This window comes from Phoenix dactylifera, chromosome 11, assembly GCF_051530095.1.
Source record: "Phoenix dactylifera cultivar Ajwa chromosome 11, Ajwa_hap1_PhDact_Kaust_v1.1, whole genome shotgun sequence".
NCBI classification, from domain to species: Eukaryota; Viridiplantae; Streptophyta; class Magnoliopsida; order Arecales; family Arecaceae; genus Phoenix; species Phoenix dactylifera.
In genome coordinates this window covers 28,698,205-28,756,047 of record NC_143200.1, presented here as the reverse complement: position 1 = coordinate 28,756,047, position 57,843 = coordinate 28,698,205, and the positions used below count along the sequence as shown (strand labels likewise).

At 40.0% G+C, this 57,843-nt stretch overlaps 6 protein-coding genes across 8 annotated transcripts; 1 reads left to right on the top strand and 5 right to left on the bottom strand.

The window, feature by feature from the left end:
* Positions 1-1,657: 1,657 nt before the first annotated feature.
* LOC103710473 (serine/arginine-rich splicing factor RSZ21-like) lies at positions 1,658-8,901 on the bottom strand. 2 transcript variants are annotated; one of them, XM_008796190.6, is made up of 6 exons: positions 8,762-8,901; positions 8,087-8,176; positions 6,403-6,491; positions 4,230-4,446; positions 2,599-2,715; positions 1,658-2,489 (listed from the first exon to the last, which is right to left on the bottom strand). In XM_008796190.6, the coding sequence occupies exons 2-6, from the start codon at positions 8,173-8,175 to the stop codon at positions 2,450-2,452; spliced, it is 552 nt and encodes a 183-aa protein (XP_008794412.3). In that variant the 5' UTR covers position 8,176; positions 8,762-8,901; the 3' UTR covers positions 1,658-2,449. The 2 variants fall into 2 exon arrangements, with proteins under 2 accessions (XP_008794412.3, XP_088563836.2); XM_088707710.2 differs by having other exon boundaries at positions 8,618-8,777.
* Positions 8,902-10,267: 1,366 nt separating this feature from the next.
* LOC103710472 (protein transport protein Sec61 subunit gamma) lies at positions 10,268-15,213 on the top strand. 2 transcript variants are annotated; one of them, XM_008796189.5, is made up of 3 exons: positions 10,268-10,435; positions 10,583-10,698; positions 13,663-13,797. In XM_008796189.5, the coding sequence occupies exons 1-2, from the start codon at positions 10,342-10,344 to the stop codon at positions 10,696-10,698; spliced, it is 210 nt and encodes a 69-aa protein (XP_008794411.1). In that variant the 5' UTR covers positions 10,268-10,341; the 3' UTR covers positions 13,663-13,797. The 2 variants fall into 2 exon arrangements, with proteins under 2 accessions (XP_008794411.1, XP_008794410.1); XM_008796188.6 differs by lacking the exon at positions 13,663-13,797 and adding an exon at positions 15,066-15,213 and having other exon boundaries at positions 10,274-10,435.
* Positions 15,214-17,939: 2,726 nt separating this feature from the next.
* On the bottom strand, positions 17,940-23,126 carry LOC103710488 (putative alpha,alpha-trehalose-phosphate synthase [UDP-forming] 9). The gene is made up of 3 exons (XM_008796205.5): positions 20,812-23,126; positions 19,175-19,448; positions 17,940-18,755 (listed from the first exon to the last, which is right to left on the bottom strand). The coding sequence occupies exons 1-3, from the start codon at positions 22,791-22,793 to the stop codon at positions 18,435-18,437; spliced, it is 2,577 nt and encodes an 858-aa protein (XP_008794427.4). The 5' UTR covers positions 22,794-23,126; the 3' UTR covers positions 17,940-18,434.
* A 4,992-nt stretch (positions 23,127-28,118) lies between these two features.
* Positions 28,119-38,631, bottom strand: LOC103710471 (protein CYPRO4-like). Its single transcript, XM_008796187.6, has 2 exons — positions 36,776-38,631; positions 28,119-28,593 (listed from the first exon to the last, which is right to left on the bottom strand). The coding sequence occupies exons 1-2, from the start codon at positions 38,420-38,422 to the stop codon at positions 28,312-28,314; spliced, it is 1,929 nt and encodes a 642-aa protein (XP_008794409.4). The 5' UTR covers positions 38,423-38,631; the 3' UTR covers positions 28,119-28,311.
* Positions 38,632-41,079: 2,448 nt separating this feature from the next.
* Positions 41,080-42,967, bottom strand: LOC148700749 (uncharacterized). The gene has a single exon (XM_088707708.2). It carries the CDS (start codon positions 42,682-42,684, stop codon positions 41,473-41,475), a length of 1,212 nt encoding a protein of 403 aa, XP_088563834.2. The 5' UTR covers positions 42,685-42,967; the 3' UTR covers positions 41,080-41,472.
* Positions 42,968-43,178: 211 nt separating this feature from the next.
* Positions 43,179-51,848, bottom strand: LOC103710470 (eukaryotic translation initiation factor 3 subunit C-like). The gene is made up of 4 exons (XM_008796186.5): positions 51,644-51,848; positions 51,357-51,414; positions 49,429-51,267; positions 43,179-44,408 (listed from the first exon to the last, which is right to left on the bottom strand). Exons 2-4 carry the CDS (start codon positions 51,378-51,380, stop codon positions 43,407-43,409), a joined length of 2,865 nt encoding a protein of 954 aa, XP_008794408.4. The 5' UTR covers positions 51,381-51,414; positions 51,644-51,848; the 3' UTR covers positions 43,179-43,406.
* Between the last annotated feature and the right edge of the window lie 5,995 nt (positions 51,849-57,843).

Sequence of the window (57,843 nt, the reverse complement as noted above, 5' to 3'; positions counted from 1 at the left end):
GGTGGCTGGACCCACCAATACTCAAGATATTTAAAATAAAAAAGTAAATAAAATAATATCTATTTGAACCTATTTTTTAATTAAAATTTGTCTGTATATAAACAATAGATACAGATATAGATGACTGTTTGCAGCTCTCTTTAATTTTATATAACATTCATAATTTTTTAAAAAATTTAAATGATCGTATTCATATACTATTAATTTGATTTATCCTTCATTTAGTAATCTCTTTAAATCTATAGTCTTAAATTTAATTATTCGATTGATATCTATATTTATACCCATATTTATGATACCCAATTTATATTTACATTCATTTAAAATAAATATAAATATATATTTTTGCATCGGACTAACATTCTTATCCATATTTGTAAATTAAAATAAATATAAATATGAATATGCGAGCATCCAATTCATATCTGATCAAGGAATTGCAGGCTCAAAATGCGAATCAGAGAGAGGAATGAGACAATCAACAGGCTTGGTTGTTCCTCTTAATGTCCTTGGCGTCTTCCATTAATTAAACCTCAGGAGTTCAGGCTTCCCATTTTTGCCCTGGCTGCCGACTACTGGTTCCCATATGATATTATAAGCGAATCAGCGTGTCAGATGCACTAGTTAAAGCATAGGACCCTGCATCTCTGAAATGATTCACCAGACGCTACGCCCGCTCAGTTCAATGAATTGGAATAAGAGGAAAACAGTATGAAGATGAAGCAGCAATTGGAGCAGTATGTCAAGCGCACGAGAAGCACAGCCTAAAAGGAGGGGTCGATCATTGCAACTATTAACAGATCCCAGTGGAGGGATGACAAAAGGAACATACCCAGCAACCAACACTTTGCCAAGCCTTCAGGCCCACAGGTAAATCTTTTATTCAGCTCAATGTAGAACGATTTTTTTAAAATTTAACATCACAAACGTAGAGCTTGATACTTCAAAGCCACAATCGGCAGAACTGATCATAGCCTTCAGTCCCCGCAAAGCAATTAAGCATGAACAGGGGTTTTATGTAAACGAATAATAAATGCAATCCCATATAAAGCACCACTAGAACAACAAACTTGCCGCCCTGCTGATCAAATTGCTACGAAAGAAGGTTAACCAAAAAACAGCAAACAAAGTACCACCAACTTCAAAATACAGCCTTATTCAAAGTAGTTTTCTGACCAACCGATGCTCTTCACGGAATTCTGTAGTATCGGCGCAGTAGTTGCAAGTTGCAATGAACCATATCCACAATCAAAAGAGATTTATTCCATGACAGAAAGACACCAAATATGATCTTATAAGTAGTAGCTAGAGTTGTTTGTGGGTCGGACCACTATCTCATTGAGAGCACTCACTAAAAACATCCATTAAGCCAGGTAATTTAGTTTTGCAAGTTAATGTTGGTTGAAAACATAGATTTGCATCAAACTTAGTAAAAAGATAGGATTTTATGCAATGCCACATAATTCAATGACACTCCAATCACCATGAACTAGAGACTACTGAAGCACCCAAAGCTCCATCTTAGTGCATTAGTTCAAGGTTCCGTGGTTAACATGTCGGATGTATGAATGGAGGTTCAAGCAGACAAACCAGAGTGATGTTGAAATAAAATGCAAATGAAATGACCATGTGAAAGCGCACTTGAAGGGAGCAGCAATTTTTGTTGAAGTGATAAAATCCTTCTTGGCTATTGATAACCAATGACTCAATAATGAAAACACAAGACGATACAGCCCACAACCCAGCATGGACTTTCCTTCCCAAATGTTCAACTACATTTTGCGGCCGAAGAAAAATAAGCCAGATCGACCCTCAAATAAACAGGATGCAGTTTTAGGTTTTTCTCACCTCCGAAATTGTGAGTGAGCAGCAATCCAGCAGATCTGTAGGTCTGGGAAGTAAAAGTCTGAATTGCCTAATTTTTTTCAGAGAACATATTGGCTTAGTAACTTCTCAAACCTTCAAGTTAGGAGGAAGGGCCGTTACAAGTTTCGAAAGAAGCAGCATCACAGCCGAAGAATATCAAGCACGGAGAAGCATCTAAGGCAAGAAGCAAAGAAGATATCGCAATTTGTTCGAAGGTAGCAGGTGAGTGCGAGCGAAGAACAAAACCACGTGGGAGTAGAACCACAAAAGCAATGGTGCCGAAGTCGGGCACGTCGTTAAGCAGGACCACCCATCCTCAACACACAAAAGAAAAGAAAATATGGATCTTAGTTGCATTGCATCATCCCTATTATAAATCTCCCTATTCCTTAAAACTACAAAAACCACAAACTATTTGGCATATGATAGGAGACATGTATAGAAAGGTAATTAAAGTTAAAAATAACTTATCCAAATTCAAGCAGTCGTTGTTGAGTGTCGCTCAAATAGAACACAGTTCACAGCCAACAAAGCCCAAGGAGCTATTGTCGAAAAAGATGAAGTATCAAGCCAGTATCAGTGCTCAGCTCCTACTGCAGCTCCTATATCTGGCAGCAGAGTTTCTGCACAACAATCACTAATCATAAGTCACTTCATATGACATATGAAACAAGTGATACCAACGACTGTCTGTCATAAATCAATAATAAGGTGTAAAAGAATTAAGCTCACCCATTAGCATAGGGTGATTCATCACGGCTATGGCGATATGGTGGTGACCTGCTGTAACTGCGCCCACGAGGTGACACGCTGCGTCGCCTTGGAGAGCGGTAACGAGGACTGTAGCTCCTGCTCAAGGTCAATTAATTATTAGCAAGAAATCCATCATACTGTCCATCTGCCAAGCAATGTCCACAAGAATGGTTGCATGTGAATTACAATAATTTGAAGTGTGCTATCCCATACTCAGTTCATTGAAAATGTTCCTTAGATAGTAAAAGTTGATCCTCTAATGAACAAAGGTATCTTAAACTCATTATCATTTAATAATGGTAAATTTACCAGTGTCATATATATACATCTACAATGGAAAAGTAGGTATTTTGAGTAGAATGTAAAGAAAAACCAGAACATGCATTCCGGGCTTTAAACTAAACACCTAGTAGGCTAACTCAAAAACATTATTCTAATAACAAGTCCAGTATCGCATATATACCACAAGAAATATTTAGGAGTGACATGGAAGCATCCTGTTTTTACTTCAAGTTTGTGATGTCAAATACTCTTCATGTATAGACATACTACTTTACTTTCCCTCATCCTAAATATAAATGAAGCCCCTCCAGTGGATTGAGAAGTTCTTATAACTGCAAGGTAAGGATATTGTGCAAATAAGAGAGTTCTGAACTCTTCAATAACTAACTTTGATTTGTGAGTAGTTTTCATAATTCAATCAAAATCATGGTAAAGCTACCCATAAGCAAGGAGCACTTTTCAATCATAGCATATGCTGTAAGTTGATTTTAACCATTCTTTGTGAATTGTTCAAACCGGCCAGCTACCATGTGAGTCCCTCCCAACACAAAAGAGTGCCAACATAATTTAGAGAGTAACAAGGTCAGGACTTGTGAATAGAGAAAATCAAGATGAGAATGGAGAACACAGAAAGATGAGAATGAATAAAAATAAAAATAAAGATATATAAAAGTATATATCTAAAAATTGATACATGCACTACCTAGTGAACTATTGGATGGACTCTGCTATAAATCTTTGCATTAACACATAATGAAATAAGAAGAAACATTACATTTAAAAAATATCCATTTATGGCTTGAGAGTTTCTTACAATTTTCCAAAATTGTGATCAGAATTTTGTTGAAAAAATATCAACCCAAGTAGCAGAAAGATACTTCAAGAAAGATCTAAACAAACTGTCCTAATCATAAAGAAAAGTACCACACATCTGGATCAGCCATCCTGAGAACACCTTTTCCCCCCTTATTCTAAATATTTTCAATTGAAATAACTGATTCAACTTGTGTGAGGCAGGAAAATTAGCATGTGAATTATATTTATCACACAAAAGTGAGTGGCATGTGGAAAGTTGTTTGTCGGAAGTTGTGTAGGTGATAACAGTTGGCACTGTTAACTACCTATTTGACCGCATGAACCCTATTGCTCCTCATGTGACAAACAACTAGTTACTAAGACTGCATATATCGCTAACTGGATGAACCCTATTACCCCTCATGTCACCAACAGCTAAGGTTACTGAGATTGCATATATCGCTATAGAAATGAGACTGCATTGTTGCTCCAAATGGCAGTTAACATGTGACACTGGTTATATTCTTTATTACCTTCTACCATAGCTTGGACTCCTGCGATATCTGGGACTCCGGCTACGACGCCTTCCACTGCCTAATCCTCCAGAACCAATTCGCAAACGGCATTCACGGGCAAAGTGACCAGGTTCACCACACTCATAACACTTCATATCAGAACCACCATGACGGTCACGACCACGGCTGCCACCACTTGAGTTATGGGACAACTCAACTCTCCATCCATTCTTACCTATTACAAAAGAATCCCATAGGGTGATTTTTTTTTAATGTAAAATATTTTTTGCATAAAATGCTCTAACAATATCAAGTGAGGTTAGGTCAAAAATAGCTCCAAGTCTTCACATGCTCAAGGTGGTAGAATATTTGTCCAAGCCGAGAAAAATCAAAGCTTAACATAGCAAAACATATATCTATAATTCACATGCTCATAAACATTTCATACATCAATGCAGACTAACTGAATAAAAATACATATATCACAAGCCTTCAAGGCTTTGCATGAAGTATTTGCACATAAAAAAATCCTAATGCAGTATCCTATATCACAGCCTCTGATTTACTCCTTTGAGATATTATTGCAAAAGTGTCAACATTTTACACTGCTGCTCACCACAAACAGAAAAGCTTTTGGATTATACATAAATGCAAACACAACTATTCCCCACCTATCTTAGTTGAGTTTTAATGGTCCCACCAAGTCCATGAAGGTGACAGCCTTCAATATGGTTAGTGTGTGTACAACCTTCCACCCCATGCTCTACCAACCTTGAGCAGCAGAATGCTTCAAAACAAGCATCAATCAACTTGAAAGATTGCTACAACCAAATGACTATATGATGTTTCATATCCAATCATATTTTCTATATAAAATAAACATAGAACTATTATTTTATGAATTTGATTAAATAGCCACCTCAACAATATGAGAGAAATACCAAAATTTAATTTACTTGTTAATTCTTCTAAAAAGCGAAGAAATTTATTTGAATATAAAAGTCAATAAAAAGCTTCAGAAGTATATTTTTGATCTCTTGAAGTTCAAGAATTAACTAACATATATTCATAGTACAGAATACTAGCATATTTGATGAATTTCACTTGTACATCATGTCAATTTCAGCTTAAAATTGTCAAAACTATGCAAATAAAGACCCATATAACAAAAAAATACTTTAAAATGTTGTAAAATGATTTTCTTGGGTTTTTCCTATTTTAATTTTAATTTTTTCTTGAATTTTAGATCGAAACTCTGAAACTTGGAGTGAAACTTCCAAAACCACCAAAACTGCCAAAATCAAAACCAAAACCAAGGCCGAGTTTTCGAAGTTTGGCTGGTAGAATGGGGATAAAAATAAGAAAAATGGAAAAGAGTGCTGAGTCTTATGATTCTCATGGAGCCTAGGAGTTGTACGGGCTTTTGAATTCAGAAGGGTAGTACATATTTTAGAATGTAGAACAAGCAAAGGTTCATAATCAGAAGGACGGATAAACGCATGACAGATCAGGCTCTGATTGAATGAATCTGAGAGCATTTTATTATTAACTCTCAACTTGAACCCAATGCTCGACAAATCAGAACCAAAATCCATGAAAATAAACATAGGAAAGAATGGAGTGTGCCATGGAACATGAAGGCCAGATGACAAGAAAATAGACCTACATGATTGATTGCACTTTAACCTTATGTTTCAGAGAGTAACTATACAAGAGGAATATTATTCGCAAAAGAGTTAATTTGAAATACAATCCCAGAAGTTTCAAGACAAAATAGTATTAAAATACTAACCATTGCAAATGGAGATATAGCAAGGGAAGCAACATAACAGTTCTAACAATTACAGCACTATATTGATTTACAATTATTGGCTGTACAAAATAATATTGCAGAATAAGACAATAAGATAACACAGAAATGTATAATGATTTTCCTGCTTATTAAATGTTATACAGAAAAAGTCATCCCAAAATCAGCCATTCAAGATATATTTGATTCATCCATTGAGTAAGTATGATATAGCCACAAAGGATGAAGGTCAATGACCAGTTAAAAATAGCCTGTCTAGATAAACATTTCAGAAGAACACAATGACGTAAGTTTCTAAAACAATGAACTATTTCATTAAACTCAAAGATCTTATCCAAATTTCCAAAACATTTCAATATAACATGTAACTTGTCAATGTACCATCCAGTTCACGAATTGCATCCTGAGCATCCCTGCGGTCATCAAAGTCAATGAAAGCAAAACCCGGTGGCTTCCTGGCAACCCATACACTGCATCAAAAAATAGAAGTTACCTAAACAATACAGATTCTAAAGTGATCGAAGTCCATGCGTATATAATGCTTTGTTACTAAGTCACATGAACAGCATTCAACTAAACAGGGAAGAAGAAAAATCTGCCAAGACGACATGAAGCAGCTAATAACTCAAACAAGTATCTTCATAGAGACTGTTTACTTGTCTAGATACACTCATCACCTTTTACAAATGTTTCAGATAAACACATACAGCAAATATTTTTTGGGATTGTCTAACATATAAAAATATGGAAACCTGTTCAATATGTTAGTGGACCACCTTTCTTTGATACAGGGGAACTTTTATAACATCAAGAGCTAAGACAGAATATGTGTTAATATTTAAAGGTTTTAAAAAAAGAAAGGAAAGAAAACTCAACTTGTCAAGAAAAAAAAAAGAAATTTTTCTCTATGTATACAAGCAGTCTATAATAGTACAAGGATCAAAATTTATACTTTGCATACAGCAATGCTCTACCTCCAACGTTACCTTACCGTGTATCTTCCAATCAAGCCTCCTCCTTGCTCTTAAATATCTCTTCAAGTTCTTCAAGTCTTCAACTTCTCCAATTAAGCTATTTATCACATAGTCTTACATCAATACTGTCTAAACATGACAGATAACCTGTCTTGTTGGTATATATCAATCATTATCCATTAATCATCTCCTTTCCTTATAAATATATTAATCTTTACAACCAAAGAAGCCACAAAGAGTTCCTATTGAAAAAAGTGACATGGTGCATACTTTTTCTCCAATATCACTGGTAAATGATTCACAAGCTTATGAAAAACAATATCACCAAAGCTAGAAGCAACAGGTGAAAATAATGCAAACAGAAGAAGGATGATGAAATTTTTCATCAGCCTTTACTTTTTGCTGGGTTTCACCAAGTGCCTTGAGCATTAAAAGTGTATTGCTTTGGGCAAAGATTTCAGCAAATTCATGAAGTGGGCATGTTTTTAGAGGCACGTGTGGGTTAGAGAACATCAACTGGAAGTGTGTGTCTCCTTCCTTCCCCACACGTTAGCTTAAGGTTACGAGACACTACATAACACAAATACTCAAAAACAACTCAAGAAACAAAAAAAAGAGTAAATTACAAAAACCATCTTAAGATTTACGTTTATTACACTTACACCTAGTTAAATTAACAACGTTAGTGAATCCGTTTACCTCATATGAAAGTCAAAATTTCTCATGAGTGATGAGTTCAAGTATGAGATAAAAAGAAACCTTAGCGTGGATTTTTTATACTATTGGGTGTAAATATAATATACACCTTAATCTCGGAAAGATTTTTGTAATTTACTACAAAAAAAATCAAGTTAATACATATATGTAGATCGTAAATGAAAGAGATCAAGTAATTAAGCAACTTTAAGCACATATAATCCCCAGAAGAGTGATCATTAGATAAGTCCCATTATTAAATAAGTATAAAATTAGCATCTAAACAAACAAAAAGAATTTAAACCTATAAGATAGAATTGCAAAAACTAGAAAATATAGCAGTCCTGCTTAGTTCTGTCACATACATAAATCCATCCTGGCCACAAGCATCTTACCTTCGTAAAACCCCAAACACCCGAAACTCGTCTTCAAGTTCCCGGGCAGTAGCTCGCGGATCCAAATTGCCAACATAGACACGAGCCATTCTGTACAATGATATGTACTAGCATCAGTCAAAATAATATACAAGCAGCCACATCCTTGAATTCGTGCAGTCTAATATAGGAAAAAAGAGGATGGACTAATCACATTCGACGATATCTTGGACATCAAACACCAAGTATCATCCAAGATCGCAATTTTAGGAAACCCGAAAGAAAAGGAAGGAAAAGAGGTAAGACGGTAAAGAAATTTAGGGAAGAAGAGATCGCTGAATCCAATCGTTCGGTTGCAACAAAATACCCAAAAATATAAGTTTCCGGTTGCCTTTCCCTCTTTCTATCAATCGATCAAATATATTTCTCTATAACATTAAAAAAAAAAAAAAGAAAACGATATATTGACAGAAATTCTATCAAGAAATTATATAAGAAATATCTTAAAATTTCACAAATCCAGAAAGGGTGTTGAGATCGCCGAGCTCCTGCCTCTTTCGCGCCGCAAAGATTTCAGGCAAGAGATCGATCGAGATTCTAGGGTTCGATCGCACGATGGTAGATCGCCCAAACCCCAAACCGAGGGGAATAAACTGAGATCGATAAAAGAGAAAGAGCAAAGAGATCGTTGCTTACTCGCGAAGAAGATATCGAGATCGGGAACACTAGGGATCTCCTGAAATCCTGGCGACGGCGACGAGCTTCCCTCCCACCAATAGACGCTATCCTGGCGTCTGCCTTCTAGAAAACGGATGGGGGGGATATACATAGGCCACTGGTCCCTGGATCACTTTTAGAGGTGGAGACGGGTCGAGTAGACCCGGGCTCGAGCCGCTTTGAACCCATCGGATGACTCCTCCGGGCCGGGGCTGCAACCGGATCATGTGTAGGTTTGTTCAATTAGACCCAATCCGGAGGCTGACACGTTAGAGACCATAATAAAACGATTTTTCTTGCTATGGCTGTCTACGGCATTACTGGCATTGCAATATGAATGAACCTGTTGATTTATAGGCGAGCTGCGTGCTACTGCAACCTTAGAGCCTCCGTTTCGGCCATCCAACTTTCATCGAAATCCTAGTCTTCTCACGAGTGCTGACTCTAGTCGTTGTAGTTTTCCTAGAATGTAATGGTGTTCGCCCACATTGAGAGGGAAAAAAAACTGTAATGGCGTATCCTCTATTTTTGTTTATATATTTTTAAACAATTTATATTTTTTTGAAAAAAAAATAAAAGTGATTATTTTATTAAAAATATATTTTTATTTTTCTCCTTCCGACTCTTCTTCTTCTTCCTTTTTGTTTAGGGTAGAGCTTTTTCTCCTACTCGGCCATATCGCCAGCCCGGCAGCCCCATTCTCCTTTTCTCTCACTCATCATTGGCCACATCGTCGGTCCTGGTTAAAAAAAAAAAAAAAAAGAGAAAGCAAACTAAGCACATTTTCTATCCTTAGAAATTTAGCAAAAAAAATATTATTTTAGTTTTCCATTTTTTTATTTTAAAAATAACAAAAATATCTAATATAACCTTAGTTGCAAGGTCCGCCGAACCAGTACCAGAACTCGTATTAGTCGACGCCTGGTACAGTTTGGTACCGAACCGATAGAGCAGTGGCATGTGGCCCATATTCAACTTGGTTTGGAATTGGATTGACTTGGTGCGAGTCGGCCCCGAACTAGCCGATTCCGGTTAGTCCAATATCAGTTTCGGACAGTATGGGCTGGAACCAAATATGAATGATGAACGGATCCGATTTCGCACTGGGTCAGTTTGGTACCGCCTAAACTGAACAGTTCGGCCCGGTTTAACAAATCTTGCTTAGTTATCTGTTGTCAAACTAAAGCTTGAGTCCCCAACGAGACGGACTTACTCAAAATGCAAATCAATTTGTAAGCATACACCATCCACTGCAAAAATCTCAAATATGCCAAAAAAAACTGATAAATAAGGGATGATAAATGAAAATCTCATACGGTGCAGTGCACCCATGGCTTATTTTTGAGCCGCCAATTGTGCATCCATGCATCAAATACAAGTTCCGTCGGATACCCAAGATATACGCACCGCATCAAATACAAGCGCGTGGCACAGTACAGTGGATGTGGGGCCCACACGGAAGGTTGGCTTCTTGCCCGTTCTTTTCCTTCCGGCCTCCTCCTCCTTTTTTCGATTTTAGGGTTTTGAATTGCGATCGCTTTCTTCGTTTTCCTTGATCGATGGATGCCCTGGATTCCGTCGTCGATCCCTTGCGGGAGTTCGCCAAGGACAGCCTCCGTCTCGTCAAGAGATGCCACAAGCCCGACCGCAAGGGTAAGTCTCGATTTCGGCCCCCCTATTCCGATTTGAACGATCCGTGGGATTTGATGCGTTATATCGTTTGGAATTTTCTGTTTGCTCTCGGATCTTTAATTCTTTCATTTGGATCTTTCCGGTTTTCATTCCGGATCGGGGCTGTAGAGTTCACGAAGGTGGCGGCACGCACGGCGATCGGATTCGTGGTGATGGGATTCGTGGGGTTCTTCGTGAAGTTGATCTTTATCCCGATCAACAACATCATAGTCGGATCCGGCTAGGTAATGCGATGTGTACCGGAAATAATTTCCAAGTATTGATAGTCATTAATTCAGAAAAAAAATGATTTTGGTGAAATATCGGTTATTACGGTCGTTTTTTTTTCCAGTAGTTTGTATCCTTTTTCTATAGTCAGTACCCTTAGCTACTAAATCGTATTGAGATTTTCTCTGTTTTTGCTTGGTATCGTCTTTCGTCCGTCAGATATGGAAAAAAAATAATTGCTATTGGTTTGGTTCCTGTAGATCTTAATGAAGCATTTGTGCAGGAGATGGATATTTGACATTCAGAACTTATAAGATTTCTACACCATTGACACGAAATTTCTTGCTATCCTTTCTTCACTGTATAATGACCACTGCTTGTTGGTATTTTTACTTGTGATTTACTCGTTCAACTTGTGATGCGAATAAATGTGAGGAGTCCTTAGACTAAATCGATACCTGTGTTTGGCAACCTTGTATGAACTCAGTTACACGGAAGGGTTGATTTACATTGGAAACAGTAGATTGAACCCATCACATGTTATATCACTTTCCTTATGGAGAAGGAGCCATCAGTTATGGACGTTGTAGAAAGTTATATCTTTGAAATAAAATAATTTATGAAATAAACAACCTGCCTGCCTTTAGGAGATCAGCTTTAGCGGATCCGGAGTCCAGATGCAGTTTGTTATTTGTGAGAGGAAAAGGCGATGGAGTTTGCTGGATTGCCCATTCCCATGCTACAGTGGGAATTTTACTCCAGGAAAAGGCCACCATCCCCTTTATTTCATGTTGGATGAGTAATTGGCGGACGATTTCATAGGTGCCAGCATTATTCTTTGTGAAAACAAATTATCATGGTATGGTTAAAATAGAGGGGATCGGTAATAATTAAGATTAGCAATCCTCTTGTCAATGCAATTTGCTTAAAATAGTATGCACATACACGGATTTCCACTTTCAAAAGAAATTAGCTGCTGCAACTTTAGGTTCACCAATAAGTATGGTAGGTCTTACTGGTTGAAGTCAGAACTTTGTGGTAGTTTCGTACATTTTCTTAGGTAGAAGTTAAATCAGTTAATTTCCTGCATTTATTTAATTTCCCCTCCCTCTTTTGGATGTCTTAAAATGCTACTGGGGACCACTTCTGAAGGAAGGATTTTGCATCATTCGGTCAGCCTGTAGAGCTACAACTATAGATGGAGATCAATGCCATGGTTTGGCCAAGAAAAATTAATATTGCATTGAGTGAATATTTAAAGTGATCAATGCAGCAGTTTTGCGGTTGTGACCATACTGAAGAATTTCTGTCGTCATGATAAACTTTCTGGTCGCCATGATAAACTTTCTGGCAAATGCTTGAATGACTTATTGATTTATTGGTGTAGTCATTCTTTTGCTGCAGTGTATTGACTAGAAGATGGACTTATCACGAAGTATCTTGTTATTTGAGCCGTGACTAGGTGTTGAAGCACATTTGGATGTAGAACGAATGAGGTGGAACTCTAAAAATATTCAGGATGTGGAAGTGCTTAGAAGTATTCATGTAAAATAAGTAAAGTACTTAAATATTCAATTAGTTGTTTTTTAATAAGAAATTCATTATATAAAGTTTCCTATAATGGTACAGAATAGATGATAACATTGCCACCATACTGAAATTACGTAATTAAAATATGTAGCAAAAGCTATTAATTTTAGGCAGCATGTATGGACATGAGATTTTGGAGCAAATGCAACACCTTCAGTGGAGGATTCTAGCTACTAAGTTAAATTTGTGAGGTCCTTCAAGCCTCTTGTGCATGTGAGGCATCATTGATATCACCGAGTACAACATCCCCTATTGATGATGTTACATGCAAAAAAGCTTGAAAAGTCAATAGTTGACTTTTTTTTCGTAATATTTGGATGCTAATAATTGTCCTGTATATGAATAGGTTTTATGTTGAAGTATGATTAAGTATTCTATAGCGATCCCCTCTGTTTCACAGCACTTTTTCTTATACCCTCACAGCACTCAATATCCATGTTTGGCATGGTTGTGCTTGCCTTTGGGGAAGGAAGATGCTTTTCTCATTGAGAGGAAAATCCAGCTAGTACTCTCGTCTTTACTCTTGTCTTTCCTCGAAATGCTTCTAGCTAATTTTGCATTCCTAGAAAGATTGCGAGTAGAAATTTTCTTTGCACCTGTTTGAAAGGTTAGTAAACTGGAATTTGGCTCTTAATTCTGATGAGTATGACAATTTTGGGCTGGATGGTGTTGCATTTGGTGGAAAGTTAGGCAAGCCATGTTAGTAAGAAACATTCAATCTGCTTTCTTGGGTGATGCTTATAAGATTGAAGAGTGTACATGTTAGGAGGTCATGCTTCATCTTGGAAAGGGGAAATTTGAGATTTTGAATTGACATTACCTTTTAAAAAAGTAGCGAACAATCCTTGCAGGATGTGATGTTTGTGTAGTTCCTGTGAACTCTTATGAGAAGCTCACCAAAGATTTCGTCTGGAACTTAATATTAAGGAATTAACTAGAGTAGGAAAAAGGTGATCACTTGATTGGTCCAATGTAATCAATGAAGTTTATATTCCTTGATTTAGGTAGGATGTGCATAGCTTCAGGATTTGCCAGATCTTGTTCACTTCCAAGTCTAAAAGGTTGAGGGATAAGCTTTAAGCATCATCTCTGTTCAGTCTACTGCAAATGTGAAACCTATTAAAAACCATGCACATTGCATGACATATCGGAGGTAGGTTATCATGATGTCATGGAACGAGAGCCATATTCCAAAGAAGTTGAGGGATTTCTTTTGTTGGTTGGCAAGCCAATGTTGATCCTGACTTATGACTACCACTTGCTAAAAATAGTACCTGCAGAAGGCCTTTAATCAATTATCTGCATTATGTACTGGATGGGTTATGGGATCACTACTTACTTTCTTCACTATATGTAATGAGTAAACTATGTTTTCTACTTTATTCATGCAGGTTGATGAACTTGCATTAATGTTCCTGTACGTTTTGAGGATGCTTTCTTCGATTACGTAAGGCAAAACAAGTAGTATTGGAAAGGAGTTATCGAACTTGATCTTGTGTTTGGTGATGTGGGAAAATGGGTGGTAGGTTGTTCTAAATATGTTGTTTCTACTTTCTTGGTAGAGGCAATGATGCTAAACTTTTTTATGGTAGTGGAACAATATGTAATCTGATCTGAGATTTTTGCTCTTATATCGAAATGTCAGACCATGATTTTAGGAATTAGGATATCGTTAAGGACTCCTTTGGTTCGCAGGAAGAGGAGGATGGAAAGTGTGGTCAATGGAAAAATAAAAATATATATATTTGTTGGAGATTTCAAAGAAGAGAGGTGGAAAAGTAGCATTTCTATGGAAATAAATTTTCTACATTTTATGAAAAGAAAAACCTATGTGGGACATGGGCAAGTCACTTTCCCATAGGTTAAGAATTGCAGTAATTTGTTTACCAAAAATGCCCTTAAACCATCATAATTTTTGTAATAGCTATTTTTAATAATTAATTTTATACTATTAAAAATTACCATAATATAAAGAAGTTGTGGTAATTTTAATATAAAAATGTATTAATAACTATTAAAAATTAGCATAATCTAAAAAGATTGTCTAACGATTAAAAATTGTTAGAACCCTAAAAACTCAACACAAGAAATTTTTTTAATACATATTTTTAAATATTTAAGAATATTTTAAATATTTAAGAATATTTTTAGATTTAAAAATATTTAAAAATAGCTATTAAAAATTATGCATGCGATGTTTTACGGGCATGTTACACAACTTTATTAAGGGTATAACATGTATTTTATATAATTTTTTTTTACTAAAGTAGATGCTCGACCAAACATAAGTTATTTTAAAAAGTGTTTTTTCTTTGTCATTTTCACACGGCTAACTAAACATGCAAAAATCACTTTTCCAAGTAATTATATATTCAGAAAAAACATTTCAATGAGGTAAATTTCTTTCCGTGAACCAAGCGAGTCCTAATTGAATTGGAAACTTTAGTTCTTCTGGCATTGGTAGCATGGTGGGGAAGATTCTCACTTGAGTGGCTTTAGCTGCAGCCGTTCTGTAGGTGTCTTATTGGACCTTCAGGTGCGCATGTTTTCTCTTCCATGATGGCAAATACAGGTTTGAGTTTTAGGGTTGTCACAGGTCTTTAACATTTCAGTTGTGACTTGTTTCTTGCTAACTGCTTGATATATCTGCATCTGAGACATAATTGTCTTTTGCCCATATGCTTTCTCATTTATTTTTCTCATTTTTGTATGATTCAAGGTTTTCTCACTGCATCATATTCATGTCAAACATGATAATGTTCATCTGTGTAACTCTACCATGTGTTTCTCGCAGAATAAGAGCTGTTCTAAGAAGAGATGGAGAAACAACACATTCGCGAGTTTTCCAGTTTCTTTTGACTCTAGGAAGGACGATTTGTTATTACTAAAAACCTGATTGTTACATTAGAGATTTAAGCTAAAGCAGTTTGGTTTCATAGTCACTTTCTTAGACTTGAGATATTTTTGATATATATATATATATATATTAACATGAGCTTACTGTATACCACATTTTTGTGGTTAACTCCAGTTAATTGAATTTAATCAGGCATCAACCAGCGTTTAAATCTTAACAATTTCTCCTTGGTAAAGAAGCAGACATCTAGGTGTTGCTGATTGTGAAATGACAGCATACATTCTCAGCGCTAAAGGTTATTATTGTTGAGCTTTTCCCTCAAGAACTAGTGGAAGCAAAAGAAGCAAAGGAGAGGTTTGCTAACCGGAAAGATAGATGGGCCCTTTTACATAGACCGATAGCAGAAAGACTGATGAACTTGTTTCCTTCATTCAAACAACTAGGAGGCATGGAAAGACGGTATACCCAATGCCGTTACCTGAAGAAAGATTTCCATTTAAAGATGAGAATTTCTTACAACAGTACTCCTGGAACGGGATATTGGGATTTTCCCATAACGAAGAGATGTTTCGTTTTCTTATGACTTGGATAATAATATTCCAGCTGGCTGGCTCTGTTCTCAAGATGACTCAGCTGCAACCTTATGGAATAAAAAAAAAAAAAAGCAGCTCTTACATGGCACTAAGATATCACAATTCTTGGCCATCATTTGGCTGTCCATCATCTCGATCTAATGGGCTTCTCCACTTACAAGTATTCGAATTAGATAGAACCTAATCTACTGGATTGAAATAGAATAACTTTCGACTCTTCTGCTTTTTTAGAAACCGAATGCTTCTGCAGTTGTAACCGCATAATCAGGTCATTGCTTATCCTCAGTAATACTAGAATGCTTCTATGGTTGGAACCACATGATCTTATGCACTCTCTTTATATATATACTGATTATTGAAAGAAAAAAAGAGGTAGTGATCTAGCCTTTAATTTCCAAGTTCATAATTAATTATAGAGTTATTTGAAGTTTTCTACTAGAAAGAAAGAAAGGGGAAAAAATTTCTTGGATGCAGGTCGTCCATGTCTCAGTCCTCCAGGTATACATTTTATGTCAGCAAAATCTATATGGTAGCTAATGGAGCTAGCCATCATTCCTGTGATACCTTTTTTTTTAATTGGAAAATAACCGTAACTCGTTGCTTGAAAAATAATGATCCATTTCATTGCGAGAACCATGGATTTGTGACCTTATGCTGCCGTGGTGACAATAATGATCTCTGTCGGCAGGTGCAGTAATATTCTATGCAATATTATCAAAATAAGCGAACTTCTTGGCCTAGTTCAAATTTCCTTTGAACTTCCCAACCTTTATCCCTAAATTTCCTTCAAGTATTCCCCGAAAGATTCCAGGTGATGCTAGAAACCATCCTGTTTCAGCGGTGTACCCGGTCATGAACGTCAAGATCACTTCAGAATGAAAACAATCAGCCCACTTAGCCTATCACTATTTACCCATCATGGTGGAATGTTCTTCCAATCGGATATATATCACTAGCGACCAGCAGCTTAGATTCGCACGGTTCTCTTCTCCAACTCAACACGTAGTCTATTTCTCCCTCCTTAACTAGAGAACGGTTCAAGGCCAAAGAAAAGGTCCAAAAGAGGAGGAATAGAAAGAGATCAAAGAGTTCTAGTTCCTCACGTTTATCCAATCACCCAATAAGTTAATAAAGAAAGATTAACTAGCGCTGATGTCAACCCATTCCAAACCCAGAAAGGACAGCAGCGGAATCTTCTCTCTCTCTCTCTCTCTCTCTCTCTCTCTTCTCTCTCTTTAAAAAACAAAGAAAAGCACTTCAAGCACGCCGCCAGTTCAACTTTCAATTTGAACCAGTCATATTTCGCGCTGCGTAGTTCATCGTCAGATTCTTGCTTCTACACATCACCGAAGGAGAGGGCCACCTCGTCATGCGCTGCTATGTATTCTATTAGGATGGTTGGAGACATCTAGGATACTTGCTTTGTTGTTACAGCGTTCAGATTCGCTCTCGTTTTTTGGGTACCCCTACCTCCTGATTTTCTCAAGATGAACTTTGATGGTAGCATGTCGGGAGATGGGAGGTCCGGAGGTGTTGAATTTGTGATCAGAGACCACCATGGCAGTCTGGTAGTAGCAGAGGGTCGACGCACGCTAGGCCTAACCGTAGTTAGAGCAGAACTTCGAGCAGCCTAGGAGGGGATATCATATGCGAGGCAGGTGCTCGATGCCGAGCGGATGTACATCGAGGGGGACTCATCTATGGTGATCAAGTGGATTTAGAGCGCGGATAGATATAAAGATGGACATCCACTTATTCGTGAGACACGGAGGCTGGTAGTGGAGTGGGGTGTGCACCAGGTAGCTCATGTTTTTCGAAAGACGAACAGGCCAGCAGACTAAATCGCCTCCTATGTTGCTCATCATTCACGGGAGTTCTTGTAGACGCCCACAGTGGAGCTTCCGCCCCCTTTGTACTTTTTACTTTCTTCTGACTTGGCAAGCTATACTCACGTTAGAGCTATATGAATTGCCGTCTTTTACCAAAAAAAATAATAATAAATATAAATAAAATAAAAAAATAAAATAAAAAGGAGAGGGCCACCTCCAAATGGTCTCATTTGGATCAACATTTGGTTAACATCAAGCTGTTTGCATCAGGAAGTGGCCCAGAGAAATGGGAAGTGCCTAGAAATTGATTGAGAACCACAAAAAAGATTGATTTCCTTCAAACCTTTATAATGACTGCCTTACAAGCAGTTAGCAGAGTAAACCTATCGTTAAGGAAACAATGGCTATATATTAACATGCAATGAATGTAGAAAAGTGTCTGACAAGATACATATATCAGAAGAAAGGAACATGAAATGAGTGAAATCATATACATCTGTGAGCTGCATCTACAAAGAAAAGCTGAAGAAAAAAAAAGGAAACCTTTTTATGTGTAATCTACAATGAACAGGATGGACCGGATATGGAATACCAGCTCCAGCTACAGTATGATAATCGGAAACAAATCAGCTTATACGTTCCCTTCGGGTAGATCTCAAAGCATTCCTTATGCAACAAATCCTCCTCTTGGCTACCAAATCCACAAAATCAGATAAAATGGCTTTAACAGTTTCTGACCCCATGAATCATAAGCGTGCCTGACCTCCAGCAAACATCATCCAAGTGACAACAAACCATGAGACTAACTAGGCTCAACCTCTAACCAAGATGTTTCGATGGATCAGATCAGATCTGACAGACCAAGAAGAAAACCTTGTGTTCATTCAGAGATAGCCTTCAAATGAGACTTGACATTGTGATGGTCCAGGTGGTCGTGATGATGCATTTACTAGACCCTGAAGCATTTTTACTACGTCGACTGTATCATCAAGATAGTACTTAGCCTTGCTCGGTTTCTCCCCTACGGTGCATGCAAAGACTTCAGATATTGCTGGCAGTGATGGATTATTCATGTAACTCATGATGCTCTCAAACATGTCTTCATCAGATCGATCATCTCCGATGCATAATACAAAATCTGGTGGTTTTCCTCTGCTCAGCATGGTCGCAATAAGATTTTCCACCACCACACCTTTGCTTATACCCTGCATATGATCCCACATATATAAGCCAATAAGTCTATAATCCAAATTTTTAACAGTTACCGATGATGAAATACAGAGACAAAAAAAAATTTCTTTTAAAATGAAAAACACTACATGAGTGCCCATATTTGCAAATCAGCAAAGGCGTGGCCCATGCTGATGCGGACGCTTGTTTATGAAATCCAAATCAGAATCTTGTGGAGATGATAACCCTATTATACGTAGTCAAGAGATAGGGTTATCAAAATATAAGGTGGGCAGAGATTGTCCAGAAGTCAATCCTAATCTATGGACCTTTAGTTTGAAAGCTATGTTCATTTCACAATCAATAGATAATGGACATCCTTTTGTCTAAATTGAAACTGACAATTCAGAAGAGGTGGTGAAATTATAAAATAAGCTACAATAGTTTTTCTTACCTGAGGGATTACCTCTACAATATGTTGCCCCCTTTTCACAACCACAGGTTCGTTGGCAAGCACGTTCTCTAGATGATCAAGGAGTTCTTTTGCCTGGCAAGACCCAAACTCAGGATCAGCATCTTGATGATGCCAGACTAATGCGCTTTCTTTATGTTCGATGTAAGAACCATCAGTTGCTTCCATGTAGAGCCTCATTACAGGTTCTGCAATCTTTTTCCAATCAAAGTTGGCTATCAACATGCATGAGTCCCAAGGAGAATCCCGACTCCACCTGCAGTGACAGAAAATAATTCAAGATAAACCATCATTAGCCGTACAAAATCCATTATCCACCCTTCTGTTGAAATTATATGAAATAGAGATGCCATTACTTAATCATATATACAACATGAACTGCAAGAAATGTAACGAGTTACAAATTATTGCATCATTAATTAGAAATAACTACAAAGTATGATAGGATTCATTCATACATTCCCCTCAATAATGAGCTTGGATTTGCTGTATTTCATTTCCATATTCTGACATCTAAAATGCCATCCTATGATTACATCATATGATCCAACTGATACCAGTTTGACCATCTTAAAACTTCTATAAAAGCCATATTGATCTTGGTATCATTCAAATTTCAGAAAGATCAGAATTGTCATGATCATTAACGTGCCTCACTCTTCTTCTGTCTCTTAGCAGTAGAATTCACGTCCCTTCTCTCATCTTGTTGTCAATAAACTTCACAAGCAAGATCCTAATTAAGATATCCTCATCTTTTCTATATGCTTCATACAAAAACTAAATTAAAAGCCAAATACTGCCACATAGCTTCACATAATTACATATAACCATGTACTAACAAACTCTATAACAGATAAGGAAGATGCTGTGAAAGTCATAAGTCTGAATAATTTTGTCTTGGAACAGTTTATACTTCCACCACTCTACCAATATTCAATTCAAGATAATTGTTTCTTTTGATTATAAATCTTTTAAGGTAAGCAAGATTACAAGATAATTGTTTCTTTCAATTATAAATCTTCTAAGGTAAGCAAGATTAGAGAACATCGTATTTTAAAGCAAATGTAATAAACGATACCAGTTTGACCATCTTAAAACTTCTATAAAAGCCAAATCGATCTTTGTATCATTCAAATTTCAGAAAGATCAGATTTGTGATGATCATTAACGTGCCTCACTCTTCTTCTGTCTCTTAGCTGTAGAATTCACATCCCTTCTCTCGTCTTGTTATCAATAATCTTCACATGCAAGATCCTAATTAAGATATCCTCATCTTTTCTATATGCTTCATACAAAAACTAAATTAAAAGCCAAATACTGACACATAGCATCACATAATTACATATAACCATGTACTAACAAACTCTATAACAGATAAGGAAGATGCTGGGAAAGTCATAAGTCGGAATAATTTTGTCTTGGAACAGTTTATACTTCCACCACTCTACCAATATTTAATTCAAGATAATTGTTTCTTTTGATTATAAATCTTCTAAGGTAAGCAAGATTACAAGATAATTGTTTCTTTTGATTATAAATCTTCTAAGGTAAGCAAGATTAGAGAACATCGTATTCTAAAGCAAATGTAATAAACGAAGAAATTAAACAAGAATTCTTACCTCGTGAAATATCCATGCTCAGCAGAGATTCCTAACTTCTCGCATGGCGCGAGCCACTTGCTCAACTCGTCCTTCCCTCTACCGCTGACAACAAAAACTGCATTCTTTGGGTCCGAGCACAGGCTGTTCAAGATCGAAGTAACTTCGCTGCTTGGTGTTTTGTTGATTGAAGTCTGCGGCATCATCGTCCCATCATAATCCAGCAATATTAGCCTGCTATTCGTCGTCCTGTATGCCGAGGCTATGTGCTCGACCGAAAGCTTCCTGAAATTAGGACCGAGAGCGACGACTCGGAAGCTCATCCCGAATCCAATCCCCCAACACCTCCGGAGGAAATGGTCTCTGCACGCCCGCTGCAAGTCCTGATCGAATGACCTCGCCCAGTAGGCGACATCATGAGAGCTAACATACTTATAGTGCTTGTCGTGCCGCAGCTGCTTCTCGGCCTCCGGCATCGCGAGAGCCAAATTCATGGCCTCTGCCACAGCGTCCACATTCCAGGGGTTGACCCGAATTGCCCCACTGAGAGATGGGGAGCACCCGATGAACTCCGACACCACGAGCATGCTCTTCTTCGGAGATCCTTCCAATGCCAGGCTCCCTTGCCGGCACACGGTGTACTCGTACGGGACAAGGTTCATCCCATCCCTTACAGGATTCACCACGCAGCACTCTGAGACGGCATAGAAGGCAACCTTCTCGTGGGTGGACAACGGGCGGTCGATGACGACGATGGGCTCGTAGCCGGGCAGGCCAAACCGGTGATTGATCCTCCTCGTGATCGAGAGGATCTCGTCCTGCACCTCCTGCACGTCCCTGCCGTGGCTCCTTGCCGGGTTGGCGATCTGGACCAGCACCACCCGGCCCCGCAGCTCCGGGTGCTCCTCCAGCAGCTGCTCCATCGCCAGAAACTTCAATCCGATCCCTTTGAACAGGTCGACGTCGTCCACGCCAAGCAGCAAGGTCCTGCCTTTGTACCTCTCCCTGAGCTCCCGGACCTGGTCGGCCGTCTCCGGCGACGCCATGATGGAACGGAACTGCCCCATGTCGATCCCGACGGCGAGGATCTTGATGGTGACGGTGCGGCCGTGGTAACCGACGCCGATGTACCCTCGTTTCGACTGGTAGTCGAGGCCGAGCAATCGGGAGCATGAGGTGAGGAAGTGGCGGGCGTAGTCGAAGGTGTGGAAGCCGACGAGGTCGGCGTTGAGGAGGGCGCGGAGGAGGTCGTCGCGGACGGGGATGGTGCGGAAGATCTCGGAGGAAGGGAAGGGGGAATGGAGGAAGAATCCGAGCTTTACCCTCGGGAAGCGCTTGCGGAGGAAGGTGGGGAGGGCGAGGAGATGGTAGTCGTGGATCCAAACGAAGTCGTCGTCGGGGTTGAGAAGCTCGGTGAGACGGTCGGCGAAGAGCTTGTTGGCGGAGAGATAGGAGCGCCAGAGGGAGAGATCGAAGCGGAGGCCGCCGAGGGAGGAGGGAATAAGGGGGAGGAGGTAGTGGAGGAGGGGCCACAGGTAGTGCTTGCAGAAGCCGTGGTAGAAGCGGTCGTGGAGGTCGGGGGGGAGGAGGACGGGGACGCAGCGGAAGTCGCGGCGGAGGTGGGCGGCGACGGCGTCATGGTAGGCGGGGTCGAGGCCATCGGGGAGGCCGCGGAGGGTGCCGACGTGGAGGACCTCGACGCCGGTGGGGAGGCCGGAGCGAAGCTGAAGGACGAGGGCGTCGGGATCGTAGGAGAAGGACCAGGCGGAGGGAGCGGCGGGGTCGGGGGTCGCGCGGATGGGGAGGTGGTGCGAAACAATGATCCGGCGCTGCGGCGGCCGCGGCGACGGCGAGGCCGGCGGGGAGTCGGCGGCGCCGGCGGTGGAGAGTATGCACGGGTCCGCCATGACACGGGGGAGGCGGGACGGGTGGCGGGGCGACGACGGGAAGTCCGAGTCGGCGGTGGCCAGGTCCAGAAGGTTCGCTGAGGACCTAGAAGGCATCTCCTCGTCTCCTAAACGCCGTCCTTTTCTTCTTCTTCTCCTTCTTCTCTTCCTTTTCCTTCTGTTTGGGGATTAGGTTTAGGGTGAGGGTTAGGGTTTGGCTATCGATGGGTGTTGCAGAGGAGGAGGAGGAAGGAGAAAGCGGGGTTCATTTGGTGGGGTCTTCTTTAACTCGGTCTCCTTCTACTTGCTTCTCTCTGGGGATTGGAGAAACAGAAGGCGAGGATAACAGGAGGAGAAGTCTCGGCTTTCCTCCTCCTTTTTGGTCCTCCGGACGGAACCGAGCTCGTCGTCGATAGAGAGGGAGAAACGGAAGAAGGGGCAGGGGGGGATAGCCTGGCGGGCTAGAGACTTAACGGATTTATATTAATAACCGAAATGGCGAAATTACGACCGAGGTACAGGGGTAGTTTAGGTATTTAAGAAATTTGTGGTTGGCGGGTTTGAAGTTGGGCCGCGTGGACTCCGTGATGGGAGGTTTTATTCAAATCACGTGCGGTTCTTTCATTTGGCCTCCCGAGTCTTATCTTTTCGACTCCCGCTTAATAGACTTGTGCGGGATTTGATTCTGGCGCTGCACTTACTTGCATCCTATCCGCCATTTGTGGCGTCAAGATTGGGGAGTTGTTTAGATCTGAGGCATTTCATGAGAACACCAGATCAGGCGGCCACGTAGTAACCTACGATGCGTTGCAACGAGGTTACCACGCGAAATGACCCGCCGGATTCAAATTGAGATCCAGTCACCGCCTTGAGAAGTGACCGGAAACGATCCCCAGAGCCAACCATGCAAGACAACGCACTGGTCGAGACTTTTCGTTGTTTTTAATTAAGTGTTTTCCTATCTAGTTCGGTATGTGATGTGGGGTCGGAACCCCGACACCAGCCCGCACACCGGACGAGCAGGGAAAGCATCCGCGTCCTCTCCGAGGTATTGTCCGCTCTGGGATTGCCGCTTCGGGTCTGCGGGAGGTCGCCCAGGGCCGGAGCCCAATGACAGTCCCAATGACAGTCTCGAGCCCTGCCGGCGCGGGGGTCCGCGGAGGTTGCCCCCTACCCTCACGGTTTTGTCCCGCAAAAGGGCCCTCGGTTAGAAGAGGTGTTTGCACCCCCCATTTAAGGCACAGACCTTTCCGCTGATTATCCGATGTGGGACTAAACTGGGAACCCCATCCCACAACACAGCCCCCCCAGCGGGAAGGTCTGTGCGTGGCCGGGTCCCTTCCTCTAGCGCCATCTGATGTGGGGTCGGAACCCCGACACCAACCCGCACACCGGACGAGCAGGGAAAACATCCGCGTCCTCCCCGAGGTATTGTCCGCTCTGGGATTGCCGCTTCGGGTCTGCGGGAGGTCGCCCAGGGCCGGAGCCCAATGACAGTCCCGAGCCCTGCCGGCGCGGGGGTCCGCGGAGGTTGCCCCCTACCCTCACGGTTTTGTCCCGCAAAAGGGCCCTCGGTTAGAAGAGGTGTTTGCATCCCCCATTTAAGGCACAGACTTTTCCGCTGATTATCCGATGTGGGACTAAACTGGGAACCCCATCCCACAACACTATGAAAATATAAGAAAAGGAAAAATTATTCCTCTCCTGAAGGCAACTAGTAGACCGTAGAACACTATCTCAACACGCAAAAAAAAAAAATAATAATCTTACGGGAGGTGACCCTAACCGCGCCCTTCAGATTCATGCCGTTGAAGTAGAAAGCAAAGCAAGAGGTGGAGCGCCCGGCAGGGCAAGCACGAGGGGCGATATAGTCATATAAAGAATTCGAAACTTCTTCGGAACCAAGCCGATCTGACACGTGGCAGTGAAGCGGACCTCCAACGCCAGGTCACGTGACACAAGCAAGCTCCAGCTGGCCGGGGTACGGTATCCGCGAGACGGAGGCATCTGGACGGCCTCCGCAACCTGCCACGTGTCACAGACACTCCACGTGGCCAGCAGAGAGACGCGCCTCGTCAGCCCCGCCATTCCTGGAATCGTGGCACGCCGGCGCTCGAGCTCCCCGGCACGTGCGAAGGGCGTGACCGGCCGACTTTGGACTGCAGACATTCGCGCCGTATGCGACCAGGCGAGGAAATCCATCTCGTCCGCTCGTACTGCAGAAAGGACGGCAGATGCTCCGCCCGCACGGAGAGAGTTTCGTATACGGTCGGGTGTTTTCCGGATAGGGGCTTCGCCGGGGGATCCGTCAAGTCCCACCCACGTCCTACCTGGCATGCAGGGCACGCCATGGTCTAGAGGAGGGTGACGTGGGATGAACGACGAGTACACGTGGCACCAGGCGCGTGGCGTTTTGACCATTTCGGTCGCGCAGGGGAGCGGGGGTAATGCGGGGAAGGTGATCCGAAACCAACCAAACTCCAACGCGCTACGTCAACCGGATATGGGCCCACTTTATCCGAACCGAGGAACGAAGTAAGATGATATGCTGCTCCCGGGTATCCATTTTGTTAACCTGCTCCATACAAAAATATTTCGAAAAAATAAATACACCGTAATCCCACAACCACTAAGGCTGGAGCATTTTTCCTCCTAAAATTATGATTCTTAAGAAGCAGATTCCTGAGAAGAGAATACCTGAAAAAGTACTTTTGGCATATTTCGTTGACAATGAAAAAGTGACAGATTTCCAAAGTGCTTATGTTTAGTTGACCATCAACTTTTTTTCGAAAGTTATGTGTAATTCCTATTATACCCTTAATAGAAATTAAGTCATTAATGCCTCTTTAATACTAAAGGGCTTTTTGAAAAAAAATAGAAATGGAGTGGTTTCCGGCTCACGGAAAAGTAACTTTCCTATGTTTCTCATGAAAAAGATTTATTCATGAAACGTGGGAATTTTATTCCCATAGGAATACAACTTTTCCATCTCTTTTTTTTGAAAACTCCAACCAAACAAGAGACATCTCATTACTTTTCCGTTGACCACACTTTCCTTCCTTCTTTTTTCATGAACCAAACGAGCTCTAGAACGGAGTGGAGGGATTCAGAACAGTCCAACGGTGTTTTGTCGATTTAGCTTCAACTCCCTTGCGATTCAAGGGTGGGGGGTCCATGAATAAGATGGTGGCCCAGAAAATCGCAGCCGTCTGATTTGCTGTAATACTTCTCAAAGGGGGGAACTCACGGGGAAATAATGAAGGTTTTTTCGAGGCAAATCCGTAGGCTTGTCTTCCCATAAATAAAGATCATGGTGTGATCCTATTTGTCCAACAGCTACATGTGGGGTGTTAAGAAAATGTTTGTAGTAGTTATCATGGTCTCCAAGCAGCTAGTCCAAGCAAAGGGATTGAGGTCCAAAACTTGGGATAAGGTTAAATTAGCTTATCATCCAATTAGGATACTAATAAAGGTTTACTAAGACTATTAATTGAATACTTATGATTGCCTTCTTTTTATATAGAGTGTCATGAGAAAATGAAGAACCTTTTGCCTTCTTTTTATCAATACTACTTTGCTAACTTGCTCCTGATGCTGATATACCTCTTTCTTTAGTGTAACGTGTGGAAAAGGAGTCTTTAATGGATCGGGCTGTCAGAAATGGTGAGAAAGCTTGCGCTGAGGGTAAAGGCTAGAAGAAATAATCTCATCATGGATTTGGTTGATGGCACAAATGATGGGTCCGCCGTCACCATGGTCGGTTGGAAGCGCCGTTACCCGACAAGGAGATTTGCATGGAATCTTGCCTTGAACTGCAAACGAACCCTTGATTTGAGGAGCTTACAATCGTGCCCCGTGGGTGCTTTCCCAAAGTGACAAACCGGGCCGACAAGCTTGAACAAGCACCTTTGCACTGTTAACGACGAACAAGATCCTGTGGTTTCAAGCTGTCCGCTATATTAGTTGTTTGACATTATGGACTAAACATTCACCGGATCGCACTTGCTTCAAGATTTAAAAGTGAATCAATTGACCATAGAATAAGGCATGGAATTTGGTTTCGTAGAATTTGCCCGCCAAAGAAGAAGATCATAATATATATATATGGAGCTACTCACCACTTTCCATGTCGATAGGGTCCACCCTTTTGCCATCAAAAAAAAAAAAAGGCAGTATCCAAGGTTTTTGCGCTTCAACAAAATAGCAAGACGTTTCTTCCTATCCAACAACCAAAGACCAGGCTAACCAGTCGCCAGAGCGACCCGTGTGGCGGGGAAAACGTGGCAGATTCAGTGGTTGGGGCTCTGTCCATCGCTACTCGTAGAACATTCAGAGTCTCCACCTTGGTCATCCAATAGCGAAGAAAGGGAGAAAAGACGACAGAGGAAGAGGCATTTTAGTAGGCGTGTCCAACCTAACCGTGTCTTCCAGTACAAATCCGTGCTGACGAGTTGCAACTTCCTAGAGGAAGAGGGAAGCTGCTCCAAGGCTCTCATGCCGCCAAATCACCACTCAGCGGGTCCATGATTTGACCATATGGCTCTTGGAGGGCACTTGCCAAAAAATCGGTGCATCGTGATTTGAGGGTGTGGGAGTCATCGAAAGAAGACAACGACTGATCGTAGCATACGGTCGTCGCATGCCAGGCCTTATCGTAGTTGGGGCAGAGCTTCGCGCTACCTGAAAGAGGATTTCATATGCGAGACGGATGCTTAGCGCTGAGCGGGTATACATCGAGGGGGATTCTTCTATGGTGATCGAGTGGATCCGGGATGCGGACAGATATGGAGATGGTCATCCGCTCATTCGCGAGACATGTAGGTTGGCTTTAGAGCTGAATGAGCTCCGGATAACACATATTTATTGGGAGGCGAACCGGACTGCAGACTGGATCACCTCCTATGTTGTACGACATTCTGAAGAGTTCTTATGGACGTCTTCCGTAGAGCTCCTCCGCCACTGTACTCTTTACTTTCTTTTGACTTCGCAAGATGTACTCGGATTAAAGCTATATAAATTACCGTTTTTACCATAAAAAAAAAAGAAAAAAGAAAAAAGACAAACGACTCTTTCCTAAAACCCCAGCAACCATGGAAGTGTGGTGATCCAACGCCCGATCAAAGGGATTTTTCATGAAGAGTCCGATCCAGGCTGCCGCCAGAAGGACAAGATTAGAAACTCCAGAAATTTGAGTTTGTGAAAGGGCCCTAGAACCTGGCTGGCTGCTCATTCATGACCCCAGACCATAGCACTAATTAAGAACCACTACTGGTTTCCAGAAATTTGAGTTTGTGAAAGGGCCCTAGAACCTGGCTGGCTGCTCATTCATGACCCCAGACCATAGCACTAATTAAGAACCACTACTGGTTTCTGTACTACAACAGCTCGTCCCTGGTAACAGGATCAACTATTCCTCCTAATAAAGTAGAGATCACCACGAAATCCACAAACAAATTCTTAAATTCTACATTCAGAATTTAAATAAACACACAAAGAGGTGGTTCCAACTGAATCACAAGACTGTTGAGTGCGATCCAAAAATATAGTAGTGAATTGAAAACGGAGCAGTTCCAAGCAAAGCACAATCTCCAGTACTCCAAACAAGACAGTAGAAAGGGGATCCAAGGGGCACAAGTCAGCGTCTACTTGATATGCTGAAGGAGCTGACCTTCATTGGGGTCGCGACCACCAATGGTGCCTCTGGAGAGTCGCTCAAAGCAAATTTCTCATGCATGAAGCGGCTGTCCACGATGGATTCATCTTTGGGGACAATCTTGTAGCAGTAGCAGCTTTTCAATCCTTCCTGGTTCTGGTAGCACTCATGATTGCTGTTCTTCACTTGCTGGAAGTTCCAAATGACACTGAATTTGCCGACGCTTGCAACCAGATGCCTTTCCTGCTTACCATCTTCAGTGACCTGGAAGGTTGCATAAAATAAACAAACATACATCAACCAAATCAGATAAAATATATTGCAGCCAACTAGATTGAATGAGCTTAGAGATTCATGCTGATTATATTAACATGAAGATTAAAATGAATAACTTGAGAATATTAGAAATTTGTTTAATACCACAGCAGCAACATAGTGCAAGCTGTTAAAAAACTTGCAAGAATATAGGGAAGGCACGGTAGAAGGCAAAAGTAGCTTACTTGAGAATAATTATCAAGAATTTTCAAAGTAAATAAGAACACGTAATAATATTAAGTCCCAAAATCAGAAATAGAACACAGCATAACTTTTTCCTTTTGTTTCAACTCAGTGATAAAATGAGGATCACTATGACAGATGTACTGATTGATTAAGGTAATCCTCTAGTAAAATTCCTCTCTTTAATGCCAACAAGTAAACCTCTCATAGGGCTCCATAATAATTTTTCTCCAAGCAGACAGAAATAATTTAGTCTCTAATCAATCTTTAAGAATACTTGCACCGCCAACCCCCCATCCCCAACCACCACCATTAAAAAAAGGTAATATTTTATGTAGAACAAAGTAAGGAACAAGTTATAAGATGTCAATCATGTTCTACCACCAGCAACAACCAACTGAAGGATAAAATCTCGCATCAGAAGAAATTTACTTTGCAATCTGAACAACTAAAGTTACCCATCCCCAAGGGCGCCAGCAAAAAACAAAAAAGATGAGCATTTTAATTCATCAAAAACTATAGCCCAGGTTGTTAAGTCATCAATCTTGACAATCAAGGCCTTGAACATCTGGCTCTTTGATCTACTGATCTGATGTTAGTTGACAATAAGGGTCCATGTGATTGCCTTCATTTAACCAGCCAACAACATGGTTCAATCTTATCCATAACAACTCATCCAATATCATATGGAAAAACCCAAAATCACCATCAAGTTAGGATCCAACACATCAATGCTTGAAAAACAATGAAAAGCTGAAAACTAAGTCTCAATGCTTCAAACTACCTAATAAAATCATCAAAGATTGCCGACCATGTTAATACTCACATGAAATGATTCAATTGCAAGTCCTTATGATATTACTCTCAAAAACTGCAAATTTTCACATCATGATGCTCTTCAACAATGACAAACATAATAGAACTGTCCCCACAAAGCCTGTGATGACTAATGTGCATTCCAAAACCAAGGAACGATATAAGTCTCCCCCCCCCCCTAAAAAAAAAAAAAAAAAAAAATGTAAGTGTTTTATCTTTTCAATTTACCTAGGCAGAGAACCATTTTCCTTGTAAGTGTTATCTGGTCCTCTGGCTGCTCCCATACCATAAAATTGTAAACATATACACTTAACTAGAAAATTATAAACAAATTAGAAGAAATTACAGATTATAAATGTAAATTAAGGAAACAATTTCACATTTATTTGAGGAACTATCTTTACTGTAGAATGACATGTCAGCTAGCAAAAATACAAAATTTCCAATACCATGCAATAATATTAATTGGTCACTCACTAAAATAACAAATCAACAATTAGTGAAACTTGTAAGTTCTACGTAAGGTGTTCGCGAAGTGAGGAGGGTGGCCATAATCCAAAACCTGATATATATAGTACCTTGACCTGCATCAAAATATGGTCCAACCGGATACTACTGAGCCACCTAGGCTTCTGTGGGGCTATGATAGATGCTCGGCAGATAATCTGTCCACCTAAGTTATGGGCCTTCAAGGGCAAGTGGAGGACGACTTAAACTTAAGCAGCACATGCAACCATTTTTTTCCCCAGAAAATGTGAGTTGAAGGTCTGTATATCAATACCTTAGCAGATTTATGGCAAAGATGCAACCACTTTTTTTCAAGGAAAGAAATAATAAATTTACGCAGACCAAAAAAGGATAGGCTCTAGCAAACTGAGAACACCTATCCTACTGGGTTCCATTTCTTCACAAACAGAGCTTCATGCCTAGATAGCAGCACCCGCTAGATGCAGAACTTTCATTGTAATAGTTCTGAACAGCCTCTCAACACGCAACATCTTCCTGGAGTCCTACATAGTGGTGGTTGTAGAGACTAACAATCTCTATGCCAATAAGTAGTCAATTAATTCAGAATGTGAGACTTTCAGTGATAGTGCTCTAAGTTAATAATCACCGAAATCTGATTCGAGTATTTCATACAGGCATCCTCCCAAAAAATTGGTGACAACAAGTCACAGCCAACACCCAAGGTTCTGGTTCACCATGTTCTGCAGGAACTAAATGGTCTAGTTGGCCAGACATCATGAACGGAGTGTAAGGCTAGATAATTTTGCCAATAACAGTTGCTTGAGGATTGTGCTAAGTAATTACAAAATGTGGGAAGCCTTCAAAAAGTATCACAATGGCAACTGCAACGCTATCACAACCATTATATTAATTTTTTGTATGCATAATATAGAGGGGGCCTTCAAAACTTTAATAGCTACCAGTTGTTTCGGAATAAATACCAAAAGAAACCAGCTAATAATTGTCTTAAAGTTTATCATAATATAACTTTACCTAACAAAGTAACCGCAAAAGAATACTTCAGATAAATAATCTCACTTTTCTCCCAAACCCCAGCATTTCCCCCATCCTTACATTTCTTCCAAAACAGAAAAAAACCAGCAACCCCCCCCCCCCCCCCCCCCCCCCCCCCGCCCCAACCGCAAAAAAAAAAAAAAACTCCTAAAAGCAAATCTCAAACATACAGAAGAGCAATAATCCAGAGCTTGGTTTGTTAAGATCATTGTCAAAATCTTCAAGGGTTGCAAATTGCCATAACGTTATAATGATAAGCTGATTAGGCAGTAGGGCTGGAATGTGGTGTTGATAACAGAAACATACTAATGGGAGATATACAAACAATCTTTTAAGCAAATGGAGATACTTAAAATATCAGCCAATATTATTTTGACCAACATAAACTAATATATCCTCGTACCCTGATATCATTTTCTAATCTTTTATCTACTATTTAAATATGGACTTTTTGGTCCAACAAAATATGGATTTTTTATTGCTCAAGATAAGTGCATACCATATGTTATGTGGCATAGATTTTTTATCTTTCACTACCATTTCTGAGACAAAATTGGCGAGACAGTATTTTTATTATTTCAATTAATTTATTATCTTTGTGATCCACCCCTTTTCTATTCCTTCAAGTTGTTTCTTTCTTTTCCCCAGGCAATCACAAAGGTGCCTTCTTGTTGATGGGTGCTCCAGCCATAGCCATCTCATGGGTAAGTTCACCCACAGCCATCTCACCAGTGGGTGATTCGTCCATCTGGTGGTAGCTATCTTGCCGGCTGCTAGCATTTCCCAACAGCCATCCTTTAATCAGCATTGCAAGAAAAGCTTTTGTGTGTGTGTTGGGAGGAAGGAAGGGAAGGGGGAAAGGGGGTGGACGTAGTGTGGTGTTGCCATGGAGTAGACCATAGGCTAGGTGGCAAGGGCAACCAGATGGGGAGGAAAGAGAAGGGTTGGCACGTGCAATAGATGAAAAAGGGATGAAAAAGCATAAGGATGGTATGTTTACAATAGTTTGGTCAAAAGTGGAAAGAATTGATCAAGCCAAAGGATTGGAAAAAAGGATATTGATGAATTTTAACAAATGTTAACCTTTAGTTAAGATAAATCCAATATATTGGCTACAATAACTATAAAAGACAAGCTTAACTTCCATAAATAGACTATGGTAAAAATGACATAAGACATATCATGCCAACCTGCAAAAAATTGCTTAACAACCCAAAACCTAAAGCACCAAAAAAAACCAAAATATTCATCTCAGCCTTCTCAGGATAATCTATTTTTTATGATCAAGAAAGAATCTGATAATTGTATCAATAAAATCCAGCATAAGTAAATTACAACAAAGAAAAACGAATGACACTCATACATATCTTCCATTCTCTCTTAACTCTTTCAAGTTACTTACTATTCTCTCATCTACTGCCACTTCTTAATTGCAGCAATGCACAGAATATCAACAAGAAAAAACTACCAAACAATTCTAAGTTCCTAGAAATAGCTTAGAATCTCCTGTTTCTCACAAATAACCATGAGCTACCACCACAAATAATAAACAATTATTATTTTGAAACATGGACTGCAATTTTTCCACCATTCAACAATAAGATGATAAAATGTGGAGAAATATATATAGGACTCAAGTCTCTCAACCATACGAAGCATGTAAAGCGTTCTTCTAAAGCTGCTACAACTTATAACTCAAGTCAAAGTCATCTATAGCAATGATAGCACTAATTGTTTCTCGTGATAGCATTAATTGTTTCTCTTGTCACTTTAGTATGGATTGAAAACTAAGCAATTTCTTCGTCATAGTCAAGTATAACCACCTCTTTACCAAGATCTTGTCAATGTTCAGAATCCTTTAGATACCTGCAGCATCTTCTTATATCAAACCATGCTTGCAGTTAAATAGCTCCAAAAGGACATCACTAAACCTAGATTCGACATGATCATAAATACCACCTTCTCAATTGCTTCTATCTTCAGCGTCTAACTTCCTAGACAGGATGAGTAAAACATTTCGACTATCAATGTTTGTTCCTTGTATTATTCCAATCAAAGAACAAACAAAACACCACAAAACACTGAGCCCACACAGCCTGTCCATGCACTGCTATCGTTACAGTAGTTACAAAGTGCCAAATTACACATCACTAACTTCAATATTACTGAGAGCATTTTTAGGTCCATATCATAACAAAGAAACTGTTCCAGCTTTTGGCCTTCGGCTAATGAGAAAAGCCAAAAAATTTCCTCACACGTATTCATATTATAAAAAATAAAATCTACATCAGCAACCTCCATGGTGTTAATGAATTATTAAATGTTAGTGAAGACCACTGCTTACCAACGAACTTAAAATGTCATATGATACCTCAAGAAAATAAAGCAAAGACAAGTAAAACATGCCATTAACTTTGTGCCATTTGGGGCTGAAAGCAATCCAAAACCATATTAAATGTGAAAACATCACAAGTCTTTAGCTAGTTTGTAGTCTTTGAGCTGTCAAACTTACTCACCCTTGTTCAATAATCTAGGTTGTTCTTCATCGCTTGATATATCAGTCCTTTTTTACTGAGTTGCATGATGCTCGTGGTCTTCATACAGTTGAACCTATTTTAATCAGTTTCTTCCCCGCAAGCCTAGGTTTATTTAATAACTTGAGCATCCAGAACTATTATCCATTCACACGTACTTGCTCTGGATGTTAGATCAACCCACCAATAAGTGGCTTAAGTTTTCTTCTTCATACAACTTCAAGACTACCATACATGATTGACTTGCAGTCTTGCATCACCTTTCAGACCTACTACTTCTTCCAACAATGTCTCAAGATCTCTATCATGGAACTCAGGTATTAGTTTCACCATGTGTAACCTCTTTTAGTGTTCATATCTCATCTTTATTGTAGTTTTACAAAGAGCTTGCATCACTTGACCATGGCTTGGAATTGCTGCACCATTTGACTTGCAAAACAATCTTTGTATTCAACACAGTTCAATTAGTAGCCACCCTGCTTGGCCAACCTCATCAACTTGTGATTCTAATATTAATATTACCAAAATCAGCATCACAAGACTTCACTCAGCCATTCATAATAATCTAGGCTGCTTTCAAACCTAGGTCATTTTGTGCTTTGTGGTCCTGCATTGCCTATGAGGTAACTGATCACCGCATGCATACAGCTCTTTCCATCGCTTTCCTCCCCCCTTAAACCTTCATGTATGCCTTCCCGCTTGACTTCCTACCTTGCCAAAACTATTGCCTCAGCAATGCAAAACACGTTAATCCAACCAGATACGTCAATCCACACCAGTAGCGAGCTAGGCGAGTGGAAAGCCAACTGGAACCAGTAGAGCTGCTTGGGCTTTCATCCTGGGATTGACTTCGTTCACCTACCAAGGTGACCAGCATACTTCATGCAGCTGTTCCCCCAACATGTTATCTAGTACTGCAGCTTGAGAATCTTTATTCATTAATCCCACTTTGGTGCTTCCTAGCTTTTATGACCTCTCATTCGTGAATTACATCCTTAAACATCATATTTCCTTCTTAACTCATCGCTTCAGAATAACTATTTTGGTGACTTCTAATCCAATTATCACGTGCAAACTCTTGATTTATGATCCACATGAAATTGGAAAAGAGGGAGCGATAAAAGGTGATGCAGTAACTTATACTTTCATATACATTTTGTTGGACAAATATGTTAAACATGTAATGTAGATATCTGTCTGTAAGTTTCACCGTGGAATATATGTACATGCAACCATTAATTAATATCCTACTCGCAGGAAAAAGGCATTTTTAAAACATATTTCTGGCTTTATGCATTCACTCTGATTCTAATTTTTTTAGTTTGAGAAGATAATAGAAAAGCAACTAACTTGCTACATTTTACAAGAGCACGTTGATGTTCAGCAGTCATAGTCATGTATCACAACTACCTTAATCACTAGTGAGTTGTTCTGTCTATCCCTAGCTACTTTTCTTTATATGCCAAAAAAATAAAAAAGCAAATTCAAAAAAAATGCCTACACTGACATTGATTAAATCAAAATGATGATCGATGAATATATAGATCGATGTATATACATAATGGTGTAAAACAAGAAAATAAGTTTTGAAGTTAGTTCCTCAATTGCTTTTCGAGTTAGTTTATCAATAGCTTTTCCAGCATTACTTCAATCATGACCTTCAATGCTCTTCACACATTTATCTTTCCCCTCAAGTGATGATCAAAAGAGGGAAAAAAGCTATGCCATGTTCATATTCGTATAAAGTTAGCTTAGGAGAAAATCCAATTTGAAAATTGAAAAACACTATGTTACTATTATCAAGCATATTCAGTTTCTCAAGGACTTGTCCCTCCAATTTTTGAGCCGCTTATTATGACCTGTCTATTTAAAATGTCTAATATGAGTTTTACATTCAGTATAGGGATACAAGCTTGAAAATGAATGACAATATGCATCACCCTGTACTGGCTTGAAATTGGTCGACAAGTTCCAAAGCTTGAAATAATAACTATCTATAGCGATGATGCTTGCTGTATGCCAAAAATATATAAAGAATATTACAATTAAACGAAGGATCTTTCAAACAGAGTTGAATATGCAGATAAAGATTGATAAACTCACAACCCATGTACTGTAGCGCCATATTTATCCCCCACAAAGGTTGTGACAACAAAATACAAAAGCAGGAGTGTTCTAGATTTGGTTATATTTCTTAAATCAGTGTCAAAAAAGAAACATATTCCATACTCTCAAGCATGACAATTGAATTCTTAGTTTCTTCTTTAGATAAATTCTCCATCTTAAGTACCAGCTAGAAAGTGCGCCAAAGAGAGCAAAAAAAGGAAAAAAAAAATTGACATGAACAGGGGGGAAAAGTCTCCTCCTTGCATCAATTTAAACTATAGTAGACCAGAACATGGTATCTTTGGTTCCGGAATTAAACAAACTCCACCATAGAAAGAAAATATAGCGAGCAACTAAATACCTCATTTTTGATTGATCACCATGAATAATAAATGGTTTAAAACTATAGCATGTCATAATGATTAGACAGCATCATATATAGATTTCTGTCAAACTATATTTTCTCAATTCTCAGTATTTAATTGCCAAATGGCACTCAGTTTTACCTGTCAATAGCTTGTTTGAGCTTTTCATCCCCAATTATTGAAGAAAAGAAAATTTCAGAACCTGTCAAGCTGGATCCACTTTCCTCATGTTATTTAAACATCTCTATTTCTCTCATTAAATAATTCGCATGAACACTGACTCAGTTTCCATATCGAGCATCCACAACAATATTTCTCAACTTAGAACCGAGATTAAAATGTAGACTGTTGCACAACGAATTAATGACATACAGTAAATAAACATAACATCAATAATTCTTCCAGTATTTAATTTAGCAAAGTAAGTTCCAATCTGGAGAGAACCAACACGATGTGGTACCTTAGCAGCATGGCATTCTGACTATCAAGAGTACTAATTTAGAAAGAATGGCAACAGACAATCCAATTAGCAGCAAACCTATAAAAGTATAAATGGTTTACTAGATGTGCATTATATATGTGTGAATAAAGGAAGTGCAGACTTACCCAGGAGAACTGTCCCCCATGGAACTTATTGTTCTTGCCGGCCAAATGCGAATCCAATGGAGTAAGCTTCAACAGCCTTGGAGCCGCAATCCTGTTCCCCATTCTTCCACCAAAACCAGTCTTCTCCTTCCCATCTTTGTCCTTGAAAACAGTGCATATAAGGATCAAGTACGTGTCTGTTGTGCCCAATATCCACTTCCCGTCATAAGTAACATCCACATGAGTGATCGGCGACCCAAGACCCGGGAAAGCAGTCTTTGCCATCCTCATTGAGCTCTTTGAGTACAACCTTATCTTCCCATCAAGAGACCCCACCACAATGGACCCATCTCCTGTCGTCGCAAAACACTGGAAATTCGTCCCCCTGGAGAACTGGTGCCCCTGAGTCCACTGCAGCACTGGCGACTCCATCGAATTGGCTATATTCTGGACCATCCCTCTCCGGTCCCTCATATCCCACCGGCAGAGCCTGTTATCATCCAATCCCAAGAACGTCGACTCTGAAGGGGCCATCTGCGATCCCTTGCTATCATTTGTAATGTCTCTCATGGTGATGTCGGTACCATCCTTCTCAAATTTCCACTCCGTCACCACCTTCCCGGTCTCAATATCTAGATGATGAATGCCAGTAGCGTGGGGCTTCCCTTGCTGTCCTGGGCTCATCAACAGCATGTTGGTCTCAGCCCTCATCAAAAGGGCTTTCTTGGGAGTCGAATATCCACCAGCTCTTTTGCCATTATTGGAAAGCTTCACCGAGACCCCCTTCCCATGAACTCCATGGCTAAAATTTCTGACAACCTGAATTCCGGAGTCGCTCACCAGGAAGCTGTTGTCGAGAGCCCCAAGTGCGAGGCTCTGTATCCCACCCCCACCGGTCTCCTCCTCAAACTCCTCCAATAGGTCCTGGCTCGCCCGGGATGGCAAGCCCAGGCCCGGGCTCTTCTCGAAGCTATCCTCCGCATCCTCCCAGATGCTGTCATCGGCCACCTCCGGCCGTGCCCAAGCCATGAAGTCCTTCCCAAAAACCCTAATCTTGTTCTCATCGGTCGCCTCAAAACCATAGGTATTCTCAAAGAGGCAATTCTGGTACTCGTTCTGGAATTCCCGGTAGCCCTCCGGCGTGGCGAACTTGAGAGCCCAGACCCCATCAGCGACGAAATCGACGCGCCGTTGGTCGGGGAACGACTTGAGCTGCAAGTCCGGGCCGACCTCGGCCCGGACCTTGGAACCAATCTTCAAGAACCAGGGAGAGGAGGGGTTCTGATCGTCGCCGTCGGACTCGTCGGCCGCGTCGGGGCGTGAGGGTTTGAAGAAGGAGTAGGAGACGAGCTTCTCGGAGGTGATCCACCGGGCGTTGGGTGAATTGCCGCCGATGTGGAGATAGAGCTTGACGGTGTTCTTGGCGTTAGGGTTCTGGGGGGAGGAGGGCGAGGGTTTGAAGTACTTGAGCTTAAGGGACTTTAGCTTCTCGTCGACCTCGTCGAGGGTGGTCGGCGCTAGGGTTTTTCCACGGCTCCGCTCCGCCGATGAAGGAGTGTCACGTTGTTCTTTCCGGGGGTTTTCTTCTCCCTCGTATTCTTCTTCTTCCTCGGCCTCGGTCTCGGAGTCGGAGAGCTCCAAACCCTCGCGGCTGTGAGCGCCCCCCATGGTGGATCGAAGAGAAAGAAAGAGAGAGAAAGGAGGTTGAAGAGAAGGAGAGAGGCGGTGAGGGATCGGTTGGGGGCCGAAGCGAAACCGGGGGAGGGGATGGGAACGAGGGACGATTTGAATTTGGACGCGGTTAGGGATCGAATGGGTAGTGAAGTGGCCGAGCAGGCTTAAATGGAGGAAAGCCAGTTACCGGACACCGCCGGTCCGCGTGGATTTAGCGTTAACGTCTCTTTTTGAGGTCGGTGGGATAATGATATGTGTTACTGTGTATAATATTTTTATGCGATCCTCCACGATTGCTTCCGTTTGTCGCGTAGGTTAATCACGTCCGTTTGATATAGCGTCACACGAGAGAGGAACTGCAGCGTGGATACGACGCAATTTATGAGCGACCAGGATGTGTGATGATGAGCGAATTATGGTGGAAGATCGAAATTTTGTATAATTTTCTATGCGGACGGTTAAGAAGAAATTTGTTTTGAGGCACCGGGTTTCCTTTGAACCGAATAAAACTCGAGGTTCGGACGGATTGTGTCACCTGCGGTAAGAGTAATCGCGTCCGAGTGATCGAATGAAAGGCCAGTCAGGAGGGACGGGGAAACAGAACAAGTAATAGAAGGATAAACCGCAAAATAATGCAAGTATACAAATACAATGCAAAACAAGCAAAAAAAATATTTCATCAAAATATCAAAATAAAAATAAATAAATAAGTATATATATATATATATATATATATATATATATATATTATAAAATATATATTTCTTTATAGTTAATCAGTCTACAATCTTCTAATTTGGTCATTCTTATCAAAATTAAGTTTTTAAAGCACCTAACATCTAAAAGATGTGGTATATACAACCTAGAGATGGAGTGAAAGTAAAGATGACGTGGAATTCATAGAATAGATTTGTACTTCAAAGTAGCCATTCTATAAGACAAGAGCAAATATGATGATGTGAATATTTTTAAAAAATATATTATTAAATAAATAATAAATATTAGAGTAAGTGATTTAACATTCAATTTTGAAAATATAAAAATATGGTGCTAAAAGAGAGCAAACTACCGAGTACAAGCAAATATAGACGAATGAATTGTCTCGAAAAGAGCCATATGTCTTCGTTATGAAACAGTAACACAACTAATTAACAGACGCACACTATTTGGTTAGGCACATATCAACTAACATGTAAGACTGAAATTGAATCAAATACTAGTATATCTAATTCAATATTTGTTTTATTTGAAAATTACAGATACCGATAAGGATATTAGTCGGATGCAAAAATTTATGTTCATGTTTGTTTTAAACAGGTATGGATACCAATCGGATACCAAAGTATGAATATAAATATAGATATAAATCAAATAATTAAGTTTTATAATTACAAAATTAAAGATATTATTACTAAGTGGATAATAAATCAAGCTAATAGCATGTTAATATAGCCATTTATTTTTCTTAAAAATTTATGAGTGCTATATAAAATTAATTAGAATTATAAATAGCACTGGATATTTCGAAAAGGATTGGATAATTGTCTATCTATATCCATATCCATTTCTTTTAATAGATATATCTACGGATATTAGTTGAATGTATAAATTTTTATCTATATCTAGATTGATTTGAATGCGAAAATGGCCCTACTAGCATGGCAGCAATTAATATGACAGCTAACAAAATGTTCCCTCTCGGACCGGTACAGAAAGATGGACGGTGATGGGCCACAGGCAATAAAACAAGATGAGGCCCAATCTAGAACAACCACATAAAAAGCTCTATGCACGACATATCTGGGCCCAACATTTGGGGGGACGAGTAGCAATTGGCACTGAAAAATGCCTAAGGGAGGGACGCAATAGATCCGGGCCGCAAAAAATCATTGGTATATATTTTTTTTTAGATTTTTTTGCATAAATACTTTTCTAATATCGAATTTTGCATGAATGCCCTCTAAAAATTGATATTTGTATGTATGCCCTCGTAAAATACTTATTTTACTATTTTATCCTGTTTTTTATCCTTAGTTTTGCATATGTATCCATATCATCTACCATCTAACGCCGTTAAAAAATTAATGATTTCAAATTAAAATAATTAAAATATTTTTAATGGATAGGTGTGCAAAAAGAAACATTTATAAGGCGATCGTGATAGAAAACAAAAAAGTAATTTTAAAATTTTATTTTATTTTTAATTAAAATAAATATAGTTTTTATTAATGATGTTAGAAGAAATATTATATTAAAGATATTTATGCAAAAACAGTATTTTATGAAGATGGAGAAATAATATAAATATTAATAAGATATTCATGCAAATTTTAGAAGGATATTTCTACAATTTTTTTATTTTTTATTTTTAACAGTGAAGGACCGATAGAGACTTCAATATCTCTTACCGACAGACCCCGTCTTCTCTCTTCTTTTTTTTGTTTATTTACTTATTTATTTTTCTCCCTCCTCTGTGAATGCATGAAAAAAATAATGAAAAAAAAGGTTCTCTTGCTCCAGCCACACAAATTCACAAATAATCTCTCTAAAATAATCCACGCTAACCAAAGTGGGAAACTCCAAATAAAAATTCTAGTTTAAGCACAGATAAGTGACAAGCCATCCCTGGCAAATCTAAACCGTCATAGTTCGATATGAACACTTCAAAGCTGCAATAATCTATTATAAAGAGCACACAAACCCCTGCAAAAATAGAACACCAACAACAAAGGCAGCAAAGAAAAGACACCAGCTGATGCATTCAGCAGCACCACTTCTAAGCTCTTTCCAAATCTCTCATTAGATTTGAACATGATCCAAGCAAACTGAAGTGGATCATTCAGCATTTCATATTTAAATCCAAAGTGCACAAGAAACAAATCGACAAGCCATCCCACGCATTTTCCAGTCATAGTTCGAATATTAGCACCATATATAGTACTAATAAGCTATTCTAAAGCATCCACATGCCACATAGATGCCAGTAGAAACATACCGACGCATCCTTGAGCTCTTTTCAGTGTATTTCTCTCTGCAATCCAAGCTTATGGGAGAGTTGCTTCAACTTTGACGGCAGCAGCAGGTAAAGTGGCGTACATAAATCCTTCTTCAACTTTAAGCATCTCATCCAATCCATGGCTTTTCCTGCAGACGTAGTAGAACACCGTGTACACTGCCATGGCATACATGTCCACAAGAGCAGTGGCGGCCGCCGCAAGAAACCCAAACCTAAGCTGATCCTCCACCGGCGGTGGTGGAGGCGACGGCGGCTTCGGCCCGGAGGTCATCAGAAACCCGAGAAATCCATAGATCGCCGTCTTGAGCAGCATCAGGATGAAAGTGAGAATCCAACCTTTCTTCTTGTTGCCGACGAAGAGCTCGACCGACCACGAGAGGGCGCCGATCCCCCAGGTCTCCTCCACCACCGAGATCGCCAAGCTCATCGACCACCTCGTCCACAGATAAATGTAAATGGAGGCCGCAACAATACACAGGGCGACACCAGAGCTCACAAGATATTTGGAGTCATCGCAGAGCAGCATGACGGTGCCGATCGCAAGAGAAGCCAAGACGCCGAAGCCCAAGCTCAGGAGAACGACGTAGAGCCTGGTGACAAGCGTTTGGTACCAGCGGCGAGCAACTCTAGAGAGGAGTCCTTTGGGAGTGAGGGAAGTGCCGGAGTAGGCCATGGCGAAGGTGTAGAAGGTGGCGACGAGGAGGAACAGGGAGGCGAAGAAGGAGAGGAGGATGATGATGGACTCGGAGGCGGCGACTTGTTTGAGGTCGTTTTTCATCTCAAGGAGGACGTGGGAGAGGTCGGGGCCGGGGCCGGGGCCAGGGCCAGGGCCGGGGCCTTTGAGGAGGATGGTGAGCTTGGAGACCAAGTCCATGAGGACAGGGGAGATGGAGGAGAAGCTGGCGCAGAAGACACAGGAGGAGGAGAAGAGAGTGAGGACGAGGAGGGGGAAGAAGAGGGTGGCAGTCTTGGTGGGAAGCTGGAGGGCTTCCCACAGGATCTGGAGGACGCCAGCGGGCTCGGAGGAGGCTGCCATGGCCTCGGCGTAGAAGAACATCTTTGCGAGGAGCAGGCAGTTCTTGGATGGGGTTGGGGGAGGAGAGGAGAGGAGAGGTTGAGGCCGAGGCAGACTTGGGATAGGATCCTGATTGGAGAGGAGGGGACATAATTCGACGGACCAGGTGCACCGAACCAATCCAAATCCTGAGGACCCCACGTATTTGAGCAGCATCCTGACCATTGTTACTGTGGTTTGAATGACGTGGGGTAGGAATCACGTGTTTTCGGTAGCATCAATCAGGAAAAAGGTTGTGGGGCATCTATTTTGGGAACCACATGCATCCTTCAAACTTGTCTCAGAAGCCCCTCCGTCGAATGACAACCTCAAGAGACATGAGGCACGCAATTTGATGACCTGCTAATGACTTGTTAGTATCTGTAGCTCCATTTTTGGAATTTTCAATCATATGATCCATCAAAAAATTGTATACATCCTTCCTATACAAATCGAAATTCTGATATTTGTGTTGTACGAGATGCTCGCCTCGTCAGCATCTCAACATTTCTCAAGGAGGTAACGTGCTGATAAAAGCTAAGCGAGCACCTAATGAATAATCAGCTTTTGCACTTACTCTGGACAACCAAAATAAAAACACAACTAAAGCGCCGGGCATTGTAAATAATAATAATAATAATAATAAAACAAAACAAATAAATAAATATAGAGAGCACAAATGAAAAATGTAGCAACATAAACTGATATAAAGGAGTGAGTACAGAAGATTCCCATCCCCCATAGTTCTACAGAGCATACCAGTTTCTAAGATCTCAAGTAACAGAGCAAAAAAGCGTTCACAGCCAAATTAAAACAGTCCTCGATAAATATGCTAGGAGAAAAAAAAGGGAACAAGTTGTGATAACCAAAAACTGAGAGGCCTCTCTTATGGGAGGGGTGTTTTTCCTCTAAACTCTACCAGCCTTGTTCAGACTCACCATACGCGAAGTCTCCACCTGCGAGCCTCTCGCAGCTGCGCCTGTTTGGTATGAAGTCCTCCTCACACTACCATAGGCATCCTGGTATCGCATGCTTGGGTAGCCACCAGTCCCCCGTTGCCCCTGCCCTGTTCGATCCCTTGAAAACCCTCCACCCACTCCGTGACCTGAACTCCCCAACCTGCCGCCGTACCCAGCTCGCCCCCCATATCCACCACCCTGCCTGCCTTGTGACCCCGAGACGAAGTTCTCCTGCCATTTCCCAGATGCAGCAGTTCCACTATAGTCCTGAGCCTCTCCCCTGCGTCTAGGCGGCAGCCCATCAAGGCCCCCGCCCGTCCTCGCCTCATAGGCTCTCTCGTTGCTCTCAGCAAGAATGTTGAGCTTCTCTGCCATCTGGAACAGAAGCCCCTGCAGCCTGGTGTGCTCCACATTGTGGAACATGATGCACCTCGTTGGTTGGTCCCAGCTTGCATGGAGCTCCTCCATGATCATCATCTTGCTCGCAATGCTGTGGGCATGGGCCTCAGAGAGGTCGAACATTGCAGTAAGCTGGTCTAAGCTCAAGGAATCGTAGCAGGACGAATATGTGAAGAGGTAGGTTCGCAGCGCCTCCTCCTTGATCTTGGACTTCACCATCTCCAGCACAGTTTCTCTGTTCCTCATGAGCTTCCAGATGTCCAGGGATTTGATGACATCGAAAGCTTTCTGATAGTCTCCCTTGCTTAGGGCTCTGGTGGCAGCCATGACATGGTCCCTAACGTTCTCAGGAGGACCAACGAAAGTCTGCCTTTCGCTCACTTCAAGAAGCCTCCGGAATGTCTTGCTTATAACCTTGCGCTTGGTGTCAATGGTGCTGGCAGCCATATTGGGGACCTCAAGAAGCATGGCACATGTCAGATGAGTGGCTTCCAGAAGCTCAAGGTTTATATGCATATGGTAGGGCATCTGCCTTCGCCGTTCAAGCTTTTCCTGACAAACCAAAATAAAGTCAATTTAGTATTTGCACTGATTATGCATAAAACTGTAATTCAAAGAAATAGACCGACGATGCATATAATTGGGGGAAAATCATCTTTATTTTCATTGATTTGAACGGCAAATGAAGTGCCAATAGATATTAAGAATGAATTTCTTAAATATCAAAAATGTGGTGGCTAGGGCATCCACCTGAACATCAAAAGGCCAAAGTCAGCAACCACAAGAAATATCCTTTAAACTACAAGAGAGAGAGAGAGAGAGAGAGAGAGAGAGAGAGAGAGAGAGAGGGAGGGATGAACAAATAACAAAGAAATAGTGGGTGCTCCCTAAAAACAAGATTGCCCCAGTGCTCTGGAAGAAACTTTTGTGGGGGCCTTGCATCCATTAATTGTATATTTGCCCTGATCAATTTTATCATTTAGGTTCCAATCATTAATGACCTAAAAATATCTCAAACCTACTTGCAGAAATAGAGCTTCTGGGTACAAAGGATGCTATACTAGAAAAGAGATCTGGAGACCACTTCAATACAGCCATAAGATGCATGCTCATGGCTCGCTTGACTTCTTTGTTAAGCATGCTACTCAACAATTCACAAGACAGCATTAAATTCAGAACCTGAAGGCCAGTTCAACGTGGTATCTCAAACTCCGCATTTACTTCAAATCTGCCGAGACGATCTCCATCGCATGATCTTAGTTTCAGGAAACAAAAATTGACTTATCTCACGGTCTTACCTCTTGCTCTAGCTGCAGCAAGATACCATAATTGATCGTACAAATTTATCATGAGCCTTCATATCAACCACCATTACTAGTTTCTTCACATGCTATTTTACTTCACATTTTACTCAGAACAGTAAACTTCAAAATTTATTCAAACAGCTTGTTATCCAACTTTTGCACATTGAGGTTACACAAGATCCTTGTTTTGACTGGATACAGATAAAGCTAATATAAGTGATTTAAATTCAGATATAGAAACTGGTACAACTTTTAGTACATTCAGATTTGGAAATAGAAATGGTCATGCCCTTAGACATGGATATAATCATGCTTTCAAAGATACAGATGGAATCAGTTAGTATACAAGCAAACACGAGTCTGATAAGACCCAACCACTACCAACTTTCTACATTTTCTAATTATAAGATCAGGCATAGGCATCCTTTCTTTTTCATTCATCGACCATTTTGCATCAACTTAAAAGGTGTGGACCCATAAGATAGGTGTGGTATACACTTTGGCAACCCATATACAAGATACCTTGGTCATATGCATCCATTAACACCGTAGATATCCATTAACATCTAATATGGTTATTGGTCATATCCAACATATCAGTATACATTTATCCAAATATGGTTGTTATGTTGATTGACTGAATCATACCCATATTTCTTGTTATAAGTAATGGATATTAATTTCAAGTTTCAAATAATTATCAGTGTTCCACTCTTTCATCTGGCAACTATGAAATGGATAAGATTATGCAAACTAGCGCTTATATCCCTAATCATGAATCAAGATCATGACTATATTGTAAATCATTGAAGGGGTTGTAACAGATCAGATCACAGATCATTAGATCTTCCTGATTTCTTTTTAAACATCCAAAAGAAAAAAAAGGGGTAGAGCAATATGTAAGGCCGGAAAGCACAGCAAAAATTGAAGTTTGATGGAATGAAATGTAAGAGATCATTTTAATAAGGACATTTTTAACTTTCAAGCAACTTTAAATTTACATATATATGTTGGACTACACACTTTAATGATAAGAGAGGAGTTAATGATTTTAAAATCAGCAATACGCCATTCAACTTTTCGAACCATTGAATATGATCTATGCTATCAAAAAACACCTAGAAACCGAAATCTATATATTTTGGTTAAAAAAAACAACAAGTTTAATTATTCAATATAATTATGCCCCAATATGATGAAGGATTTATTTTTTTTATTTTGAGCGAAAAAAGGTATGTAAAAAAAAATGATATAGCATTTGTCAGCACTAAAGTCACCAGCTTCATTATCAGCCGTGACATACAAAATTGCCTCCTTTCCTTTTGCCTCTTGATGAACGAACAAATTTTTCTTCCCTCGTTCACTAGTTAAATGCAGCACATGGATAGTGAGTTTTCTCACCTTTAAAAACAAACTATATCTAAATGTTGAATATAATCAATAAAGCATGTTTTGACCCTCAAAATGCATCAGCTTATCTATCCTTCTAGGTAGAAGATTGTAGAAGGAATCAAAATGACAGAATATACCACAAACTAACTCTAGGTTTGAAACCCTAAAGAACTAAATATCTCTTTCTTTATTCTTGAAATCCCTAAGGACATCGATAATCTTATGTTTTGGAAGCCTTTTTTTTGATATATTGGTCACTGTAAAGTGAAAATTTGATGGATATAAAAGAATCAACATTCTAATTGTTTTAACAGATAAGGATTCAAACCGTTAGATCTACTATTCAAATACTTCAATCCAAACTGATTATCATCCAGAGATCGTCAGGATCACTTAAGTCCATTTTGATCCAGATCATGGATCATTAGATCCCAACAACAATGATCATGAACCATTTTTAACTGTAAACAAGCAAAAGTGTCTAGTATGAAGACTAGAAATTATCAAATACATTTCCGAAAAATTCAGGAAAGACACTATGAAGAAAGTTGATCAGCAATTACTTCAATTTCATTTAAAACAAGAATATCAGTCCTCAGCCTGGCCAAATCAAAATTTCCAAAGCCTTGAAGCATCATAACAGCCGCCACGTGCCGTTTCAACTATTTCCGACCAGGTCTACAAATCCTACTTATCATATATCATACAAAATCACATATGATAATTTAATATTCACCAAATCCTTAACCAGGAATCAAAATTTCAATGAAAAGTATAATATACATCTAGCAACTTCAAAAGCCACTTAATTTTCCCAAATTCAAACTCTTTCGAAGCACCTGTGCTAGAACCAAGTAATCAAGCAAACCACATCGCAAAGGGTATAATTAAAAAAAACTTCTAAGCACTTGGATGTCTACTAGCTAAGATTTCCAATGAAAATGTTGTCCAAAACTTCCAAAGCACGCCCCATGTTTTTTTCATATGAGAAGGCAAGCATGGACATACATATTACATACAAAAGATCAGCAAGCAAAGTTTACCACCAGATGCCATAAACCGTTATCTTACATCATTTAAGGAGAACCAAAATTGCCAGAATCAGTAAAAGTCTTAAACAGCAAAGATCACCAACAACCAAAATCTACTCCCTTCTTTATAGGTTTAAATGTGATGTACTAGTTTAATGTAAATAATTGGTCTCTTAAATGATTAAGATAATGCTTATTATCATACTATATAAAATGATCGCGTATCTTCACTTGATTTAATGTTGCTAACTTTCAAGCGATTCCTTAATCTAGAATAAGTTGCATGCAACTACTCATAAGAATCTTAAGAAGAGAAAACTCACCTTCTAAACATGTACCCAAAATCCGATTCACTAATTTACAATAAACCATCCACATTCTCTCCTAAAATATAAGACAGAGAAAGATAAAGTAATCCAATTGTCAGTCCGATTACCATCTTCTCACTTATCCCTCTTGTTCTAACTCCCTTATTTCCTTTTCTTCTCATCCACTCTCTTCCTCTTCCTCTGTGTTCCACTCCCACATCCTCAAGAACGGAAAGTATGTAGAGCCAAAAGACTGATTTGAATTGAGTCTCAGCCATAGCAAAAAAAATTTCTTGGTGAGAGGGGGGGGGGGCGTGGAATACCCAACCTGAGAAAGCAATAACTCGCAACTTGTCTTAGATGATAGAACTTGATAACACAGTTGGATATGCAAAGGCATTCTTCTGCTTACACCAACAATTATTACGTCCATAACTATAATTTAAGATCTTTTGAATCAATAAATCATCTTCCATATTTTCCCATTTTGGATCAAATTATTTGGTCAATGACTACAATGACTACTAGGCCATCTTTTATAAATTATGAGCATTTCCATGAGCAACCTGTTGTGCACTTCCCATTCCTAGATCTTATCATCCCTCCAGTAAAAGCAAGGGGCTGATCAAGCCCAAAGTTTTCAATATCAGCGAGGAATTAAGGGTTATCAAGAAAAGTAGCATTTTTTATTTTCTACCATTGCTACAAATCAAATTCTACTCTTTAACATAATATAAATGCCTTCCTTCATCTGCGTCAAATACCTACATTTCAAATCTAGCAGGCTAGACCAACCATTTTGTAGCCCTAAACAATAGATTGTGCACATAGATGACACACACATACCGATGAGACATGATTGTGCTTTGGCTACTAAAGCAAAATTTTGCCTTCTACAGACCAAGGAAAATAATCATCTTGGTGTTTACTCGGCCATTCTCTAAATTGAGAAACATTTTAGTGGGTTAGCAATCTAAAAGAGACACAAGGACATAAATATGATACTTGGAATGACAGGAGGATTGACAAAGCAACAATTTTCCAACTTAAGGCCTTATACAATCTAAAATATGATAAACCACCACCACAAGCTAATCAAATTTACAATGCCTAAGGAATACTTTATATGCTATGGCGACATTACACACTTGTTAACAAATAAAAACAATAAAAAGAAAAATTAAAAACAGTACCATGATAACATTAGGTTAGCATGTGCAAGCAAACATGAAAGTGCAGCCTCTAAAACAACCGGAGATTCAACACAATCATGAAAAACATGCAAAACACCGAACAGCATTGTGACAAGGTGAACTAAATCTATCCATGCATCCGCAAAGAAATTCGATCTACATTAATAATCATACTAGAAAAACAAGTTCAAAATCAAAATTAATGATATTATAACTTGAATGATAGTGAGATGTACAATGCTTTAAAAAAATCTGATTATCTTTAGTATAATCAAGAGAGTATATGCGCTTACACAATGCAATAATGGGATCGAAAAGGAAATATTGAATAAGTGCAGAAGTACCTGCTCAGGAGTTTTCTCATGGTAACGATTTTGTGATACACCTTGTGCAAGTAACTCTCTCACTCTTCCTGCTGCATACAGTTCGGAGAGGCATCCATGAGCTTCTGTTATCAACCCTGCCCTAAAGGCGCACAAACCAAGCTGTGCCATTGCCCTGTTGAATAAGATCTGCGATGATATGTCCATGAGCTGAACCCCATCCTGCAAATGACTCATCAAGAGCAGATCACGAGCAACAGGGAATTCATCAAAGATAGTATGGTGGTATATATCACAAAGCATAGCCCTAGCCTTAGTTCTCTCATCCCCATATTTATAAACCAGAGACACCAATGCATCCATTAGTTGCCGACTACTCTCTGGAAATGTAGGCCTCCTAGGAACAAGTTCAGGAATCACGACGAATGGTGGTGGGCCCCTATTCTCCTCAGCTGGTTGGCGTTCATCGCCAGCTGCCACATCACCATCCTCTCCACCCCCTTCAACTCCATCTTCCCTCTGTTCAGCTAACTTTCTCATTGCATCATAGACCTCCTGAGGCTTATAATATACAAGCTCAACTCGTCGCAATGCCACCTTGGAAGCTGCCTTGAAATCCCCTACCCTCTCAAGATAGTCCTGAACATTCTGTGCAATAACCAAAAACAAAGGCTCGTCCCTAAGCCTCTCAACATACTCACGAGTGTGGGGATCAATACACTGCAAGCTCTTGAAAAACTCCGAATCCAACCGCTCAAGGAATGAAACCAGATTTCCCCAAACTCGGATTGTCCCCTTGTAGTCTGCACCCTTCTGGGTCTCGTGTTCCTCAGGCTCAACCGAGTCATCAACAACAATGTTCGGGTACTGCTCGAGGATGTCGAGTACAAGGAGCATGTTGCCAACACACTTCTTCCACACATTAATTGGCATATGCCCAAGCAAACTCGGGTTGATGTCAAACTGGGCCGAGATCACGCTGAAAATGATCTCAAGCTTCTGAGCAGGTGTTTTTGCCACACGGGTCAAGAATGTAAGTTGCTCAACTTGCTCAACCCTCCCAGTTCCCTTCCTACCCCTTGCCGCCACAATCTCCTTGAGCTTCTTGTCAACAATATCCCATGTGATCTCGCTGGGGTCCTTCATAAACTGCTTGTCCATAAGCTTATCCTTCTTGCTCATCTGCTTCTCCCAGGCCCCACCACCCCCAGCCCGCTCATCACCATCCTCCTCATCCTCATCCTCCATGTCAGACATTGCAATCTTTGAAGGATCCTCTTCTACCTCATCTTCGTCCTCCTCTTCTTCCTCATCCTCATCCTCTGTCCCTTCGTCCTCACTCTCTGGCTTCTCCCGATACTTCATTATCTGCTCCTCAAACTGCTTGTTGTTCTTCTTCAGCTTCTGCTTCATTGAGTTGAGAGCTTTTGCATTGCTGCTGCTCATCTTCTTCTTGGCATCCTTATTGGCCAGTGCCTGAGCCAAGAAGTCCTCCAGCATCACAAGGGCTTTAATGTAGAGATTAGGGACCTTCTCGGACTCAGTTACCCGGACCACCTTCTCCAACTGCTTGTTGATCTTCTCAAAGCTCTCCTGGAGGCTCACCCAGTCATTAATCTTCATAGCATTCCTCATCTGATCGACAGTGGCTGCCATCTCATCAAACCTCTTGTCCCGAGCCGACTTGACCACACGATGTTGCCCATCCGACTCATCACTGTCGCTTGCATTTTCCTTGAGGTAACGGCTCCGGGCAGTGGCGCCGCCGGTCTCGGCTGCCCCCACCCCGGCATCACTTCCGTCACCAAACTCACTGGTCTCCTCCTCCTCCTCCTCCTCCTCGGATTCACTGCCACCACCCTGGGATTCAAGAGGACAGGTTTTTTGCAAATCAAGAAGACAGAAGACTGGGGGTAAAAATTAGGATGAAGGTTGTATGCCAACATTACCTGCATCCAGAAACGAGAAGCCATGGTTTTTGCTCTTTACTTCTTGAATCCAACAAACCTAGAAATTCAAGCAACGCGAGTTAGAAATGAAGACAGGCGGAGATACTTCAACAGAATAAACCCTAATATACGCATAAATAAAAGAGAAAAAAAAAGACGGGAACAAAACCTAAAATTCACCTTAAAAATCGATTATACCCGGAAGCAGATCCCGGGGAGGAATCGATCAATTTCCGTGAAACATAACAAGTAAACGCAATCGAATAAAAAGATATTTGAGAGCATACCTTCTTCTTGATCGGCCTACGCGCGTCTTCCGCCGGATTCTGAGAGGAAAGAAGAGAGGCTCCGCGACCGAGAGAGAAGAAGGGGTCGAGGCAAGAGAGGCGGCCGAAGGTTTTATGGCGTTTGAAGTTGCGCCCAAAGGAATCTAGGGTTGCGGCAGGTCGACCAAAATTTTTCTCGGTTCGAAAATTTAGACCGGGTCAGACCGTCCGACACCGCAATCAGAGTCTTTTCTATTTTCATCAGCAAACCGGCCAGTCCAGAGCAGCCATTGCAAATAAAAATTTTGAACCGATAGGACCGGCTCAGCCCTATTTGCGATTTTGCTCGTTGTAAATCGGACCGGAACAGGTCAACCCGCACCGAACAATCCGACTCAACCTTGAGACACCGATATCCCTCCCACTCACCGCCTCTTCGTCGCTGCCATTAACCACTCCTACGCTCCCTTTCTCTTCGGCACTCTCTCCGTCCCTGCGACGAGAAGCGATCACCAGGAGTCGGTCGGCGGACGTCGGACCACTGGGTTCGCTGCTCTTCCCTTTCCGTATCAGCGAATCAAGAACCGGCTCAGGCGGGTTCAAGGGGTTACGAGTTACGACCGAGTCGGGTGGTTCCCGCACAAAAACGCCAAGCGGACGCCCCCGGCAGGCTTCTCTAATTTTGTCCTATCAAATCATATATTTACGGAAGTTTCATGAAAGTATTTTCTTTCCTTTATATCTTCTTGGTGCCCATCACATAAGATGCATCGTAGCAAGGTGCAAATGATCTTCAACATAAAATTTTCTTCAATCAATTCACATATATTTATAGAAAAACTAACAGTACCACTAATTGGAGGGTATCTTACATAGCAAACCATATCTACATTATAGACTTTTTCGGCGGATCTTTCTTAAAAAAAAAATCTATATAGGGCATGCTTTGCATCGTCACCAAAAGAAGCCCAAGGTTTTCAGTATGGCTATTGGTAGCGTTTGGTCATTCCTGTGCATACTTTATAATCCAATTAGGGCTTTTGGAGGAAATCTATTCTTCAAAGAAACTCATGATTTGTTTAGTGGACTGGGCTAAGTCTTTTGTTGGATGATTGTTATTGAAGCTGTTACATGTAGCTGGAGATCGCAGTTTCTTGGTAGAGCTTGTTGACATCTAGAGCTCGTTTGGTTCGCGGGAAGCATTTTTTCTCCTAGAAATATGATTCCTGCGAAACAAATTCCTAAGAAGAGAATGCCTAGGAAAGTATTTTTGGCATGTTTGGTTGACCATGAGAAAGTGACAAATTTCCAAAGTGCTTGTGTTTGGTTGACCATCCACTTTCCTGCAAAAGTTATGTATAATTCCTATTATGCCCTTAATAAAAATTAGGTCTTTAATGCCTTTTTAATGCTTCTTTAATGCTAAAGGGCCTTTTTGGAAAAAAAATAAAAATGGAGTGATTTCCGCCTCATGGAAAAGTAATTTTTCCATGTTTCTCATGGGGAAAGACTTTTCCATGAAATGTGGGAATCATATTTCCATGGGAATACAACTTTCCCATCTCTCTCTTTTGAAAACTCCAACCAAATAAGAGGCATCTCATTACTTTTCCATTGACCACACTTTTCCCCCTTCTTTTCCCGCGAACCAAACGAGCCCTAAAGGAAATGTGGGACACTGAATTGTCGTTGAGATGGATTACCGTATACGGATGCAATATTAAAAATTTGGCAATTGTCAGCTGGGGGCTGCAGTTCAGCCCGGGCCCGGCCCAAGCCTTGCACTACATATAGTGTATACTTATGTAGCAATATTAAAAATTTAGCAATAGTCAGTTAGGGGCTGCAGTTCAGCTCGGGCCCGGCCCAAGTCCATCCCGGCTCAAGCCTTGCACTATATATAGTGTATACTTATGTCTCAGGAATCCAGCTTTGGTGACCAAAATAATATTGATAGGTGCCTCTTCCATAGCATAAGTTCACAGGCCTTACCAATCCTTTTTCAAATATTTAATCTTTGCAATTATTTTTTTTATATTTTTAGACTTAAAAAAATAGAGGGTTCAAGAAGTCCGAGGTCTGACCTGAGGCTCGAAACCTGAGTATTAAGTACCAAACTCGGGTCTAGAATAGACCTTAAGGCCGGACTGGATCAAATCAAGATCAAGTTAGGCTCGGGCCTAATTAATTTTAGTTATATATTTGATTGAGCTTGGTGCTTACCCTCCCGGATGCTGCAAGAGGATAGCAGGTTGCCCGTAGGGGACTGCTTGGAATAGAATTTAGGTAGGATTGGTGTGAGATTAATAGTGCAAGCATTAATTGTATCCCATTTGATAGCAATGTGTGTCTCAAAACCTTCAAAGGGCATGGTGGGGACTCTCATCAGTTTCAGGAGGGTTATAACATAGGAGGGGAGTCCGTTGGGTGCACACTAATGCAACAGCCAGTGGGAAAATTGGTGGGTTCATTTTATATAGTTTGATTGATTTGATTAAATATTTACTTATATGTATTCATTTCAATGAAAATCTAGTGTCAAAATTGAAATTTTATAGAGATTTTTGTCAAAAGGAAACTAGTGAATTTTATAGTAATAAAATTTTTATTTTTATTTCTAAAAATAGAAAAATAAAGGTAATGCCAGATGCTACTTTAATTTTTGTTTTTGCTTCTTTTTTTTTTGATGATGATGAAGAAGGCAAGGTGCCACCCATTTTTTTATTACTAAATGAAGTTCATATACAACCCTATGTACAAGGATTATAATAGGTTATTAAGACCTGTTGTAGAAAGATTCATAACAGAGTTGCAGAATTGGGAGAGCTAATATGGGAGGAGAAGAACAGAACTTAAGGAACCCGAGCTTCTAAACCTGAAAGAAAATCAGAGAAGCACACAGGTGATCCATCAAACATCAAACTCCAAACCGAATGGCCATCTTCCAAACATGAAACCCCACTTTAAGGATAGAGATGCATCATAACCAAATCCCATATTGCAAATAAAGAACAACAGCTTCAATTTCAGTTTCCACTTCAACCTTATATGTGATTGACCTTACCAAAGAAATACTTATGTCATAATTCAGAAGCAATTGAAGAGATAAAGAATTTTCTTAACCCGCTTAACTCGAATCTTTTAAAAAAATTAAAAAAAAATGAAAATAGGACTTGCATGCTTTTTTCTTTCATTGATGATCCACGCCTCATAAATTAAGGTACATAGCCCTTATTTATAATAGCAGCGACTTCTTCCTTTTACAATTTGATTCAGATTCTTATCTTAATTCAAATAGGACTAGATTTCCGAAAATAAAAATGAATAATAGAAATAATAACAAAAAAAATTAAAATCCTACAAGAGGTAGATTCTGACTTTTACATCAGCTTTGCCTTCTATTGCTCTACCTAAATCTTCACGGATTGGAAGGTAATGTCCGGTCAAAACTTTTCTCAAAAAGAAAACCTTTAATTTGATTAGTCTGTTTTGAGGTCTAAACAATAGAACTTTGGCCTATTTTAAACTCATTGGAGGTTTGTCCTAAGTTGTAGATCTTGAAATATTAATTATTTTTTAAAATATATATATATAATTTCAATTGAACATCCTACGACCAAGTTATGGCCTCCAAAAATTTGGCTCGCGGCTCGACTTTCTTATATGGTGGATCTTGTTCCTAGATCCTGTCCAGTCCTACTTGTGGTAGCTAAAATGAGTCCGGTAATTCTTATAAATCATACAGAAACAAGTTTTCTAGTCTGAATTTAGAAGAGAGGCTTTTAATCTTGGCCCTAGTGAAGGCAAAACCGACAAGGTCACCATTCTTATATAGCTTAGACCGATGATTGAAGAGTCTAATGGCTTGAGAAGCACAAGCAGAGATCGAAGATGATTTGTTGAGAAAAAAATCCAAAGTTTGTTCCTTCCATGAACTCCAAGAAATGGCAGCGATTGGAGACAAGCACGCACCTCAACTCTTTTTAGACGATCTCCTTAGAGAAGAAGTCAGAGAACACTGCTGGTGTCTACTCTAATCCTAATATCCGCCAGGTTCCTTCCCAAATTTCCTTAGCAAATGAACAATTCAGAAATTTATGATCAATTGATTCGCTTGGTTCATTACAAATGGCACAACCTCCCACATACCTACCAAGTTTCTCCTGTAGGTTGTCCCTTGAATTGATTGTGCTCATTGGACTAAGCCAAATAAAGCATTTAAGCTTGGTTGGGATATTTAGTTCCCAAAGACACCTAGCAAACTTCTAATTGATGCATCTGAGACACAGAAATATGTAGAGAATAGACCTTTTTTTTTTCCTTCTTTTTGGATAGGACGGACAGATCATACATATCTAGTATAAATGCATACCATACAGTCAAAAAATAAAATATCACAAAGCTGGGAGGAATTCGAATCAGTCCACGGGATCTCACTCTGAGCTCCATAAGAGAATAGACATTCATTGTTCAGGTTCCACACTATTTAATTTTGGTTTGAATTTTAGTGGAAGCCTGATTGCTCAACTCTTTGGCGACCCCCAACCTTTTTGGAACCGAATCAGATATACATTATTTTGGGAGGATAGCTGAATTTGAGAATCATCTTTAAACTCTCTTTTCCCATGTCTCTATTGAGCCTCTCAACTCAAATTTAGATATGTCGCCAGGTTCTATAGTAATGGAACATGGAAGCTTAGATTTCATTCTTCATTACCAAGGCTTGTGCAGGTTATTTGATCTGATATTTGTGTTTGGAATTCCTTTCTATTTCTTGATTTTACTGTTACTTAATAAATAGTTCCTAGTCACGTTTTGTCTTCCTTTTAGTTCCGAGCTTAATTTCATCATAATTATTATCTATTTTATATGTAATTTTGTATCTTATTTTGTACATGGATCATATATCATCGACTAATATTAAGGATCACTGAAAGAAAAATAAGGGTTCAAGGGACAAAATTTTGATTAATAGATCTTAACCGCCAAAGGGCAACCAAAAAGAAGGCCTATGGAAAAATTCCCTTGCATTGCTCTCCACTAGCTTAGTACTTAGTTTGTGCAATCATAATCTTCTAGCAGAATTTGGAAAACTTGGATTACAATCAAGAATTTCAGATCAAAGATCTTGGGTGCCTGATGGTGCACATAATCAAAAAGTAGTTGTCTCCCTAAATTTTCAGCAATTAGATATGGGTATCTCCTTGAAGAATGGCTGAAATATTGATTATGATTAGAGATTTAATGCTCCAACACCAAACTTTTCAGACCTTCATAGGCGCCCCATACTTATTCAGTGACACCAAACTTCGCTGAATTTTCAATAACATACTTCTTGCTTCTTTTTAATCTTGTAAATCTATTACTTCCTTTTCTTGATAAACTTGGATGGCTTTCATCTTCTTTCATATTAAAAAAAAAAAAGCTCTTACTAGTCAGCACTCAAGACCTCTAATACTATGTTGAAATTACCACTTATCCTAAAAATTTAAGTTGATAGAAAAAAGTAGATTTATTTATATATTTATATATATTTATATTTTCTTACGAGATGATTGGTTTGAATATTCTATAAAATTTATGAATTAAGTCAGTACAACTAGCAAAATCAAAAAATTATAGGCTGGATTAAACATATATTTATAAATATTTAAGGAATTTTTTTCTTTCCGACCGGCTTTTTCTAAAATTACTTTTAAGTATTTATAAATATATACTTGGTTCAGCGCATAATTTTATAATATTATTTATTGTACCGATCCAGTTCATAATTTTTTAAAATATTCAGCCCAATCGTTCAAACGAATTCTTACCCGTTTATATATTCTCATCCATTCTTAGCGTCAACTTTCAGCAACATAAAAGCGGCAGGTTCTACTACCAAGGAGATACGGCGCTATAAATAAAAGATAGGGAAAGAAAGCATCGCAAGTCTTGCTACATGTCGCCTTTTGATGAAAGAGAAAAGCCGAAAGGAATAAAAGACCATGCCGTGAGAGTTTCTCTGCCTCGCCGGCAACTCTTCGCTGTTAACCAGAAGAACAGGAGCACAGGTATCATCATAATCGCCACTTATTCCACAAGCTTAAATTTTTAGACTAAATAATAATTTTGACGTGGTATCAGAGCAGAGGTCTTAAGTTCGAATTCTGTTTTCAACTCAAAAATCTGACCTATATGTGAAAAAGAGTGTAAGAAAATATAAAATATATAAATAAATG

Excerpts from the sequence above, each read along its gene's own strand:
- LOC103710473 (XM_008796190.6), bottom strand. The coding sequence starts at position 8,175 with ATGGCTCGTGTCTATGTTGGCAATTTGGATCCGCGAGCTACTGCCCGG. Across the intron at positions 2,716-4,229 it reads AGTCCAAGCTATGGTAGAAG|GAGCTACAGTCCTCGTTACC; the intron begins GTAATAAAGAAT and ends GACCTTGAGCAG. Across the intron at positions 2,490-2,598 it reads GAATCACCCTATGCTAATGG|AAACTCTGCTGCCAGATATA; the intron begins GTGAGCTTAATT and ends ATTGTTGTGCAG.
- LOC103710472 (XM_008796188.6), top strand. The coding sequence starts at position 10,342 with ATGGATGCCCTGGATTCCGTCGTCGATCCCTTGCGGGAGTTCGCCAAG. Across the intron at positions 10,436-10,582 it reads CCACAAGCCCGACCGCAAGG|AGTTCACGAAGGTGGCGGCA; the intron begins GTAAGTCTCGAT and ends TCGGGGCTGTAG.
- LOC103710488 (XM_008796205.5), bottom strand. The coding sequence starts at position 22,793 with ATGCCTTCTAGGTCCTCAGCGAACCTTCTGGACCTGGCCACCGCCGAC. Across the intron at positions 19,449-20,811 it reads GAGCATGGATATTTCACGAG|GTGGAGTCGGGATTCTCCTT; the intron begins GTAAGAATTCTT and ends CTGTCACTGCAG. Across the intron at positions 18,756-19,174 it reads TTGTAGAGGTAATCCCTCAG|GGTATAAGCAAAGGTGTGGT; the intron begins GTAAGAAAAACT and ends GATCATATGCAG.
- LOC103710471 (XM_008796187.6), bottom strand. The coding sequence starts at position 38,422 with ATGGGGGGCGCTCACAGCCGCGAGGGTTTGGAGCTCTCCGACTCCGAG. Across the intron at positions 28,594-36,775 it reads ATGGGGGACAGTTCTCCTGG|GTCACTGAAGATGGTAAGCA; the intron begins GTAAGTCTGCAC and ends GCAACCTTCCAG.
- LOC148700749 (XM_088707708.2), bottom strand. The coding sequence starts at position 42,684 with ATGGTCAGGATGCTGCTCAAATACGTGGGGTCCTCAGGATTTGGATTG.
- LOC103710470 (XM_008796186.5), bottom strand. The coding sequence starts at position 51,380 with ATGGCTTCTCGTTTCTGGATGCAG. Across the intron at positions 51,268-51,356 it reads CTTCTCGTTTCTGGATGCAG|GGTGGTGGCAGTGAATCCGA; the intron begins GTAATGTTGGCA and ends CTTGAATCCCAG. Across the intron at positions 44,409-49,428 it reads ATGAGAAAACTCCTGAGCAG|GAAAAGCTTGAACGGCGAAG; the intron begins GTACTTCTGCAC and ends TTGGTTTGTCAG.